At 48.7% G+C, this 70,952-nt stretch overlaps 3 protein-coding genes and 1 pseudogene across 4 annotated transcripts; 2 read left to right on the top strand and 2 right to left on the bottom strand.

Moving 5' to 3' along the window:
- Positions 1 to 12,730: 12,730 nt before the first annotated feature.
- Positions 12,731 to 15,977, top strand: LOC125519187 (annotated as a pseudogene).
- Positions 15,978 to 20,368: 4,391 nt separating this feature from the next.
- On the bottom strand, positions 20,369 to 25,176 carry LOC125521869. Its single transcript, XM_048686933.1, has 12 exons — positions 24,664 to 25,176; positions 24,391 to 24,556; positions 23,857 to 23,940; positions 23,416 to 23,532; positions 23,118 to 23,294; positions 22,827 to 23,030; positions 22,253 to 22,737; positions 21,832 to 21,931; positions 21,486 to 21,545; positions 21,311 to 21,403; positions 21,104 to 21,223; positions 20,369 to 20,962 (listed from the first exon to the last, which is right to left on the bottom strand). Exons 1-12 carry the CDS (start codon positions 24,747 to 24,749, stop codon positions 20,648 to 20,650), a joined length of 2,007 nt encoding a protein of 668 aa, XP_048542890.1. The 5' UTR covers positions 24,750 to 25,176; the 3' UTR covers positions 20,369 to 20,647.
- A 5,950-nt stretch (positions 25,177 to 31,126) lies between these two features.
- LOC125519186 (serine/threonine-protein phosphatase 7 long form homolog) lies at positions 31,127 to 32,034 on the bottom strand. The gene is made up of 3 exons (XM_048684060.1): positions 31,873 to 32,034; positions 31,573 to 31,793; positions 31,127 to 31,493 (listed from the first exon to the last, which is right to left on the bottom strand). The coding sequence occupies exons 1-3, from the start codon at positions 31,918 to 31,920 to the stop codon at positions 31,127 to 31,129; spliced, it is 636 nt and encodes a 211-aa protein (XP_048540017.1). The 5' UTR covers positions 31,921 to 32,034.
- A 9,412-nt stretch (positions 32,035 to 41,446) lies between these two features.
- Positions 41,447 to 47,006, top strand: LOC125521607 (putative cysteine-rich receptor-like protein kinase 23). Of its 2 annotated transcripts, none has more exons than XM_048686664.1 (8): positions 41,447 to 42,014; positions 42,299 to 42,354; positions 42,926 to 43,011; positions 43,708 to 43,889; positions 45,436 to 45,628; positions 45,856 to 46,093; positions 46,164 to 46,317; positions 46,441 to 47,006. In XM_048686664.1, exons 1-8 carry the CDS (start codon positions 41,568 to 41,570, stop codon positions 46,786 to 46,788), a joined length of 1,704 nt encoding a protein of 567 aa, XP_048542621.1. In that variant the 5' UTR covers positions 41,447 to 41,567; the 3' UTR covers positions 46,789 to 47,006. The 2 variants fall into 2 exon arrangements, with proteins under 2 accessions (XP_048542621.1, XP_048542622.1); XM_048686665.1 differs by having other exon boundaries at positions 41,448 to 42,014; positions 42,302 to 42,354.
- Positions 47,007 to 70,952: the final 23,946 nt, after the last annotated feature.

Raw genomic sequence — 70,952 nt, 5'->3', positions numbered from 1 at the left:
AAGGGGGAGGGGCTGGCCGGCCAAGAGGAGGGCGCAGGAGGAGTCCTACTCCTACCGGGAGTAGGACTCCCCCTCCCAAATCCTAGTCCTAATAGGATTCCCCGAGGGGGAGAGAGAGAGAGAAGGGGGCCGGCCACCTCTCCTAGTCCTAATAGGACTAGGGGGGGGAGGCGCGCAGCCCACCTTGGGCTGCCCCTTTCACCTTTCCACTAAAGCCCATTAAGGCCCATATGGCTCCCGGGGGGTTCCGGTAACCTCCCGGTACTCCGGTAAAATCCCGATTTTACCCGGAACACTTCCGATATCCAAATATAGGCTTCCAATATATCATTCTTTATGTCTCGACCATTTCGAGACTCCTCGTCATGTCCGTGATCATATCCGGGACTCCGAACTACCTTTGGTACATCAAAATGCATAAACTCATAATAACTGTCATCGTAACGTTTAAGCGTGCGGACCCTACGGTTCGAGAATAATGTAGACATGACTGAGACTCATCTCTGGTCACTAACCAATAGCGGGACCTGGATGCCCATATTGGCTCCTACATATTCTATGAAGATCTTTATCGGTCAGACCGCATAACAACATACGTTGTTCCCTTTGTCATCGGTATGTTACTTGCCCGAGATTCGATCGTCGGTATCCAATACCTAGTTCAATCTCGTTACCGGCAAGTCCCTTTACTCGTTCCGTAATACATCATCTCACAACTAACATATTAGTTGCAGTGCTTGCAAGGCTTATGTGATGTGCATTACCGAGAGGGCCCAGAGATACCTCTCCGACAATCGGAGTGACAAATCCTAATCTCGAAATACGCCAACCCAACATCTACCTTTGGAGACACCTGTAATGCTCCTTTATAATCACCCAGTTACGTTGTGACATTTGGTAGCACCCAAGGTGTTCCTCCGGCAAACGGGAGTTGCATAATCTCATAGTCATAGGAACATGTATAAGTCATGAAGAAAGCAATAGCAACATACTAAACGATCGGGTGCTAAGCTAATGGAATGGGTCATGTCAATCAGATCATTCAACTAATGATGTGATCTCGTTAATCAAATAAAAACTCTTTTGTTCATGGTTAGGAAACATAACCATCTTTGATTAACGAGCTAGTCAAGTAGAGGCATACTAGTGACACTAAGTTTGTCTATGTATTCACACATGTATTATGTTTCCGGTTAATACAATTCTAGCATGAATAATAAACATTTATCATGATATAAGGAAATAAATAATAACTTTATTATTGCCTCTAGGGCATATTTCCTTCACACCTACTAACACTAGGCAGTTGCCATGTAGCGCTACAAAAAAAGGCATGGCAAAAAACATGTTCGGGTAAAAGAGAGAGTTGCCATGTGCTCACAAGCATGTAGGGCAGTTGCCATTTAAAAAGAAAGAGTTGCCATCTGCTTACATGCATGCTAGGGTAGTTTGCCATGTACCATGCAAAACATATGACAACTGACATGTTCGGGTAAAAAAAGAGAGAGTTGCCATCTGGTTGCAATCATACTAGGGCAGTTGCCATGTACACTGCAAAACGCATGGCAACTGGCAGCTTGGGTGTGGGAGAGGAGGCGGGTGTGTGGGCGAGATGGCAAACGCCCACACAACAGCCCTTGTGCGTGACTGAAAAACTGGTGTGTGGGCGAACTACTAAACGCCCACACACCGGCCCCTTCGTGTGGTAAAACGGTTGTGTGGGCGACCTCTCTCACACACCACACACGCGATTTGTCCTACGTGGCATACAAAATCAGCTAATTCGTGTCAAGATTCGTGCAGAAGTTACTGGACGGTGATGGAGACGTGTGGATGAGTTGGCTAACGCCCACATGTATGGGCGTTAACATTTTCGTTTTTTAAATACCCCTTGAGCCTTGATGCGTGGAGTAGATTGCTTCTTGTTTCCTTGACGCGTGGAACAACCGCAGCTTTCAGTCAATCCTTCCAAGTTTTGAACAGCGTGTTGGTGCATTTGTTCCTCATGTGCACGCATTGCCACACATACAAATCGGTAAATCCTTCTGATTCGAACGCAAGTTGTAGGTACGGACCCAATCCATCATCTCAAGAACGCGCTCCAAAAATTGATCTGGCTTCAAACCGCCAGATCAAAGTGTATGCCACAGCGTGCAATGCAATCTTAACTTTTCTTCAATTCTTCTTCGTCTGATCAATCACGAGCTTCTCGATCCCTAAAGAGATCCCTCCAAGAACTCAACGCCACCGTGCGCGAGCCCCACGATGGGCGCCAACTGTCATGGAATTGTCATGGCAGATGTTCTAGTGTGAGGACTTAGTCGTGAGGCCAACACATCTTTGTAGTAGTTTGAGAGGGGTTGAGCGGAATCGAGAGACGCAACATAAGACAAGGATTTAGATAGCTTCGGGCCCCGGGAAACATCATCCGGAATAGCCCTACATGTTGTTTGTGGCTAGGTCTTATTATGCTCATGAGGGAGTCACCGTAAACCGGCTCTCCTAGTTATGTCTAGCCCTAGAGATTGTTTCTTCTTTATTGTCCCTCTTTGGGGAGCCCTGCCCCTCCTTATATATGTTGAAGGGGCGGTTTACATGACTAGTCCTAGTTGGATTAGGATTACTCTATTACAAGTGGAGTCCTAGTCTTGCTTCCTTTGTAAGGGAATACTCCTCATCTTTCCTCTTAAACCGGCCCACCATAACATGAACCGACCTTCTGGGCCTTAGGCCTAGTCCTTTATCTGACCCGTCGTCGGGGTCATTCGTGAGTCACCAGGCTTATAAATCGTCAGACCAGTGAACCACCAGACTCATGAATCGCCAGTCCTCTAGAGGGTTATGATGAAGTGCCAAGTCCGGCCAGGTTATACTTCCGGCCGGGTTACGCCGCAGGGTATATCCCCGACACTCGGCGTCGCCGTGTTCGGACATCGGATCCACTGTGTTCGCCGTTTGCAGTTTCATCGTGCTCTACCGCTGGGTCTATGCGGTCGTCATTTCCTCTGGAGTCGACTGGAGTGTTATTTTCTCTTGCGCTGTTATCGCTGTTTGTGCCGAGGCGGGATTTTGAGCGGCGCCTACGCTGATGCTTTGATTGCTTCTCGAGGGAGCTATTCTTCGTTGCATCCTGGCGTTCTTCGTCATTGTTTTCTTTGGGTGTATCCACCATGTATATGTCATGTGGTGAAGTGATTGTCCAGCGTCCTGTGGGTACCGGTTCCTGTTCCTCTCCTGCATCGTCGTCCATGTCGTCGATGTCTTCGGAGTCGAAATCGAGCATGTCGGTTAAATCGTCGATAGAGGCTACTAAGTGGGTGGTGGGTGGGCATCGAATTTCTTCGTCGTCCGCATCCCATTCTAGCCGGACATAGTTCGGCCAAGGTTCTCCTAACAAGGAGAGAGACCTTAATGAATTTAGCACATCGCCGAAAGGCGAGTGCTGAAAGATATCCGCGGAGGTGAATTCCATGATCGGCGCCCAATCGGATTCGATAGGCATGGATGCAGGCGGCTCGGAGTCCGTGGCCGGAGGCGAATCCAGTGGTTCGGCAACACGACTCTCGTAAGGGGTGAAGTCAGTATCCGGCTCCATCGCCACTGAGAGTGCGGTCTCCATGGCGGGGTCTATCCCTCCGTCCTCGGATGGCGCAATTTGCTTTGGATTGAAGACCAGAGTAGTTGCATATGTGATCTCCCGAACACTGTCCGACGGCAGAGTTATGTCATGCTCGTCGTGATTGTGCGGCGCACCTGACATGGGCTCGAATCCGTCGAAGATCAAGTCTCCGCGGATGTCGGCAGTGTAGCTTAAGTTTCCGAACCTGACCTGATGGCCAGGGGCGTACCTCTCGATCTGCTCTAGATGGCCAAGCGAATTGGCCCGCAGTGCGAAGCCGCCGAATACAAAGATCTGTCTGGGGAGGAAAACCTCACCCTGGACCGCATCGTTACCGATGATCGAAGGGGCCATCGAGCCTTACGGTGATGACACAGTGGAACTCTCAATGAAAGCACCAATGTCGGTGTCAAAACCGGCGGATCTCGGATAGGGGGGTCCCGAACTGTGCATCTAAGGCGGATGGTAACAGGAGGTAGGGGACACGATGTTTACCCAGGTTCGGGCCCTCTTGATGGAGGTAATACCCTACGTCCTGCTTGATTGATATTGATGATATGAGTATTACAAGAGTTGATCTACCACGAGATTGTAGAGGCTGAACCCTAGAAGCTAGCCTATGGTATGATTGTCTGTTGTCCTACGGACTAAACCCTCCGGTTTATATAGACACCGGAGGGGGCTAGGGTTACACAGAGTCGGTTACGAGGGAGGAGATCCACATATCCGTATTGCCAAGCTTGCCTTCCACGCCAAGGAAAGTCCCATCCGGACACGGGACGAAGTCTTCAATCTTGTATCTTCATAGTCCAACAGTCTGACCAAAGGATATAGTCCGGCTGTCCGGAGACCCCCTAATCCAGGACTCCCTCACATAGCATGAAACATATGGATCCAAATCAGCCCCTTACGAAGCAACGCATAAACTAGGGTTTAAGCTTCTGTCACTCTAGCAACCCATCATCTACTTATCATGTCCCAATGCCTTCCTCTAGGCCCAAACAATGGTGAAGTGTCATGTAGTCGATGTTCACATGACACCACTAGAGGAAAGACAACATACATCTCATCAAAATATCGAACGAATACCAAATTCATATGACTACTTATAGCAAGACTTCTCCCATGTCCTCAGGAACAAACGTAACTACTCACAAATCATATTCATGTTCATAATCAGAGGGTATTAATATGCATAATGGATCTGAACATATGATCTTCCACCAAGTAAACCAACTAGCATCAACTACAAGGAGTAATTAACACTACTAGCAACCCACAAGTACCAATCTGAGGTTTGGATACAAAGATTGGATACAAGAGATGAACTAGGGTTTGAGAGGAGATGGTGGTGGTGAAGATGTTGATGGAGATTGACCCCCTCCCGATGAGAGGATCGTTGGTGATGACGATGATGATGATTTCCCCCTCCCAGAGGGAAGTCTCCCCGGCAGAACAGCTCCGCCGGAGCCCTAGATTGGTTCCACCTCATGGCGGCGGAGTTTCGTCCCGTGAGCTTGCTTATGATTTTTTCCTCGAGAAAGACTCCATATAGCCAAAGATGGGCATCCGTGGGCCACCAGGGGGGCACGAGGCAGGGGGGCGCGCCCCCCATCCTCGTGGGCGGTGGGTGGCCCCCCTCTGGTACTTCTTTCGCCCAATATTTTTTATATATTCTGGAAAAAAAATCCCGTGGAGTTTCAGGACTTTTGGAGATGTGCAGAATAGGTCTCTAATATTTGCTTCTTTTCCAGCCCAGAATTCCAGCTGCCGTCATTCCCCCTCTTCATGTAAACCTTGTAAAATAAGAGAGAAAAGGCATAAGTATTGTGACATAATGTGTAATAACAACCCATAATGTAATAAATATCGATATAAAAGCATGATGCAAAATGGACGTATCAATATCCAGAACAAAAAGATCGGCGACACCTTCATGTACTTATGTCGCAGAGGGACCCTGCCCGCTCGCCTTGGCTCAAAAGGCATCGAACCGTCGGACATGAGGAACGCTCACCCAAGAGCAAGAAAGGTGTTGAACTCGTGACACGAAGTAGCACCAGAGCACGATCACCTTGACAGAGAACACACCAATTCAACCATGTCGCCAAAGATCTTGGACATCATAGCACATCGGGAAAGCCAACGAGCATAGCTGCAAGATACGGGGCAGCATGCCGACAAGACAAGAGAGGGGCGATGAGGCAGACACGTCAACCACTGAAGAGAAGAACTGGGAGCCCACCGGCCAATGACGCACGACAGTAGCCGATAAGGTGAACCCTTTCCCCTTCCGCCGGAATGAAGACGATGTACTGCTGTACAGAGCAACACACCATTGATGGTCTGTAAGTGCACAGGGTTTAGTTGTAGCCTTCTCAAAGTAAGAGTATCGATCACAGGGAGCACAGGAATCAGACTTTTTGCCTCTTGTATTATGTATTTTTATGTTAGCAGATAATTGTAGACTTAAAGCAAAGTGGGGGCGGTAATGATTTGTGATTGAGTAGTGGAACAAACTTTGAAGTAAATAACATAAAAGTAAATAAAGAACAATGAGTAGAGTGACTGATGGAACAACATAGGAGTAAGGCATTCTTTTTGGGAAACGTAGTAGAAAACAAAAAAATCACCCTACGAACACCCATGAACAATACAAAGATGCATATAGGGTTTGGATCAACGATTGTTACAGACTCCAGAGTGCAGCGGAAGTAGACGAAACGGTGTAGATCATATTTGGAGTCCTGCAAACCGTTGATGATGACCACATGAACCGCCCTCAAACGATCTCTCGAACAGAAACCCGAAAGCACGACCTCTCTACTTGGCTGCAAGTAGGGGTGGAAACGGATCGGATAGTGCTCTTACCACTTCTGTTTTCATATTTTCAAAATGAATACGTATGCGAATACGGATGTTATCGGATACGGATGTGGCTCAGATGTTATTCGAATACAGATACATATTATATGTTTTCTTGATTCGAAACGGATACGAATAATAGTGACATATTGCTCAAGTAAATTAGTCAATGGCTATGTGACATGAAATAATCAACTTGTCACTTACAATAAGTCAATGATAAATAGGTTTCCGAATAAATAAAGTTTAATCATACAAAGAGTAAAATTTGACCACTTATTTGGCTTTTATGTTGGATAATTGGGATATTGGGTCTAGAATTTTCAAATTTACCTCCCATAATATTATTCGGATACGGATATATCCACTTCCATACCCATATCTGTGTTAAAACCACATACCATATTTTATTTTTTATTTGTTAAATAAATTTGGATACGGATAATTTCCATTTCCATTTTGATTCGGATGTGGATGTTTCGTTTACAAATAGGCATTTTCTCGAATACGAATATTGGATTATCTGCTGCCACTTTCCACCCCTAAGTTGCAAGCGGTATGGTCTTCACGATCCGACAGTGCTTTGCCGTACAGAGCCAATCGTCGTCGGAAAATTAGAGGGAGAAGATTAGAACCACACCAGGCTTCTGATTACGAGGATTCAAGGAACTAGACCAAGCTCTTATCAGTCAACCAGGATCAACTAGAACGAGGGCTAGATGAACTAGACGAATCTCTAAAACTCGTGTATCAAATGTTGGGGAACGTAGCAGAAATTCAAAATTTTCCTACGTGTCACCAAGATCTATCTATGGAGAGACCAGCAACGAGGGGAAGGAGAGTGCATCTACAAACCCTTGTAGATCGCTAAGCGGAAGCGTTCAAGAGAACGGGGTTGATGGAGTCGTACTCGTCGTGATCCAAATCACCGATGATCCTAGTGCCGAACGGACGGCACCTCCGTGTTCAACACACCTACGGAGCAGCGACGTCTCCTCCTTATTGATCCAGCAAGGGGGGAGGAGAGGTTGATGGAGATCCAGCAGCACGACGGCGTGGTGGTGGAAGTAGCGGGATTCCAACAGGGCTTCGCCAAGCGCTGCGGGAGGAGGGAGATGTGTCACGGGAGGGAGAGGGAGGCGCCATGGCTTAGATGTGGCTGCCATCCCTTCCCCCCACTATATATAGGGCCAAGGGAGAGGGGGGCGCAGCCTTGGCCCTTCCTCCAAGGAAGGGTGCGGCTAGGGAGGAGTCCCTCCTCCCCAAGGCACCTAGGAGGTGCCTTCCCCCTTTAGGACTCTTCCTTTCCTTATCTCTTGGCGCATGGGCCTCTTGGGGCTGGTGCCCTTGGCCCATATAGGCCAAGGCGCACACCCCTACAGCCCATGTGGCCCCCGGGGCAGGTGGCCCCACCCGGTGGAGCCCCGGGACCCTTCCGGTGGTCCCGGTACAATACCGGTGACCCCGAAACTTGTCTCGATGGCCGAAATACCACTTCCTATATATAATTCTTTACCTCCGGACCATTCCGGAACTCCTCGTGACGTCCGGGATCTCATCCAGGACTCCGAACAACATTCGGGTTACCGCATACTTATATCTCTATAACCCTAGCGTCACCGAACCTTAAGTGTGTAGACCCTACGGGTTCGGGAAGCATGTAGACATGACCGAGACGTTCTCCGGTCAATAACTAACAGCGGGATCTGGATACCCATGTTGGCTCCCACATGTTCCACGATGATCTCATCGGATGAACCATGATGTCAAGGACTTAATCAATCCCGTATATAATTCCCTTTGTCTATCGGTACGATACTTGCCTGAGATTCGATCGTCGGTATCCCGATACCTTGTTCAATCTCGTTACCGGCAAGTCTCTTTACTCGTTCCATAACACATCATCCCGTGATCAACTCCTTGATCACATTGTGCACATTATGATGATGTCCTACCGAGTGGGCCCAAAGATACCTCTCCGTTTACACGGAGTGACAAATCCCAGTCTCGATTCGTGCCAACCCAACAGACACTTTCGGAGATACCCGTAGTGTACCTTTATAGCCACCCAGTTACGTTGTGACGTTTGGCACATCCAAAGCACTCCTACGGTATCCGGGAGTTGCACAATCTCATGGTCTAAGGAAATGATACTTGACATTAGAAAAGCTTTAGCATACGAACTACATGATCTAGTGCTATGCTTAGGATTGGGTCTTGTCCATCACATCATTCTCCTAATGATGTGATCCCGTTATCAACGACATCCAATGTCCATGGTCAGGAAACCGTAACCATCTATTGATCAACGAGCTAGTCAACTAGAGGCTTACTAGGGACATGGTGTTGTCTATGTATCCACACATGTATCTGAGTTTCCTATCAATACAATTCTAGCATGGATAATAAACGATTATCATGAACAAGGAAATATAATAATAATCAATTTATTATTGCCTCTAGGGCATATTTCCAACATCAAATAGGGCCAACACCTCATGTATATATAGGTTATAGGGGAGAGGACGGGTTGCCACCAAGGAGGGAAATCCCCTCCTTGATGCGCTGGCCAGGGGCTCCTCCCCCACTAGGATTCGCCCCCTTGCCCACAAGGAAAAGGGGGTGCCTCCTCCGCTTGGGACCTTGTGGCCCAAGTTGCCTTCCTCCTCTTGGCCTTTTAAGCCTTGTTGATATTTAATTCAATATAAAAGTAATTACTAGACCCTTTTATATATAATTTAACATCATCAGAAACATTTTTCACCTATATATTCATTATCGAGAATACCAGGTACAACCCATAAACTCTGAAACTCTTCCGGTGACCCCGAAATGCTTCACTTCCTGTCGGAACTATTCCAAATATTAATGAAACAATTCCACAAATAAATCCTTGATACTCTCATCCTAGTAACACTCAGCAAATCATGATTACCTTAAACTTGTGACCTAGTAGGTTCGGTAAATCATAGACATGAACGAAACCCCTTTGTTCAATGACTGAAAGCAGAATCGTGGATGTCCATATCGATCACTATGATTATACGAATGACATTTCAAGTGAACCTTTGGTAATTATGTGATGTTACCTTTGCTCTGTGATACTTTACAACACCCGAGGTGCATCGGTATCCTCATGCGTCATGCACATGCTCACTATATTGTTGATCCCGCTGCAGGTATTGTTCTTCTTTCTCGTTGAAGTGTTCCGGCATGGATGTTGTCACACCGAGAGGTCCCTAAGAATATCTCTAAAATACGACTCCAATGTATCTGTAATTTTTTTTTGCGTTTCATACTATTATATTATCAATCTTGGATATTTTATATGCAATTTTATATTATTTTTAGAAACTAAACTATTAACTCAGTGCCCAGTGCTAGTTCCTGTTTTCTGCATGTTTTTTTGTTTTTCCAGAAAATCAACACCAAACAAAGTCCAAACACGATGAAACTTTACGATGATTTTTTTCTGAACCAGAAGAAATCCTAGAAGGTTCAGGAGGAGGTCAGAAGATCTATAGGAGAGCCACAAGCTCACATGGCGTGCCCAGGGGGCACCTGAGCTTGTGGGACCATGCAGCTCTTGTTGACCTAATTCCACTTATATAAATCCCCATAAATCCCAAACCAACAGAGAGCCACCGAAACATTTTTCCCGCCGCCGCAAGCTTCTGTTCTCCCGTGATCCCATCTGAAGGCCTTTTCAGGTACTTTGTCGGCGAGGGAATTGATCACGGAGGGCTTCTACGTCAACCTTGTCGCCCTTCCGATGATGTGTGAGTAGTTCACGACAGACCTATGGGTCCACAGTGATTATCTAGATGGCTTCTTCTCTCTCTCTCTTTGATCATCAATACAATGTTCTTCTCGGAGATCAATTCGATGTAACCTTCTTTTGCGGTATGTTTATTGGGATCTGATGAGTTGTGGGTTTATGATTGGAATATTCATTGAAAGTAATTGGGTCTTTTTGGAACTTTATTATGCATGATTATTATAGCTTTGTATTTCCCTCCGACCTATCCGTTTCGTTTGGTCAACTAGATTGATTTATCTTTAGTAGGAGAGGTGTTTTGTAGTTGGTTCAATCTTGTGATGTCCTCACCCACTGACAGCAAGGGTAGCGAGGCACGTATTTGTATTGTTGCCATTAAGGATAAAGCGACATGGTCTAATCATATTGCTTGGTTTTATTCTATCTACATCATGTCATCTTATTTAAAGTGTTACTCTGTTTGTCATTAACTTAATACACGTTCCGTTTTTATTTACTCAACATATTAGCTTTGACTAAAGTCAAACTTTAAGAGTTTAACCGATTTTGTAGAAAATAATATGAACATTTACAATAACAGATTTATACATGTGAAAATATATGCAATGGTGAATTCAATGATATATATTTGGCGATGTATATGTTAATATATTTTTCTAAAAACTTGTTGAAAGTATATAAAGTTCAACTTTCGACAAACCTAATATGCGGAGTAAATAAAAACGGAAAGAGTATGATAGATGTATGCTAGATAGCGGTTAATTGGTGGAGTAATAGTAGTAGATGCAGAATCATTTATGCCTACTTGTGATGAACGTAATGCCTATATACATGATGATTGCCATGAATATCATCATAACTATGCACTTTTCTATCAATTGCCCAACAGTAATTTGTCTACCCAGCGTATGTTATTTTTGTGAGAGATAAGTCTCTAATGAATTTTTTTTGCGGGAAGTCTCTAATTAAAATTTATGGCCCTCGGATCTATTTAAATCATATTAGTAAAATAGAAAAATACTTTGTTGTAAATTTTTTTCTTTTATTTTACTTTGCAATTTATCTATCTATCATTACAGATTTAAAAGAGAAGGGTTCTTCCTCCCCTCATCTACCTCTTGCCTCCGTCTCTCCTTCATTAAATGCTTTGTAAATTTTCACGTGCAGGAAGGCAAAGCTATCTGATTCATGTATCCTGACAAGCCATGCCAATTGCCAACCACCACAGCCTCCTCCAAATCATTGGTTTGCTCCATCCCTAGTTGTTAAGCCTAAGAGGTAATATCACCAGGAGTCATAGAACTTGCATCACATATTCAGTTTGGTGCTACAAATTTTAAAATACAGTTTTGTAGTCACCTAACTTGACTCAAGCGTGCAAACATGGTCACACTACGCGTATGTGGGCGTATCCATGTGTATGCATCACTTGCAAGTGATGTGTTTTTACACAAAACACCCTCAAAAAAGTCAACCAGAGAGACGCATTTTTGAACAAAACACCCTCATATTCTCCTATTTACAGAAAGCATGACCACAATACTATCCATATGTGCGAAAATTAAACAACAAAAAGTTGTAACAGCCCGAGACCGATTCTTTCCGTAATTATTATTATATGGGTTGCTCGATGTTTTTTTTTGCATTGCATCATTTCATCATGCCACCATGTCAATAATTATTGCAACTCAAATTGCATGGATTTTTTATCCATTTAAATTGAGGGAAATTCACGTGGTGGTTTATCTTTAAAACATATATCCTCCCAATACTTATAGGGAGCTAAAATAATTATTCCATTGATTTGGAATCACCCACACTTGCAATGTAATCCCCATGCCTTTTATACTTCGAGTTTGACCTCCACACCTTGTCAATGATTCTTTCTCCATTCATCGAAGCCCCACCAAATTCCAGCCCAAAACATCGCAGCCACCACCGTCGCCGAGGGAGACTCCGCCTTGATCGAGGACACCCCCACAACGCAAGCAAGGTCCTCGTCGCCGCCGTCGGCTGCAGCGGCTTCGCCCTGCAGCTTCCTCCGGCGGTGGCAGAGAAGAGGGGTGTTTCTTTGGGTGGCAGCGGCGGCGCTAGGTTTCCTTTGGAATGTAATTATAACGCTGAGTAATGTGGGTACTCAAGTTATTCTCCAATTTTTTTGTTGCAGGACGTACAAGTGTTGTTGTCATTGTTTTCTTTCTGAAACAAGTTGGAAAGATAGCGTCACTACAGTAAGTGTACAAATCCCCGCGCTTTTGAGCTATACTCGGATTCAAACCACAGACAGACATACCGCTGATGATTGCCGCCAGTTGCCCCGTCTCCGCGTCCCTTCTTTCTTGCTCTCCCAAATTCCCGATCTATCTCACCTCGCCCTCCACCGCATAGTCTTCCTCCCTCCCGCCGCCGGATCCGTGATCTCGCGATCGTCGTTTGATCGTTGCTCTCGCGACTCCGCGGCCGCAACCATGGCCGACACCACAGTGCTCCCGCCGTCTCTGCTCCCGCGCCGTAGCGCCGCCGCTGGCGACCTCCACTCCTGCTCCTCCCGCGTGCGCGTAAGCCCTGCCTTGATGGCGAATCCCGCCGCTGCCAAGAGGCCGAAGCGGCCCATGTCCGTGTGCGACGGGCAGCCGCCGGCGAAGCGCGTACGCGGTGTCTGCTCGGGGGGCGAGCTCCATGTCGCGGTGGCTGCCAACATCAAGAACAACAAGCTTCCATGTCCCAGCAACGGCAAGGATCCGAAGAATCTCCACTCCTCTGTGATCAAGAACCAGGTCGCCCAATCTCCGGCGAGCTCGACGCAATCGAAGCCGCCGATCAGCATGCGCCAACTGATCGAGAACGCTCGCCTCGCCATGGATTGGGCGCACCCTGCCTCCGAAGAAGAGGCCAGCCGTCGGCGGGACATCGAGCATAGCAGAGCGGAGGCCCGGCAAAAGGTGGAGCAGATGGTGGACACCGTGCAGTTCAACGACCCCTGGATACATCACTCCGACGTGACCAAGTCCCCTGAGGAGCTGCTCCAAGCAAGACAGCAAGCTTGGCGTTATCAAGCTCACCGCATCGAGATGGCTCGTCGACGGGACTTTGCTCAAGAGATGCAAATCCACGGATGTGTGGTCAAGTGATCGAAGCAGAGGAAGAAATCATCAGCAGCGCAGCCTTGTTGGGGGTTGTCTTGCTTAGCTGACCAAAGCAGAGGAAGCAGAGTCGGCAATCTGCAGTGCTAGTGTTGCAAAGCAGAGTCACTAGTGCTAGTTGCAAGTGTGTAGGAGTATTTCACTGGCATGTTTTTCAGTAGTGCGAGTGAATTTGGCCAACAATTAGTGTGCATTATGATCACAATTGATCAATTAATGCAAGGGATTGTTCTATGTAAAAGCATTGGATCAGTCTGTTGTAGTATGTTTTATGTAAAAGCATTGGATGTGATGATCCCACCAAGAAGATCACTTCTGTGCTTGAACTACTATTCCAGATAACTTCTATTTTCCTGGAGAAGAACATATATGTCTGCTTGCTGAACTTCTGAGTCCTGATGCAGAATTTACTTGTCGCATCAGGAAGGCGCCGAAAAGCCTGTTTCATTCAGACAATTGGTGTATATGCTATTTTCCTGGAGAAGAACAGATATGTTGTCTGAATTTCATATTCATTGGCATGGATCCACTGAGGTGAGGGAATTACATCATCTGAATTTAGCTTCATTCAAAATCAAGTCAATTACAGTGAGAAACGTTGGCGACATCTACAGGTACCTTCAGCGTCATCCGCAGCTTCTCGGCTTCCTCCTGAAGAGAAATTAGGAGTTGCACATTTTGACACGCTGGGAAATGGAAAGATTAGCTCTGCACTGTACATGCTTGTAGATCCTCTGGGGTGACCGATTCTTTTTCCTCTGTAAAAGCCATTGGTTTGTATGCATCTTGTGTGCTAATAAAGGTTCCCAGCCAGTTCTTTTATTTGGGAACCTTCTATGAGGTTCCTGAACCATTTTTTTTCCTTTTTTCATTTCTTGTTCTTGTTTCTGTTTCTTTATTTTTGCTTTTCTTATGTTTCCTTTTTACTGTTTTTTTTTTCAAATTTACTTTTCTTTATGCCAAAAAATGTTTATGTTTTTCAGAAATTGTTCAAAACATCACATTTTCAAATTTTGTTCACAAATTCAAAAAAATGTTTTTTCAAAAATATTTTTCAATTTTTGTTCACAAATTCAAAAAATGTTTATGTTTTTCAGAAATTGTTCAAAACATCAAAAATGTTTTCATTTTCAAATTTTGTTCACAAATTCAAAAAAAATGTTTTTTCAAAAATATTTGGGACTTCAAAAAATGTTCATGCCTTTCAAAAATTGTTATTGTTTTCAATTTTTGTTCACAAATTCAAAAAATGATAATGATTTTTTAGAAATGTTCGCCTTTGTCAAATTTTGTTTTGGTTCAAAATTTTATTCACAGGCCCCATAAACCTGGGCCGCCGCCTAGAAATGTGCTCATTGACGACCATAGTAGCAACCACTAAATCCTCACACCTTGTTTAATTCCTAATAAATATGTGCACGAATTCAAAACATCTACAGTTAAATGGAAGACTACAACAGATCTAGTTTTCACCTGACCTGATTCTTTATTGCTCGAATCATAAAAACTATTCTAGTTTAGTTTAGAGCAATACGTCAACAGTTGATAGGAACTGCAATTGCATTATCTTTTCCAGACAGAACAAAAGGACGATTGCTAGACTGGGCTAAGCGATTCAAGATAATTATAGGGTTAACAGAGGGCCTTGTTTACCTGCATAAAGGCTCCATTTTCTGGCTTGTCCACAGAGACTTGAAACCGCATAATATCCTCTTGGATTATAACATGAACCTGAAGCTTACTGAATTTGGATCAGCTAGAACACTGAGTTCAGATGTACTCCCTCTATATGAAATCTTTCTTTACGGAGGAACTAGCAGAAGAGCGCACGAGTAGGGTCGCGGGAACCAGGTATCATCTGCCTGCTATATCAATAATCACAAATTCCCATCATTTGTGTTCAAATGTTCTAACCTTACAGTTTTGACATCTTTTGTTTCACTTTTTCAGTGGTTACGAAGCTCCAGAGTATGCATCTCGAGGAGTTTACTCGATGAAGACAGATGTGTTCAGCTTTGGCGTTTTGGTTCTGGTGATTATTAGTGGCCGAAAGAATACCATACTCGACAAGCGAGGGGATACTGTTGGTGATCTTGTACGAGATGTGAATGAACTGAACATCTATTTGAAGCATGATTTCATATAGTTCGCATTCACGAGATGTTTACTATTGTTGCCAGATTATTTTCCTTCTTTTGCGCTACAGTTATCTCATGTCAAGTGTTGAAAAACTATTTCAGGCCTGGCGTATGTGGAAGAACTTGTGGGTCCGTTGTTAGGGGACGGATATGAAGTCGCTGAGATAACGAAATGCACTCAGGTGGCACTGCTTTGTGCTCAGGAAGATCCAGCAGACCGGCCTACCATGACAGATGTTGCTGCAATGCTGAACTCTGAATGCATAAGCTTACCAATGGAGCCTAAGCAACCCACCGCGCTGATCCATGGGTGTGCCGACAGAGGCACGTCATCGACATATATGGGCCAATCAAGCAGGACAATAGACATAACAATAACGAGTTCAGCTCCAATGTCGACTAGAGTTCGAATCATTCTTGACCCCGAGGTTTGATATGATGGCAAACATTCAGTAGCATATATAATTAAAAAAAATGTGAGGTGAGGATTATGGGCTTTTTACGGCTCAGGTAGCGTACATATTCGAGATATCAAAGATCAGTTTTGTGGAGTGAAAATAAACATGTGTGTGTGTGGTTGGTACCAACTACTAGACTGATTTTCCATCAGCTACATTGTAATCCAAACGTATAATGTTTCATGTTTTTCTGCTACTACTCTAGCCACTTCTTAGTGAAGTTTAGCCAGGTTTGCTCATGTTCAGTTATTCGCATGTTCTTTTATAGGGACATAGGCACATTCAGAATGAGGAATCATCAAACTTCAGCTTGACAAGCAGCAACCACAGAGCTCGGAGTTCAGATCTGTAGCTGCACACACTACGAACACATCAGGATATCAAGATAAAAAGAAATGTTCTGAATGCACAATGGTAGTTAAGATGTTAACTCTGAAAGTTAACAAGCATGCCAAAATGCATTCTTCTGATTTTGGCCCACTCTGATTCAGACATTCGTGCCAAAATTGATTCAGACATTCATGCCATCATGTTTAATCTTGCTCTTCTGGGCTTTATGCAAGCAATTTGAATCCGAGTCTCCTGCCGCCAGTTTTAGCTATGCATGCCTGAGCCGACTCGGATTCAAAAACCAAAGTGCGCGTTTGCCTGCCTGGGCCGACTTCGACTCGGATTCAAATTGCTTGCCGCCACTTCTCCCGCCGCGTCCCTGTTTTCTTGGTCGCCCTGTTTCCCAAATTCCCGATCCATCTGATCTTGCCCCCCGATCAGCCTCCCTCGATCCATCTTCCTCTCCCTCCCAACGCCGGATCGTCGCTCCTCGATCAACTCCGCTGCCGCGACCATGGCCGGCACCACGGTGCTACCGCCGTCTCTGCTCCCGCGTCGTAGCGCCGCCGCCTCCGCCGACCTGCACTCCTGCTCCTCCCGCGTGCGCGTGAACCCCGCCTTGATGGCGAACCCCGCGGCTGCCAAGAAGCCAAAGCGCCCCGGATCCGTGCGCGGCGAGCAACCGCCGCCGGCGAAGCGCGTACGCAGTGCCTGCTCCGGGGGCGAGCTCCATGTCGCCGTCCCCGCCAACATCAAGAACGGCAGCAAGCTTCCGTCTCCCAGCAGCGGCAAGGATCCGCTCCACTCCTCCGCAATCAAGAACCAGGTCGCCGAATCTCCGGAGAGCTCGACGCAATCGAAGCCGCCGATCAGCATGCGCCAACTGATCGAGAACGCTCGCCTCGCCATGGATTGGGCGCACCCTGCAGCCAAAGAAGAGGCCAGCCGTCGGCAGGACATCGAGCGCAGCAGAGCAGAGGCCCGGCGAAAGATGGAGCAGATGGCGGACACGGTGCAGTTCAACGACCCCTGGATCCATTACTCCGACGTGACCAAGTCCCCTGAGGAGCTGCTCCAAGCAAGACAGCACGCATGGCGTTATCAAGCTCGCCTCCTCGAGATGGCTCGTCGACGGGACTTTGCTCAAGCGATGCAAATCCACGGATGACTGCAATCCACGGGTGATGGAAGCAGAGGAAGAAATCATCAGCAGTGCAGGCTTGCTGGTGGTAGTCTTGCATCAGAGGAAGCAAAGCAGAGGAAGCAGAGGAAGCAATTCCTTTCTTGAGTCCGTGTGGGTGAGCCTTCGAGTTAAGCTAGTCCTTCCTAAACCATTCACACATGAGTTTCATTTAATCTTTGCATCTCTAGGTTCTGCACTTAATCACCAAGATTTCTAGTGTTCTTTCAATCCCTTTCAGCCATTAGTAATTTTACAAGAGTGTCAGCAGAGTCTCCATCTAGCTAGGCAGCAAAAACCTTGTTAAGATGTGTACGGCATAGTTACACTACATCCACACCTGGTCCTAAGTAAGGGTTTAAGTAAATAAAGGGCATTTTCAATAAATCAAAGTAAAGCAGATGAGCCTAAAAAGGAAGCTCATGTACTGCAATTCCGGCACGAGACAGAGCGTAAAACGCACTCGCCGCAAAATCCAAAACGCCCGTTTGCTACCCGGCTTGTAGCAGGAAAAAAGGAGTAGAATTGAACTTGTCGATACACACAGTAATCATGTGAGCTGCCTAGCGTCTGGAGACTATGCTGACCCTCCTGTAAAATTAATCTTGGCTGACTTGGATTCTTAGGCATTGGCGTCGTGGTGAGTTAAAGTTGCAGTTTCTGACGAGTAGCATTGGTTGGTGAACTCTTGTGTGTATGTGTGAGTGAAGCTTTGAGCTAAGCAAGTCCTTGATGTACCGACTATCAAGTCATACTGTAATCAATTTTGGATATGAACGAGAAAATTGTTGGTCTGAATTTTGCAGAGCATTTGAGTAATCCTTTCGTATCTATTTATTCTTGTATGCTTCTGTGGCTTCTTAAAGCATTCTGCTGCTCTAGTCGGAAAAGTGTGTACTGAGGCACAGATCCAATGGATTCATCTTTCATTTCACAATACTTTGTTTGAGTGGTGATGCACATAACCATGTTCGGAAAAGAGTAACTAGTCAAGAATGTGAAAAAGGTGGCATCATATTGCAGCCATCTGTCAAACTCTACACCATCCTTGAAGAAGGTCTCTTGTTCAGTCGCTTGGTGTTCCTTTGGCTCTACAACATTGCCTGCCACTGCTGCTTCACCTAGCATGAAGAAGGTGACTCCAGTTTCAACTCTGCGTGCTCGAAGGGGAATGCGGGATCTCAGCTGCAAAATCCCGAAGCAAAACCGTATTGTTGCTGCTTCACCAAACAAGCAACCAATTCCTTTCTTGAGTCCGTGTGGGTGAACCTTCGAGTCAGCAGTTTTTCAGTAGCTGAGAAAATCAGAGGAGGCAAAGGATAAGATACAAGTTGCAAATGCGTAGGAGAATTTCACTGGCATGTTTTCCAGTAATGCGAGTGAGATTCTTAATTTGACCGTGAATCAGTTTGAATTACGATCACAAATGATGATTTATGCAAGGGATTCGGTTTATGTAAAACCATTGGATTGGATCACAATTATGATCAGTCTGATGTATGCAAGCATCTGCCACTAGATCTCTTTCCATGTTTTCATCTGATGTGTGCATCTGATGTATGTACAGCTCGTGTGCTTCCTCTCTGAATTTTGCAACTGCTGCAATTTTCGTTCAGTACAGTTGCTGTATATGCCAGACCAGTTTCATGTGCACACTGCAGAGAAAATCAATACTTGACGACGGCAATGGTGTTTACTTCATTGATTATCATATTCATTTACATTGACCCACTGAGTTAAGGGAATTACAATGCATCATCTGAATTCAAAATCAACTCAACTACAATGAGAAACATTGGCAACATCCAGAGGTATTGCAATTCTTCCTCCTCTGTAAAGGCCAGTAGTTTGTTTGTATCTTGTGTGCTAATTAAGGGGCTTGTGTGTAAGAGCTGGACCTCCTTTTAGCATAAGCTTGCAAGTTTGCAGCGTCAAGATGATGCAGACACAAGACAGTCCTGTTCCTGGTTGTCTGACTTGCAGCAGCTCTGAACTTCTGGGTTAATATGGATGTTTCCTTCCCTAAACAGCACTTGTCATCATCAGGGAAACGAACCACCAGTTAAAAAGATACTGTAGTAAGTGTTAAAGTATATGTGGATTGCACTAGCCCTTTCCATCAGTTCGGACTTTTGGTTGCGTTGGCTAGTGCATGAAGCTTAACATGGTATCAGAGCTAAGGTCTTGAGTTCAAGTCCTGGTTTGTGCAATTTATCTAAAAATTGCCGATGCCCCCCTTTGTGTCCACGTATAGGCCTCTTGAGTCATACGTGAGTTTCGCGCGCCGTCGCTCTCTTCCGGTTGCACGTGTTGACTTGTCTTCCCCGTCACACGTGAGAGGGGTGTTACAGTATATGTGGATTGCACTAGCCCTTTCCATCAGTTCGGACTTTTGGTTGCGTTGGCTAGTGCATGAAGCTTAACAGTAAGTAGTATGGTCATCTTGAATGGTCAAAACTTAGGCAGCGACACCATCCCATCCATCTTTGACTGGCCATGCCCAGTCATTTGTCTCCAATTCTCAAGGCAAAACTTCCAGCAAGACATTCAGGAACACTAGCCATCGGTGTAAGTGACAATAGTTCATACCCTTCAACGGCCTGTACGCTGCAGGTCAAACCGGGGGCACCTTCTTTAGCGGCTACGGAGTATCTTCCATGTACAAGCGCGATCCTGTTCCAGGGAGCACACCACAGGTTCAGAGCCCAGTTCCAGACAGTCAGTGCCGTTGGAAATGATGCCATGAGAACCGGTGGTGGCTTGCGCGTGCTGCCTGCCTCACCATGGAAAGCCGGCAGTCAGGTAACATGATGTTGCCATCCTCTCTTTCCAACTAGCAGCAGTAAAACTTGTAAAACAACATCAACAACACTCGTAAAAGTTTATCCTTCCATGTTTTGTTATACAAGCTATTATATTCTACCACTACATGCTAAAGGGAGCTCAAGCAAAATTACACGCAGCTCCCTTTATTACTACACACATACACAGGACGCAAGCAAACCAACCAATCAATGGCCTTTACAGAGCAACCAAAAGAATCGGCCTCCCCCGGAGCTTACACAACATGTACAGAGCTAATCTTTCTGTCAAAATGCCCACCCTTGGTCTCTCTTCGGTGCCGACCTGCGTCTGCCTAGTGGTGGTCGTCGGGCAGGAAGAGGTACCGGAATGTCGAGTCGAACGGGACGACGGTGAAGCTGCGGAAGCCGAGGAGCCGCTGCTTGCGCGACGACGTGGTGTCCTGCACCGCCGCGACCTGGGCCGGCGTCAGCTGCCGGCAGATCCAGTCGGCCAGCAGCGAGTCCTCCACCGCGCCCTTGCCGTAGCTCTGCAGCAGCGCCGGGACAGTGAGCTTCCCCTTGTCGTTGATCCCGACCGACGCCCGGATGTAGTCCCTCATCGACTCCTGCAGCTGCTGCCGAACGTTCTCGGCCGAGAAAATCCTCACCTGTTACGTACGTAGCAAGTTGTTTCATCAGGTTAAAAAATGCTTTGCAGCAACGGTCGGTTGTGCTTGTAGCTCTGGTTTATTTAACTAACACATTGCCGGTGTATACTTGTTGTTGACAAGATGAGCTCATCCACTTACAGCAGGTGAGGAGAACATCCCGCTGCTCAGTGCAAACAACGCCAGGGGCTCCACGTCGTCGACCGAATACCTCTTGTGCTCCTCGGTGACTCTGAACTTGTGAAGGGCTAACATCAAAGACTGCAAAGGGAGGGAAAACGGTAAGATGAATGAATGTTGACTTGCATGACAAAGAAATGAGATCGACAAATGAGGAATGGATAGTACGATCTGTGGCCGGTGTGCTGGGTTCTTCATCTTTAGGATTATAAACTCTATTTCAGCTGCACTGAAGGACTGCCCACCAACCTTGTAACAGGCCTGCAACATTAGCTTAAGTTTGTTATTGATACGTAATGAAATAAACCTGGCTATAACCAAATAAGTGCTCCATTAGACAAACCTTCTGCATTAGCGAGAAAAGCTTAATGTCGTTCCCGGGGACTCCATAAGCTAAATATGCCTGCAAGAAAATATGCACATAATTTGGCATGTGAGCAGCCAAGAATATATAACAGCAACACATGGCCCGTGAATAATTGAAAGTGGGGCATAAAGCAGCAACTTGTTTTTTAACACATAATTCAGTGGAACTGCTGAGTATTTAAAATCACCACAACAACTATTGTGACATAACACTAACTATTGCCTTCAAAACTCCTACTGACAAAAAAAATGAACACGATTTGCGAACAAAGAAGAAATACTTTTCATCTTTCCATGTATGCTAAGCAATGGATGGTACTTACATGCATTATTAGGGCATTGTAAAGGTTGATCCAAAACGCTAACCGCTCGTCACAGTTCATACGGGTAGGATCAACCTTTGATAGTTGCTCCACAAGGGACCTGCAGATAAAGAATAGTTAAACAGTTAGATCATGCCATGGCATGAAGAACATCCTTTGTTCAGATAACCAACACCATAGTGCTCTATTGGACTTATAAGGTAAAAACAAGCACTTTTGAGACCTTCATTTACAAAATGTAGCTTTTGTGGTCACATTTTTTCAGTAAATGATACTACATCATGTCATGTGCTCTATTGTTACTCCAGGCTGTCTCAAATAATTTTCCCTCCAGTTCATCTAAATTCTGTTTGACTATTTATGTAAGCATGCAATTAGTTCATTAGTATTAATTTCTTTAGGCAAGGGTTCAACAAGAAACCTGAATTTTTGGAGAGCATCAGATGCATATTCAAGCTGTTCCTTGCATACATTCATCCAAGATACTTCGGCTACTGAACAGTACTTCCCAATGTCTCTTCGAGCTTCCTTCCCATTAACACTGTATGGATCAAAGTTCCCCACTTCATCTATAATATCTTCATCGTGATCTGAATCAACTGAAGGGCTTCGCAGCACTGAGGCCATTAAAGATGAATCTGACACAGACGTAAATGTAGAGCCAGATAAACATCCCGCTGATGAAGACGAATTATCAGAAGACAACTTTGGTGATATCTTCGACGATCGAGATAAATGTAGGAAGATATCTCTCATGCAGCGCACCATCTCTCCAGAGAGCTGATTTGGATTGTTGCACATGTTTCCATTCATGCTGTGTTTCTTCGGATCAGGTTCCCTAAATGACAATGCATCTATTCCAAGATACTCTTTGCCATCCTTCTCTGTAGAGCTTGGCTCTTGCATCTGCAGGAACAAGAAGATTTTACTTCACTGACAACTTTAAATATTTTGCATAGAACATAAACTACTGGTAAATAGGCATGAAGTAGGACCTCTTCATCTTGGTGTTTTTCTAGAAATATATTTAAACTGACGTCTTGGTGCTCTTCTAGCTGCCCACTTGTAGACATCTTCTCCCTATTTTCACTCTCTTTTTCAACATCGTGCCGTTCTTCAAGTTCAGGGTATAGATATTCTTCCATTGACTGAACTGACTCATATTCCTCCAACTTAAAATCTCTTAACGCCGATGTGTGCTTTGAAAGTAAAACAAACAAACCGTCAGCAATTCCGGACAGAAATAAGAACCTCCCAATGAGATTATTGCTACAAAGAGAACTTACTTCATCCCCTGTGCATTTACTAGTTGATGGTGTCGATAGTAAGCATTCTGGATTACTTTCTACTAGTAACCTTTCAGTCCTTACATGACACAGCTGGTAGCGTAAATCGCTTAGATCCGTCTCGAGCTTTGAGATAGTGATTTCTAAAGAGGATATGCTATCTACGAGCTCCTGCGCCTGGAAATAAGATGTTAAAAAATAATATTCAATGGTAGCCATCTACAATCACAAGTAAATTACAAACATATGTACCATGTATTTGTGGCAAAAAAAAAAGAATACACTGATGTGTGCAGACCTTGTTTGGTAGCTTTGTGGAAGATTTAAGTATCAGCTCGGCATCGTGTGTGATGGCATCTGTCAACGCCAGATGCATGTCGATCTCTTCCTGGAGCTGCCTCTGCAAATTCCTGACCTGTGGCATGTAATCACATCTGAGAATACTGGATCTCATTCCTTTGAAGTTGCACAATATATGTCCCAAAACCAAAGTTACGTGTAATATATGTATAAATTCAGCAAATTAGCTCCAGTAAATGTCAAGCATAACCAGTTCATTTTGAGGATCATTCCCATTCCCATTTCCCAGAAGGAATTTTCAGCCAAACAAAGGAGCACAACATGCTGTCACAACTCACAACACAAATGAAAGCATGATCCTTTCAGCTGTAAACAGCATCACAGTAGCACAGACATCGAAATTGTAGAGAAGATGAAGCAATTATGGAAGGCAACTCACTTCCTGCTCGAGCTGCGATCTGTACCGCCGCATGCCGCCCCTCCAGGCCCCTTCCCTCTTGCCGCCACCATTGCTGCTATCATCCTGCAATGGGAACACCACACCAGTTAATCAGGTTCATGGATCACCTGAAACATTCCAGTGAACAGGATTGCCGCCGGGTGAAACCAATCGGCCGGGGAGGAGAATGCAGACAGTTGGCACGGCGAACAGAGTGGAAACTCACAAATTTCCTAGCGAGAGCAGGTGAAAAACTACTGGAGTACTAGTAGCAAGCAAAGGGGAAAGTGGCATCTCGTCTTGGGGGCCCTCGAATTCAGCACGCGGGCAGACAGCTTGTCTGAAGCTGATGATTCGCGCTGCTGCTGCCAATGGCGGGGAATGCACAAAAACAACACCTTGTTTGCAGAATTCCCGGAGCGGAAATTCTAATTCTCGGTGCGGGGAAGCAAGAAATCGGACGTTGACTGTACGGGCGCGACGCATTCATTCACCAGAGAAGAAAGGAGTTGGGGTAGAAGAGGAGAGACCAACCGCGGAGCAGCTCGCCGACACCGACGCCTCGCCGCTCCCCGCCGCGAGACGCGCCGGGCGCTCCTGCTCCTGCTCCGGCGGCGGCGGCGGCGTGGGGCACGCGTCGCCGCCCGACCTCCGGCCGCCGCGGCCCATCCGCTGCATCGCCCTCTGGATCGAGCCGCCCCTGCGCGCGCGGGCCAAGAAAAGCAGCAGCAGCTTTGGTGAGCGAGCAGGAAAACACCCAAATCAAGAGCGCGGAAGCATACGAACGGGGGAGGGGCAGGGGCTGACAGGGTCACGGAGGCGCGCATCTTGTCGGATGCCGCGGCCACGGCCGCCGCTGCCGCCAGCGCGTCCTCCGCGCGGACGCACAGCATCCACCACCGCCCTCCTCCCGGCTCCAGACACAGACAGCGAGAGAGCCCTCCCACCGCGGCTCAGCGACGCGCGGTACGTACTGGCCGCGGCACTAAACTAAGCGCCTCCGGAGAGCCGGACACCGGCAAGGGAACGGGGCAAACGACAAGGGTGGCTGGCAGCAAAGCCTATCTACCCGTCGCTCGCTAATGACCGTGGCGGCGATGCGCTTTGTGCTGGCGATCATGGCGCCGTGACGACCGGCTTAGCTCACACACGCTATCACACTGGTGAGCTCGTAGCGAGTGAGCCCACGACGCCGCGCTGCAAATAATGGTCTCGGGGACGAGGCACGGCGCCGCAGGCCAGGGGCGTCTCGTCGATCGGTCGGTCGGTCGACGAGGTTCCCAGATTTGATTTTGGCCGCGGACCGGCGGGCGGGCCCCGCGGCGCAGCGAAGGAGAGGGACGGTTTGTTGGTGGAGTTGGTGAGGGGGACGGCGTGGCGTGGTGGGATGGATCGGGTCTTTGGCTTGGCCGGCTGCGCTACGGCCGGTCTGGGAAAGGAGACGCGGCTCGTGCCGTGTCGCGTTGCGTGCTGTGCTGATTGATTGTGTTGGACTGTTGGTGGTACTGTACGTACTCCTAGGAGGAGGAGTAGAGTAGGTGTGCGGTTTATGTTTGTGTCCATGGATGAAAAATGGTGGCCAGGCCAGGTGGTCACGCTCTCTTCTGATCTGGACTCAACTCGTGAGAATTGCGCCTTTGCCAGGTGGTGGGGCTCCTTCTCCTCTGCTGCTGCTGCTGCTGCGTAACTTCGTTCCGGGCCAGTGAAGTGGCAAATTTGACTATTTTGACATGTGGACGAAATCAATTCACAAAATGAACTGCCCGTGAACTATTTCACAGCACTGACCCTTTTGTGTAGCGCCCGCCAAGCAGGCGCCACACCCTACGGTGCAGCGCCCAGCTCGGGGGCGTTGCACGCCAGTCCACCATGGCAGTCCTTGGGCCCGCACCCAGCAGTGCAGCGCCTCCTAGCTAGGCGCCACACATGTAATGTGCAGCGCCTAGCGTTCGGGCGCTGCACTGTGACTTATCCAGCGGCTGGGCCCCCCTCCCCCACTCCCCCCACCCCACACACCTCAACCCGAGCTTTGCCCCCTCTCCCACTCTCTCCCCCTCTCAAATCCTCTCCCAAAACTTGCAAATTTGAAGAATTTGTCCGTGGATTTCGAAGTCATACCCTCCCTCAAGGTAATCTTCTCTGATCCCTTGTTTTGATCCAAGTAATGCTAGTTTGGGAAACCCTAGTTTTGTTTGGATCTAGAGATTTGCATGGAGATGTGAGATCTTTGTTTGCCAATTTCCTATGATTAGGCTTTGTTAGTATGTTAGGGTTATTCTTATGGGTGTTCTTATGTTGGTGCTAGGGTTATGGTTAGGGTTATTGTTAGGGTTATGGTTAGGGTTAGGGTTAGGGTTATGGTTAGGGTTAGGGTTAGGGTTGTTGTTTGATATATATATATTAGGGTTTGTATTCCGTGTTAATCCTTAAATTAGTACTCATGGAAGCAATGTTACGATGTGTTGTTTGAATGCTTATAGGGATGGGAAGAACATGTGTGTTTGTTCATCATGGGGACAAAGACGCCTTCTTGAAAGGCAAGATTGAACCGGATCCGGATGAGCTAGATATGTTGTTTGATAGTAGTCCTAGCTATGCGGAGCTCTTGCAACAAGTGAGGAAAGATTTGAATTGGATGGACCCTAGTGATATCGTTGAGTTGGAGGGAAGGCATAATGTAGGTTTTGGAATGCACATCCGTTGGAAGACAATGCGTATCAACTCGGAGCAACGTTGGGTTGCATACAAGGAAACGGTGGCCGATTCACTTGACAAGGCTCTTGAGTTATTTGCAACGAAGAAGGTTGATTCAAATTTGCATTTGGACTTGAACCGGAAACCCTCCCCTTTGGTTGCTAGTAGCCCCCCACCCTTGAAGCGAGATGAAATTGTTGAACCTCTTTTGACCCAAGAAGTGAGGCCAACATTGAGCCCGTTTACAAACAACCAAGATGAAGCTTTGCAAGAGGACAATGATGAGTATGCAGACGATGACAATGAAGTTGATCTCCATGACAACAATGTGGGTGATCTTGACAAATATCATTTGCAAGAGACAATGGACCATTCCATCCCTTTTTCCCGTGCATATGCATCGGATTCGGATGACGAAGGTCCCGATGAACAAGTTGATGAGGAGGGGTTCACGGTGAAGGAGGCCGAAGCTTTCGAGAAGGTATTCGGTCGGGATCACAAGACACCATTGTTCAAGGATGTTAGTCTCGCGGATGAAGCCGTTGTGGATGGTGGCAAATCTATATCTCTTGGGGTTAGGCCAAGCTCTCACCGTGATTTGGGAGACGACAAGAACCGGATTGGTAAAGGGTGTAAGTTCGAAACCTTCTTGGAATTGAAGATGTGGCTCGACAACTACTCGGTTACGCATTATCGTCCACACAAGGTGGTGCATTCGGACGTCAATGTGCGCTACACGGTTGCATGTGCATGTGAAGATGAAATATGTCCGTGGATTGTGCGTGCAAGACCATGGAAAGGAGGTCCCGCTTGGCACGTAGTGAGTTGTGTGCCAACTCACATGTGCCGAGGCAAAAGGGTGGATGGCAAGATTGTGTCCCAAGACCACAGACAACTCACGTCTGAGTTCATCGCTTACAGGCTCTCCAACTCAATATCCACACTTCCAACAATGAGCGTCCAACATGTCATTGACCTTGTGAAAGCCATCTTTCATTACAAGGTGAAGTACGGCAAGGCATGGAAGGCGAAGCAAGCCGCATTTAAGATGTTGTATGGTACTTGGGAGGAAGCATACAACCGAATCCCTAGGTTGTTGTTAGCCATGGCCGCCACAAACCCGGGCATGGTTCATGTTGTCGAGCCTCATGGGCACCAAACAACGGTTTATGAAGGAAAGAAAGTCCGAGTATTTGGCCGTGCATTTTGGGCGTTCGAGCAATGCGTGAGGGCTTTCGAACACTGTAGGCCGGTCATCTCCATTGATGGCACGTTCTTGACTGGACAATACAAGGGCACCTTGTTGGTTGCGATAGCAAGTGATGCCAATAACCGGGTGTTGCCATTGGCATTTGCTTTGGTTGAGGCGGAGAACAATGACAACTGGGAGTGGTTTATGCGTCTTTTGAGGACGAAGGTGTTACCCGCTCAAAGGAAAATTTGTGTCATATCGGATCGGCATGCAGGAATTCTTAACGCAGTGGAGATTGACATTCCCGGGCATGCTCCGTTGCACCATCGATGGTGCATGAGGCACTTTTGTTCGAACTTCTATAGGTCATGTGGCCTTAAGGAGTTGGCCGATGATCTTCAAGATTGTTGTCTTGCTTTCTCCGAGAAGCGGTTCGCCACTTTGTTGAACAAATTGCTCGCACACAAAAAACTTGATCACGGGGGTCAAGACTTTATGAATAGGCACATTCCCCACCGGAACAAGTGGACACGTGCTTTTGATGAAGATGGCCGAAGATACGGTCAAATGACAAGCAATATGGCCGAATGCTTCAATAGGGTGCTCAAAGGTGCACGTGGATTACCTGTGACGGCAATAGTTCAATACACATTTGACAAGATGAATGCGTACTTTCTAAAGTACTCAATGGAAACTGATGCACAGATAGCGGGTGAGAACCCGCGCAAGTACAAGTACAAGTTCCCACCCAAGGTTGATGAATGGTTAGAATTTCAATCACGAAAGGCGGACTCAGAAGAAGCTATATTATATGACAACGAAGAGTGGAAGTATGAAGTGAAAGAGCCAGGAGGAACCACAAACGATGGCCGGCAACATGGAGGTCGGGCTTTCAAGGTGTCGTTAACACAATGTGATTGCTCTTGCGGGAGGCCATTGTTGCTTCATCTCCCATGCTCACATTTGTATACCGCCGGTCGCGTTAGAAATGTGGACATCAATCACCCACGCACCGTGAGGGAGTTGGAGTTCTCAATCATGACGGTCAAGAAAACATGGGCTCCCCGCTTTCACCCATACTTTGACCAATCACAATGGCCGGAGTACCATGGAGTTCAACTATGGCCGGATCCGGAGTTGAAGGTTGTTAAACGTGGTAGACGTAAAACAAAGCGTTTTAGAGGCGACATGGACGGATGGGGCCATGGTGGCCGCCGCGAAGCGGGAAACGATCAATTCCAAGAGCCTCGTGAGAGCTCCCGTTGTGGGGAATGCAAAGGTCATGGCCACAACAAAAGAAAATGTACGAAACCAAGGAAAAGGTCCAAAAAAAATGATGCAAGCACTAGCCAACAAGGAGCTACACAAGGGAGCCAACCAAGTGATAGCCAACAAGTGCCAAGCCAACCAAGAGGTAGCCAACAAGTGCGAAGGCAACAACGCGGTAGCCAACAAGTGCCAAGGCAACCAAGTGGGAGCCAACCTAGTGGTAGCCAACAAGTGCCTAGCCAACCAAGTGGTAGCCAACAAGTGCCAAGCCAACCAAGTGTTAGTCAAAGAGGATCTAGGCAACAAAGAGGTCGGCAACTAGGACTTACAAGAGGCCGTGGTGGTGGTAGTCTAGGCCGTGGTGGTGGTGTTGGCCGTGGTGATGGTCTTGGCCTTGGTGATGGACTTGGTCGTGGTGATGGACAAGGGCAAGGTCGTTATAGAGGAATGTTTGGATACCTCGATGGACCATTTCCGTATGTTGCTCACTAACTATAATGTTTCAAATGTTCTTGTTTTCCATATGTTATTTTTTTCATATGTTCCATTTGTTTGTATTGTCTTTACTAACCATTATGTTTCACTCATTGTAGGTATGGCGGCTTCCCAACCCAACAAACCAACAATGAAGGAGGATGGCGAAGATAAGATGGCGGGATGATGGGAGAAGAAGCTTAGAGAGGAGGATGCAGCCAAGCTAAAGAAGAAAAAGGAAGAGGAGCTTGAGGAGAAGAGGAAGGAAGAAGAGAGAGCGTCAAATGCGATGCGCGCCAGGGAGCAAGCATTGGTGAGGAAATGTGAGGAGGCACAGAAGAAGCGTCAAAAGGATTTTGAAGAAGGAACCATGAAGCTTTGGGCAATTGCAACTGAAAAAAAAGGTGTGCGTGTGCCAAAAATTTGCTAAGTACAGGTGCAACGCCTAGCTACTGGGCGTTGCACTACAGTGTGGCGCCTCGGTGCTAGGCGCTGCATGGGCTGTAGCTTGCAAACAGAGTGTTTGCTCTCTGTTTAGCTCAGTCCATGTGTGCAACGCCTCAGCTCTAGGCGTCACACTGTATAGTGCAGCGCCTAGAGCTGAGGCGTTGCACACATGGACTGAGCTAAACAGAGAGCAAACTTTCTGTTTGCAAGCTACAGCCACTGCAGCGCCTAGCACGGAGGCGCCACACTATACAGTGCAACGCCTAGCAGCTGGGCGTTGCACTGTACAGTGTGGCGCCTCGGTGCTAGGCGCTGCACGGGCTGTAGCTTGCAACCAGAGTGTTTGCTCTCTGGTTAGCTCAGTCCATGTGTGCAACGCCTCGGCTCTAGGCGTCACACTGTATAGTGCAGCGCCCAGCGGCTAGGCGTTGCACTGTAGAGTGTGGCGCCTCGGTGCTAGGCGCTGCAGTTGCTGTAGCTTGCAAACAGAATCATTATCAGGTAGAGATGAGGAAGGGAGAGGGGGACTTGGTGCACCCAGAGGGTGATTGTCATGGTTCAGAGTTCAATGTGGTTGAGCAGGGAGTTGAGGTCACCCTCGAGGATCCAGACCAGTTCAAACATGTCGAGACTGCCAATGTGAATGATCAAGATGAGGGCTTTAATGGTGAAGCTAATGAAGATCAAGTTCAACATTATGAAGACAACAAGTGCAACGTCATATCATCATCAGCAACCTATGCATCAACAAAAGATATGGAAAGACCGTGTGTGAGGATATAGTTAGCAATGCATCAACAATTGGATATATATGCTCATGCCATACCTCTTGGGTGACCACACCCACATCCTCATCCTCCAAATGATCACCATGGCTCTGGCCCGAAGCGGGATCTGATGGTGTCGCCGACCTAGACCGTTCTGGTGATACATACTCGGGGTCACGACAACCAAAAAGGTTTGATAGCCGCCTTAACTTTTGGCCCTGGCGCTGCAACATGTACAAGTGAATGAGACATCGAACGTAGCAACACATGTTAAGTGCTAGTTTGAAGGAGATGTGAACCTTGATGAATGCTCGAAGTGCACCTTCTCCATCGCTTTTGCCAGCCGGGGTTGTTTCAAGAATAGTCTCGGTCTCATCAGCTGCTTTCTTGATCTGGGCATGCTATGAACAGAAATGGTATTAACGTGTTAGGCAAGCGAAGATGTGAATAGTGTGAATGAAAAGCAAAGAGGGCAAATACCACAAAGTTCATTTGGAGCTGAAGGGATCACTGAGTTGCCTTTCCTGACTAATGCGTTGTACTGGTGTTGGGCTACCTCATCAAAAACAGTGGGTTCTTCCAAAATCTCCTCAGCATACGCCGGCTTGCATACCTCCACACGGGTACTTGCAAGAAACCATGTGAGATAGTTGTTGAACGCTACAGGGCAGTGCTCACGAAGCTGGACTCCTTTTCCAGCCCTAGCTTGCTCCACACTAAGCGCAAACTGTACGACATACTTTCTGTGATGCTTGGCCCAATCCTTAATCTTCCGCTGCCTTTTCCTATCCAACCTGCAAGTTAGAAACATAATATTAGTAGCATCGAAACCGCCGAGAAGCTGCTAAGTACTCAAGGTTAATTATATCTTACGCGTGTAGCAACTTGTCTGTGTCCTCCCACTCCGGCGGATGTGCCTGGAACAAACCAAACTGACGGCGCACTCGATGTGGGAGGTGAAGCTCAACCGCCCAGTTGCATATGAGTGGGCACCGCATACGCCAGAGATCCCTATCCCTAGTGCACATCGGATTCAGCCTGAACTCTAAAGGGTTACCAAAACTATCTCCTGTTCCATACGGCTCCCATATCACCTGCAAAATGGGATAGAATGCAAAATTGATATCGAGTTGCAATAGAAGCATCATAATCACTTATGCCATGTCAATTCACCTGCTCAGGCGTGATCGCGTCAAGCTCACTCTGGTACAACTTGTACATGACCGAGGGATCATCTGTCGTCTCATTTATCACATCCCACTTGTAAGCCCAAGTGGGTAGCCGTAGTAGGTCGCCTTTGTCGTCCCAATCATCGTACTTCACCTTCTTCGGACGTCCAACCGGCAAACACTCCCAGCTCCATATGGAAAGTGCGAGCAAACAACCACCAATACCTCCAGATGACCTACAACAGGCTTCGTCCAACTGCACATAAAAGAGAACATGGTTCAATTAAGAGCAAGATCGCATTCATAATGTAGCAATGAAGTGAAAAAGAAACAACTTCATACCTGTCTATACAAGTAAGCCAGTGTCGCCGAACCCCAACTCCATTTGCTATCGAAGACGGTCAACGCCTTCAGCCACATCCATGGAGCATTCTTGCCTGTGCCATCAGCAAACATAGTCCTGGATATCACATACCACATGTAGACACGAGCATATATCTTGACCGTGTCCTCATCAGCTTCCGGTGGGCAAGTACCAAAGTGCTTAGTAATCCACGTGAAAGTAGCACCGGCTGCGACTCTTTCCTTCTTCTTGTTTTCTGCTGCTGGTTCCGGAGGCTCCGGAGGAACCATACCGATAAGGGCATGCATCTGCGCGCGCCACCCATCGGAGTCGGTGCTCATACATAGAGGATTCCCATCGATAGGAAGACCGATGATCATAGCAATATCCTGGAGCGTCACTGTCATCTCCCCGGTCCGTAGATGGAAACTATGTGTCTCCGGCCGCCAATGATCAATAAGCGCGGTGAGTGCTGGAGCATTGTTGGGTGGCGTCGACCGTCTGACCATATGAATGAAAGGGAGAAGTCCTGTCTCCCTTACATATGGTGTGTATTGCTCATCATAGCGCATCCACCCAAGGGTGACCCCGTGAGAACGAAGCTTCAAAGGTGCAAGCGCCTACAAACAAACAATTCATAACATTACATATGGGGCATTTGTGTTTGAAATAAATACGAAATTCATAAAATAGGCCACTTTCATTATTACCCGCTGCTCCACCGCCATAGCATACGACCGGTGTTGTTTGTCCCAGTGATCATCGAGAAGCCAAACCATCCTAACAATTTTGAAAGAAAGCTTTCTTGTCAACACGATTATCTTTTCAATACAAATAAACTAAAGTACGCCTACTAGATGCAAAATACAAAGCATATGTATCCAAACCATTCTTGCCAATACAAATGTAATTTCAATAAACTAAACTAAGCCTACCTCATGCAAGATTCAATACAAATATCTTTTCCATATAAATAAAATGTCAACCTATGTATCCAAACTATATAAATAACATGTCAACCTATGTATCCGAACCACATTCTAGTCTAACAAGGGTTCCCCAAATCTAATACATGCAAGATTCAAACAAAAATTCCCTAAATCTAATACACACAAGATTCAAACAAGGGTTCCTCAAATCTCCGAAATAGCATACATTCTATGGATAGAAAGAAGGGGATCGGAGAAAAGTACCTTCTAGGATGGATTGGTGAAGGAATCCACGGGCCAAATCGTCAGATTTGAAGATTTTTTAAGAGGGGATTGAGAGGGGGAGAGGAGGAAGCCGCCGGCCGCCTGTTCTGTAACTCCTCTGGAACGAATGGGTGGGGGGGGCAGCGGGCGGCTGGCATCTAAGTCACAGTGCAGCGCCTGCGGGCCGGGCGCTGCACATTACGGTGCAGCGCCTAGCTCTGAGGCGCTGCACTGCTGGGTGCGGGCCCAGGGGCTGCCACGGTGGACTGAGGTGCAACGCCCCTGAGCTAGGCGCTGCACCGTAGGGTGTGGCGCCTGCGTGGCGGGCGCTACACAAAAGGGTCAGTGCTGTGAAATAGTTTCACGGGCAGTTCATTTTGTGAATTGATTTCGTCCACAGGTCAAAATAGTCAAAATTGCCCAGTGAAGTGAGCTTGAGCTACTGCAGTAAGATCAACTTCAACGACCCAAACGGACCCGCGCTTTGTCTGTTTGGGTCGGCTAGACGGATGTGTGCGTCCGCATAGTAAATTGGGTCGGCTTGACCGTTCAATGGGGAGGCCGACCCAAATGTGCCGCCGTGGAAAAAAATTGCATGAAATAAATATAAAATATTATAAATATAAATATAAATATAAATATAAAAAATTGCATGAAAAAAATTGCTTGACCAAAATGGCCGATCAAACGCCGGCCAAATTCCACTTAAATCTAATAAACATTAAATAAAATATTAAAAAAAGTCTGCGTCCGCCTGCTGTCGCCCGGCACGCTGTCCTTGACGTCGTCGGCCTTGCTCTTGCACTTGCCGTCGACGCCGTCGTCGTCGGTGAGGTCGATGAAGACCGGAGCAGGGCCAGCCCACCCGAACGCCGCCTGGTACGCTGCCAGGGCAGCCTCCTCCGGCGTCTGCTGGGGCGGCGGCATTGCGGCAAGCCGCGCGCGCTCCTCCTCCTCCTCCTCCTCGAGCCGGAGCGCCTCCGTGTCGTGTTGGAGCATGGCGTCGTAGCGCATCTACTCCTCGTCGTCGGCCTGCTCCTGGCGGAGCCAGTGCTCCTTCCATCGCTCGAGGTGGGCCGCCTCCTCCTCCGACATCGTGGAGAAGTGGACGGGAGACGCGCTCACCCACTCGCGGTACTGACCCGTCCACGAGTAGGCCTCCTCCGACCGAGTGGGTGGAGGCGGGCAGCGCTTACGCGTCGGCTCCGGCTCCGGCTTGGGCTGGACGGGCGGCGACGGTGGCGGTGGCGGCACGAAGAGCATGGTGTGGACAGAGTCCCCCGCTGCCGACAGGGCAAGGGCTTGCTCCAGCCCATCCCAATGGGCGTCCTCCTCGAGGCGGCTAGCCTCCAGCGTGTGTTGCAGGGCCTCCTCGCGGGCGGCTTGGTACTCCGCCTCCATGTCCTTCGGCTCTACCTGCGGGGCCGGCGGTGAGAACGACGTCGACACCCGAGCGCCGTTGCTCCTCGTGTTCGAGGGCGAACCACGCCTCCCAGTTGGGATAGTCGGCGTACTACTCTGGCAGCCGACGCTGCTCCGGCGTGAGCTGCGCGCGGCGCCTGCGCACCTCATCGTCGTGCGCCCGTTGGGTACGAGGAACCGCCGGCACCGGGATCCGCTGCGGATCCAGATGCCAACGGTGCGGCAGCGTGACATCGGGGTACGGCAATGGTTGCCTGTACTCCCAGTGCCACCGCGCTTGGTGCACCGGGATGTGCAGGCGCTGGCGACCAGGGCGGAAACGCGTCGCCACCGAAGGAGGAGGAGGAGGAGAAGGGGAGCACGGGAGGATGAGGCGCCGGTGGCTAGGGTTTGCGGACGCCGACGAGGAAGCAAAGGGGGGGGGGGGGGGGGGGGGGGGGGGCAGATGTGGATGAGACCGACCCCGCCGCAAGCGTGGTTAAAAAAGGACGCTTTCACTGGCTGACGCATGAGCCCGCTGTCGATGGTCGTCATAAATAAGACGACCGGTAGCGGTTGGGTGACCGCCAGATGGGGACGCAGCGGACGGCGAGGAGACGCGCGGCGCGTCTGCTTCTTCCGCGCCGACGCATTTCAGGGGTAATTTTGGGCCGAAAATGGGTCGGCGCGGACGACAGACGGGTACAATTTGAGTTTGGGTCGACGTGTTGGGTCCACGTCGACCCAAATGAACGCGGGCGGATGAAATGAGTCGCTCCATTAGAGTTGCTCTAATAGTAATAGTAGTAGTTGCTGTAGATCGTGATCTTGTCGCTTTGGTGAAAGAGAGAAGGATCCGTTCGTTGACGTCGCGCGTGAAACTTGTTGCGTCCGTACCACCCAAGCAGCGGCAGCAGCATCGGATCGGGATCTCCGCCGGGAGGGGAGGGTGGTCGAGCGGAGCCGAGCCAGCGAGCGCGCGCGCGCGCGCGGGGCGGCCGGCAGCAGCCTTTTTCGCGCGCGCTTTGCTCTTTTGCCCGGCTGCTGCTGGTGCTGGGGCCGGGCGACTCCGTGTCCGTCCGTCAAAAGCAGAGCCGTTTTCTACTCCACGGTGACGACTGGCCAGCGCTCGGAGAATTGATTCGCCCGCGCGTGCAGCCTCGCTCGTCGAGCGTCGGAGGCTAGGGCGCATTTTTTTTTAACCCGACTCAGTGCGGCCGGCACGCCGCACGGCACGGAGGAATGCGAAGGGGGTCTATTCTGAGGCGCGGTCCACTGTGCGCGGCGTGCGTGGTCCACGGTTTGCACCGTGGTGGCAGCCTACTGTTCACGCAAGTCCGGCAACAGCTGCTGAGTGAAGTCTATTTTAAACCTTGAGATTGCAGAGCTCGTCAAGAACAAACCCTCACCTCAAAATTCCTTAAGTCTGTACTCTGTACTCATGATTTTGGTCTGATCCCAACCCTAAACCTGTTTGGCAAACCGGGAAAAATTCCATCCCGCCCAAGATCAGAGTCTAATCTCACTTACATCCCTATCCCATGTGTCATATCCATTGTCTATTCCTAATGCCTTTCTCTTTCTCTATTGAAATCAACGTAGCCGTGCTTGTGCCGCACTGCACCGCTTTGCCAACGTTATGCACCCCATGCGTCGTCGGGCCGCCCGTTGCCAACAACGTCGTGCGCTCCAGTCTATGCCAGGACCCGGGCCGTGCGCCGGTAGGACACCTCCTGCCGAGGAGTTCGTGCTCTGGTCATGAGCGGAGAAGAGCAAGATGATGAAGTGCTACCCGCACATCAGTGCGCCCCTCGCCGTGAAGACGTGAAGTTCGTGGGGTAGCATCGCATCGAGCTGTGTGTGCGACCACGGCTTCTGCTTCGTATGTGTTGAGACAGTTTGTTCTGCATGCGACGTTCAGGAACGTCTCCTAATCTCTCTCAGCTGATTAGTTTGATTATAAGAGTTAGTTGAGCTAGTGTGTTGTGTACACCCCATGTATATGTAACCGGTTGATGTGAATACTGAATGAGTTGCATCTCAAAGCTTTTCAGGCTTCTACAGTATGCACCGAGCAGTTCAGAGTTGCCTGCCGCCACAAGGTCTACTGGCTTTGCCTCGATAACTAGAGTGCATACATGGGTTGCAACTGATAGCGATACGCCGCTGGCGACACTAACGAGTAACGCCCTGGGCTGCGCACGATGATGAGTGCTTCATCTAGAGTCCTCCATAGAGCACTAGAGCACCATGGCATCGCGCGCAACGGCAACCAATTGGGAGTGCGCTCGCACGAGAGTTGCCCAATCCAGACAAAGACACTGGCGGCAAGCTGAGACCTGAGAGTCGCGTCACCGGGCGTGTGTGTGGTCGAGATGTCCAGCCAGGAGTTGCTCTCCGGGCCGCCGTTGTCACTTGTGCACGAGCATGGATTGCATGTGAACGATGCAGGTCTTGCCAATGCGAGGAATGGAATTCACCGCAGCGTGCGCATGCTAGTCTTGCCGGTGCAGCGCCCGAACGGCGTCGGCCGCCGCAGCGGCCATTACGACGAGACACAAATAATACACGAGCCAAGTACCTTTCCGAGGTAATTCATGCACAAGTACGAACACACATGTATGTACAACGCAGCACGTTGGTCGATCGATTCTGGCCGCCGGCTAGACGCGTACATGTAGCATCGCCATCCATTTCCGAGCGCGAAGATGGATATGATGACGCGTGGGCCCACTTAATCAGTGAGAGTAGAAAGTTTTTCCAGTGGGATTGTCTTTTTCCCGGTGTGTCAAATTGTTGTAAGCTAAGTGAAAGGGTCTGAATCAGATCGAGATCATGAGTACAAGGTACAAACTTCAGGGATTTGGAGGTGAGGGTCTATTCCCGACTAGTTCTACAATTTCAAGGTTTAAAACAGACTTCACTTCCTGCTGCTAGTGGTACTACTACTGCTGCTTTTTTCTTTCTTTCTGTCGTCGCGCAAATACTTGCTGCTTTCGCACGGCCAGAGTTTTCCGGCCAGGCCGTACGCGTTCGTTTAAGCCCTGGAGGACCGACCGACCGACCGAGCACGGGGTTTACAGTGGCGTGTCTAATTTGCTTGTCATCATTTACTGTGTACAGTGAAAGAAATACTCAAGTCAGACACTGGCTCGGGGTGGTTTCGAGCTGAGAAAAAATAAATGATAATCAGCGAACGTTCGCTGGGAGGGATGGCAACTGCAAATGTTTTGCTACCAACTTTAGTTGTCACGGGAAAGGCAACAATGATGATTTTTATTCGCAAGCACGGCAATCTTCTGGCAAAAACACGAGTCGAACGGGGTTGTCGTTGCTCGGCCAACACAAATTGTCATCAAAATCATTGCAAAATGCCATCCACTCCTAGCGAACGTTCGTTGGCTTTTGCGGGTTTACAAAAATTCTGGTGACGATCCTTACACACATATAAATATAAGAGTTCGGTGTATCTTCTGAATATATAGACAACTTGGGAATTTGAGTGGGAGGCTAGGGCTCCTTACTCTTTTACTCGGCATAATATGTGTTCACCACTGAATTAGTGTCCATCAAACTTGTGTTTTTTCTTCTTTTTGCTCCATGTACCCTTCCTCCTTTCCAATGAGATTGACACCGAAGTGGCTGGGGGCCTGGAGCATAGGTGAAGGCTATGGACCAAACTCCGATGCATAACTTTTCTCCCAACACTTTCGAGTTTGTTTGATCGGATTCTGAACGAGACTCTCAGCATAGGTCCAAAACTTCCAATCAACACTCCAATTGGTACCTGGAGCGTGACTTGAACATTTATGCAAGCTTTCTAGTTTATAACATCTTTGACATCCCTAGTATTTTCAAGAAATTGGTTCAGTGCATCTGATATGTCTTGAAATGTATCTATACAATGTTAGTATTGTTCATGCCATATCATCATAATATTAGGCAACTTTTTTTGAGTTTTACTTGGATTAACATATTAAAGTTCTTAGTGCTAGCTCATGGTTTTGGTTTCAGAGGAAAAAAATTGCAGCAACAGGAAAAATCCCAAAATTGTAGAAGTCATTTTTATGTCGGGAAGGACCTAGACAACCAGACCAGGGCACCTGGGGTGGATGCCCAGGGGGTTGAGGAGCCCCAATAGGATGCCTCGGTTGTTGTGGGGTAAAATCTGATAGTAAAAGAGGGGAGAAAACGAGGCTTGGTTTAGTGATGCGCAGGTGGGTGACACAATGATTATACAGGTTCAGGCCCCTCTATGGTGGAGGTAAAAGCCCTAGTCATGTTCTCCAAAGAGGTGTTTCTTGCATGTTGTTTTCATGTTACCGAGGTTCCGAACCTATAACCAAATGACATGGGTATGCTTATATGGAGTTCGCTACCTCTTCGGCTGCCACTTGAGTTGAAGAGAGTTTAATACAAATCCACTACTACATGTAACATACATTCTAGTGGCTAGTAGTAATGCCAGTTTCAAGACTTGGAAATGCCTCAATTAATGCATTCCCTTGTTCCTCCACCTAATGATGATCTAGCTGAAGAGAGCTAACAGTACGGGACAAAGGTCACCAGACGAGTATGATAATGATGATGTAGACGACTCTGATGACGAGGTTGAATCATCGCCCTGTCCCCCAACGAATGTTAACACGAAACGTCAATGGAAAAACTGAGAGGGCCTAACTGATGATGGACCTGCCAATCGGCCGCCCAAAAAAGCATGTACAACTCCAAACCCTGTGTAGCAAAAGGCGCCGACTCCTGCAAAGTATAAGGTACCTGTCAAGAAGACTTCCAATCAACCCCAAAAATCAACGGTGCTTCCGAAACTGAAGAAAACTATGTCCGCTACTCCAGAGTAAGTGTATCCAATTATGAATTCTCAATTTAAAAAATCGAGTAAATTCTCATCTTAATATAAGCCTTCGCAAAACTGCTCCTCCTATGAGATTTATGAGCCATACTATAGAAGGTGCAGGTAGACAAACCCAAACGAGCACTTGATTTAGATGCGATGTCTTCTAAAGTATGCAATTTTCTGGTGTCTTGCCCGATTGAAAGGATGAACCAATGTATAACTGACAAGATCATAGATGTTATGGCCGCAGAGAAGGAGAATCCCGATGCTCCCACGACAAATTTGCAATCCGAGCCGGAGGTGCACGAACCGAGTGCTGATGAAGCATGTAACACTGAAGAGATAATCCACCAAGTCCTAGACTAAGTCCTACCACCATGGAGGTTTCATCAGATGTTGCTCCAAGCCTCCCCGAGATCAACCCAAGTGGGCAAAAGCACAACCTGTACGAACAAGATCAAGCTATAGCAAGTGTCTCAGCCATTGTGCCAACCAACTAGAATCCAACTTCCCCGAACCTCAACATTATTTTCGGTTGCCAGAAGTCCATAGCATAAGGTGACCTCAAGCAAAGAAGCCATGCTATAAACTGAGCTGATGGAGCCTTGGCTAGGAGAATTGCTTAAAACCACGGGAGATCTAAAGTTCTTGCTAATGAATTAAATTCTAGTTTTTCAGCCGGACCTTTAACAACCTTAAGGATGTAAACACTAGTATTAAAACATGCATGGATATGGGGCCTTACTCTCACAACCTTATATTTGTGCTCGAGATCTTAATGATATTAATTTGTGCTTTATAAGACAACTGCTATGACGTGCTTCCCACACGAGGATGCCGCAAGGGGGGGGGGGTGTACGAAGCACGTCTTGATCGATGCGCGACCTGCATCAAGAGTCAGTTGTCTAACTGTGGCCCCTTACCGTCTCGCGGGATTACCTCGGTTACTAAGAATAAACATCCAGACAAAAGCATTGGCGGTTTAATAACTACACCTCATTCGTCCACAAGGACTAGTTTCTTGCTACGGTACTAGCCCTTTCTCTCACTGATGTTTGGGTTAGCGTTTCGCATCCTTCTCGCTCCTTACCTCCTCCTGGATTGATCTAGGGGATCCTAGGTACCTGTGGGGTCTTAGATCGAAAATAAGACAAGAGGAAACTACATTACATTGCAATCGGACACGCAAATAACATCAAACATACAAAGTCATTCCAATGATCCTTTGCACGAATACATGGGTTGCAAGGCATTGCCTCAACCCATTGTCTTACCGAACTACTCACACATAACGATCAGATAGCAAAGACAAACTAATTGAAGACAATATAAAGATAATCGACTGATTGATAATATGTCCTACAATAGTGCCGGATGCGATACACTGACTACAAGTTTAAGTAACTTGGAGAGGGATTGCTGCAATGATGATGATAACAACGGTTATGTACATGCACTGTTCATCCTCAAAATCCATGACTTTTTTTGCACAACTCACATTTCAAGATATTTCATCCTGAAAATTTACACACTTATACATCACATCCCTGTATACTTGTCCTTGAAAAGCTAAGAAGTTTGAATATTGATTTTTTTTCTCGAAAATTTCAGCCTCCATAGATGCTGAGCTCCAAAACGCCTTGCGGAATACTATATGGAGAAGACACTTTGTCCTTGAAGACGCTCTTAGTAAGAATTCTACGAGTATTAAAATGCTTTGAATTTGAATCAAAGAGGCCACTCGCATAATATTACTATCACGCGTCCACGCTTAGTCAAAGTCTCCGTCAAACACAAGCTCACCAACACACACCTGTCGAGCCCTTGCCCGTCAATGGCGGCAACAACAAAGCCCGGTCGCCTGGGGCAGGAGAGGCCGCAGCGCGCAGAAACGGGAGGCAGCGAGCATGGCGACGCCGTGGGACAGCTCCTCGAGCCGCCTGTGGGGCGCCCTGGGGCAGGCCTCCAGCGTGGCACAGCTGGTCGGCGTGGACGCGCTCGGGCTGGTCTCCATGGTGGTGCAGGCCGCCCTGGCGGCGCGGCGCCACCGGGACGCCTGCGTGCGGCTCGCGCAGCACGTCGAGCTCGTCGGGGGCCTGCTCGGGGAGCTGGAGCTCGACGAGCTGATGCGGCGGGAGGCCACCAGGCGGCCGCTGGAGCAGCTCGGAGCCGCGTTGCGGCGGTGCTATGCGCTCGCTACGGCGTGCCAGGACTGCGGCTACCTCCGCCGTCTGCTCCTGGGCGGACGGATGGCCGACGAGCTCTGCGCCGCGCAGCACGAGATCGACATGTTCATCCGCCTCATCCCGCTCATCGCCCTCGTCGACAATTCGACAAATACTCGCCGTGCCATGGTTAGTAGTATTGAAATTTGGTGATTTGAGGAAAAACACTGATTTTCGGGCAGTTTGTTTATAATTCGATTGAGCATATCTGTTCAAGTGATCCTTTGCATGACTGCGTCTGACTCCGATTGCAAATTGGCAGTATCAGTTCAACAATTCGATTTCAGTTTAGCAATTTCTGATTTGACAAGGTGTTTCTGCTCTTTAATAAGGCTATGCCTAACCTGAATTATACAGCCTATGCTGGTCAATTGAACATAAATAATATTTGTCACTTTGCTATCCTTGTCTAGCAGGTCGAGGAGGGGGTGCTCAGTGTAGTCACAGATAGTTCAAATCATCACATCAGGTCAGATAATTTTTCATTATGTAGTTTATTATTACTCTGAGAATTTATTCATCATGTATTGATGTTTAATCTGAAGTCTTGTGGTGTCTTTTGACCAAGTAACAACATGGAAGGTTAATCACTTCCCCGGCCAAAAAAAGAAGGTTAACCACTTGGTATGCTGAAAAAGTGACAAGGGACAACCAGATGATTGTTGATTATATTTGGTTGACTAGTGGCTACCGCTTGCTTTAGATCATAGAAGCAGTTATATTTGGGAGTTACAGTACATGTTACATACTTGCAACATATCTGTAGATTTATGTCTGTAATGTAAGATGTGCATTAGTCGATGAGTTAATTTGCTTGTCTTAAAATATACAGTGTCTTGGCAAATTTCTATTATCTTTGTCAATAAGCGTATTTTTTTCTTTTTAAATTTAATGGGCATGAAGCTCAAATTATGTAACCATGTCATAAGTTTGTCAGTTATAGCCTCAAATGTATGAATTTTGCCACTTTTTAGGACTGTGGTGAAGCCATTGGTGGGTGGTATATAGATATAGTAGTGATGAGATTTACCTACGTTTAGATTTCCAGCAAGAGATTTGGAGTTCACCAAAATACGCGTTCAAGGAGCTACAGAACTTCGCAATGTTCAAGAACAGCCATTTGTAGGTAAGTAGTTACTTCTATGAATTTCCTAATGCGGTTAATCATGGACTCGGATATGGGAAGTAATAGACTGAAGTTTCATGACAGCCTTATTTTCTTCAAGTATTTCAGAATAGCTTTATTACGTCTGTGTGCGGTTGACAGTTGTTATACCCTGCTGCTCATGCTCTTGGGCATATTACAACAGAGAGAATTAAAATGTCCATATGGATGATTTTGATATTATTTTTTGTCATATGTGCATACTTTATCATGAGCAGACATTGTGTCACTGCATAGAATCTACCGTGGCCAAACTTTAGTTAATAAACACATCTCATGGAAAAGAACTAGTTAGTGGAAGCAACATATGCTTCGGATAGACTATGAACTTCGAACTTCAAACTACTGAACATACAATTCTATAGTTGAGGAATTCATTGTCTAAAAAAATCGGTTTTAGCACATGTTCACTCAAGTAGTTACCACATGAAAAATGCGATGTGAGTGGCAGAAACTTGATCGGCATATTGCATGACTTGCATTACAATCTCCATTTTTTTTTGTAAGATGGAAGTCCCTACTTAGGATGAGTTGATGATCTATGCTATAGACAAATTGGAGTGTGCTCTTTACATTTTGCATTCTCTTGGCCATGTCCATGTTTCTTTGCGATCCCAGTTGGTGACAACTGACAAGGATAGCTTATCCACGAGTCAGGCAAAGTGGACCTGCAAGAGCAGAAAATCTCCAACGTTGAAGAACTTATGGAGCTTTGTGCCCATATAGAAGCGACTTGCATGGGATTCTCAAAGTTCAACTTCTTTCAGATCATGGATGGTACAGGAAATTTCTCAGAAAAGGCAATAATTGGACGGGGTGGATTTGCCACGGTTTACAAGGTAAATATATGCGAACGTAGAAATAAACTAAGAAAGTGAATGTGTGTCTTCCTCCGAAAAGCATTCCTAACGGCTCTGCTATGTCGCGGAGTGGGATTGACTAGTCCGGTTTTTTCCAGCACAACATGCATCGTTGAATAGCAACCTGTATACTTTGGTATTAGATTCCTTGGTCTGATTGTTTTCTATGTACCGGTATTAGTGTTGGATCATGCTCAGAGGGAAGGACATTTGCATGCATACCTATCCGATTCTCTCGCCTCTCTCCCCAAACAAAATCCATGCATTTTATTTCCTTTTAATTTAGATGATTGATATCTTTTAACTTTCCGTTTTTGATTTTTTTATATCTCAATCCCGGTGACAAGACCTGTAGAACAAGACTAATCTTGGATACATTTTAAACAAATTTAAATTTGATCGATTCAATCAACTAAAATATGTGTTAAATCTTTTCTGATGTTGATTCAAAAATAGGTAATAATTCAAATTCGTGTGATCATTTATCATTTGAATGCTGACAAATTATTTCAAACATATTTCAAATCAATTTAAATTATGCCAATCATATTTCATATTTCAACTATTAAATTTGAAAGCTGAAACAAATGAAAGTTGACAAAATATTTTGATCAAATTTCAAATCAAATTCAGAAACACTTCACCTGAATTTCAGTTATTTCACTAAAATGTCAGTGCTTATTTATGATTTTGAAGTTATTTCACTCATTTTCAGGCTTATTAATTTTGCTAAAATAATTGAAATCTATTTGAGATGTTTCAAATAGATTTAAAATTTAGTGACAAAACCGAAACATGTATGAAATAGAAACTAGAAATTGCACAACTGGATTAAGTCTAAATTTGAAATTGTTACAAAACTATTTTTGACCATATATCATTAGTATAAATGAAATATATGAAACAATAGAACTGAAATACATGATGAAGTTAGTAAAATAAATGTTGTAACTGAGATTACTCGGATTGAAATAAGTGACGTGTGTGAAATTAGTATGAAATAAGTGAAATTAAACAACCGGAATAACTGAACTTGAAATATGGTTAAAAATTGAAATCTAAACTAGTCAAATTGTATCCAAGATTGATATTTTTTAAGGTTTTGTCGCTAGGAATTCAAATATAAAAAAATATGTGAAATCCGATTGACTTTTGGTTAGGGAGATACCAATCATCCAAAAAAATCACAATGAAATAAAATGCATGCCTTTTGTATGGGGAGAGAGAATATGGAGGCGTGCAATTGTCCTTCTCTCTGCACTCTCTCACTTCGACGAACACAGGCCGACAAAAGCTCACTTAGTATTTCTATACTTCCGTCTGCAAGTATTGAAGAGTTGTGTGGGTTAATGAGTTATACGGGCAAAAGTAGGCATGGATCCTGATGTGCTAATGGAGGCCAGATTCCACTCGGCCACATGGAAGCTCCATTAGAAAATCAGGATTTCCGTCTTCTTTTCTCCCCAATAAAGCACTGATTTCTTTTGGGAGAATGTTATCTAAACTCCGTCAGGAACCGTTGCAGTGTGAGTTGTCCGATGGAGTTACGGTTGCCATCAAGAGAGCTCATGAGTACGCAACACTCGGCAGTGAATTGCAGCTTGCAAAGCTTCAACATACCAATCTGATTAGGTTACTTGGGTGGTGCATTCATGAGAAAGAAAGGATTCTAGTCTATGAGTTCATGCACAATGGTTCCTTGGACCGTCACATATACGGTATGTTTTCATTATGATCAGACATCACAGTTATTTTTTTCAAGCACGCTTCATTTTATTTTAAGTATATGTGGGTAGATTCAAAACATTCACAGTTACATGCAATGCTACGATAGCTCTCATTCAGCATCATAATCAACTTATAACTATTCTAGTTTGGTTTACATACGAATATAAATTGCAATTAGTTTTGTCTAAAAGATAATCTTTATTTCAACATTTTGCAGACAGAACAAAAGGGCCATTGCTAGACTGGTCTAAGCGACTCAAGATAATCAAAGGGTTAATAGAGGGGCTTGTTTACATGCACAAAGGCTCCATGTTATGGATTGTCAATAGGGACTTGAAACCAAATAATATCCTCTTGGATTATAACATGAACCCAAGGATTGCTGATTTTGGATCAGCTAGAGCACTGAGTTCAGATGTAGCAGAAGAACATACAAACATGGTTGTGGGCACTTGGTATGAGCTCAAACAATTCGTTACAGATTCCACCATTGCAGTTTTGATCCCTTTTGTTTGCACTTTTCAGTGGTTACAAAGCTCCGGAGTATGCATCTCGAGGAGTTTACTCAGTGAAGACGGATGTGTTCAGCTTTGGCGTCTTGGTTCTGGCAATCATAAGCGGACGGAAGAATACCATACTCGAGAAACAAGGGGATACTGTTGGTGACCTTGTACGCTACGTGAGTGAACTGAACAAATATAGACTTATCATAGTTATACATTGAATGTTATCTCTCAACCATACCTTTTTTTATAAATTACTGCTGTTCTCTCATGCCAAGTTTATTGGAAAACTATTTCAGGCCTGGCATATGTGCAAGGACCAAAGATTGCATGAGCTTGTTGATCCGTCTCTAGGGAACGGATATGAAATCGCCGAGATAACACGTTGTGCTCAGATGGCACTCCTTTGTGCCCAGGAAGATCCAGCAGATCGGCCCACCATGACAGATGTTGCCACCATGCTGAACTTTGAAAGCATGAGCTTATCAATGGAGCCTAAGCAGCCTACAGTGCTGAGTAAAGTAAGTGATGGTGAAAGCACGGCATCTACATACATGGGCCAATCAAGCAGGACAATAGACATAACCATCACGAGCTCAGCTCCCATGTCGACTAGAGTTCGAATCATTCTGAACCCGGAGGTTTGATATGAAGAAAATAATTCAATGGTGACATCATGTATCCATATATAGTTGAAATGTGAATAAGGGCCATGGGCATTCGTCGTCCAGGATAGTGGACCAATTCCAGATATTACTGTGAAGGGGCAACTTGTTTTTTCTTTGGTCAAGCCATTTTTGTGAAAATATCGAGATAAAAAAAACAAGGCCTGATTTTTTCCAGGGAAATAGTGGGTTTTATTCCTCGGTAATAGTGTTACAGTATGCTAATACAAAGTTAGGGACACTGTTTGAAACATGGCGCAACCAACAAGCAGTGCTACCTCCAGTACATCAATATTAGTTGGGCTATAAGCAACTTTATTTTTGGTGACACTCAATTTTCTGCGGAATAAACCCACTTGCTCCCGGAAGCTTCTTGATTTCCATCATAAGGTGTCCATAGGCGGATCGATCCAACGATGACAGTCCTTGCAAAGCAACACTGCTCTGCAGATTCAAAGGCATCTTTGCAATGAAAAAGATAATGATATGCAGAGAAGATGACGAGAGCAACTAGTTAACAAGCGCTCCTTCGGGAGCCTCGTAACGATCAGCGTCACTTGGCGCTCTCAGCCATTTGTCACGTGTCGCGCTTTGGGCGCTTCTTCCGGATTTTGTTTTTTAATTTTTCCGCACGCATTTTTGACTTTTTAAATATTTTTTTGGGTTTTTTCGACGTTTTGGTTTTCCACCGGTCTTCCTTAGCTTTTCAATAAAAAATAATTTATTGAAAAATAAAAAAATTTTGCGCCAAAAAACTCGTTGTTTTTTTCACGAGAGTCACGGTTTTGCTTCCGCGAGAGGCACGGTTTTGCTTTCGCAAGAGTCACGGCCATGCCTCTCGGAAAGGGAAAAAATAAACGCGTTTTCTGTTTTTTTTCTTTCGCGAGAGTCATGGTTTTGCTTCTGTGAGAGGCACGGGTGTGCTTTCGCGAGAGTCACGGCCGTGCCTCTCGGAAAGGGAAAAAATAAACACGTTTTCTGTTTTTTTCGAGAGTCATGGTTTTGCTTCCGCGAGAGGCACGGTTGTGCTTTCGTGAGAGTCACGGCCGTGCCTCTCAGAAAGGGAAAAGAACACATTTTCTGTTTTTTTTCCTTTCACGAGAGTCGCGGTTTTGCTTCCACAAGAGGCACGGTTGTGCTTTCGCGAGAGTCACCGCCGTGCCTCCTCGAAAACGAAAAAAAAACGCGTTTTCTCTTTTTTTTTCCTTCCGCGAGAGGCACGGTTGTGATTTCGTGAGAGGCACGGGCGTGCCTCTTTCGGAAAGGGAGAAAACTCGTGCTCCTAGTTCGGTTTTTTTGTCCGGGTTTTTCGTGAAAAAAAAGTTCGTCAAAACCTATCAACATGGGATCTAGTTTTGAAGATCTCGACGCGAGGAATCCAACGGTGAAAGTGGTTCGAGATTTGGACATAAGGTTTGAGAGATAAAACTTTTTGAATAAACGGATCTACGAAAAAAGGGAAAACTCTCAGGTTGCGATAAGTGGCGCGCTGCATGTGCGCCACTTGTCGCAACCAGGGGAATTAGAATGATCTTTGCAACGAGTACTCCTCAATTAGTGATTTCGAAAGATGACTGGTCCCTCAAAGTCTCTCCAAATCATGCCCGAACCTGCCAACCCAACCCACATGACCCATAAACTCATAATGCCACCCAGCCCACATGTGGTTTAGGCTAATTTAGCATTGGTTGTGTTAATGGGCCAAATTTATGACCCAATATGAAAAGAACGCTATCATAACAAGATTTGACATTTTCATTTTTAGAGTTGTAGATCTAATTTAAATATGATTTTTTGTGACATGATATAAGTATGTTATGGATGTGTGCGTCAGATATTCTCCCCTACGCCCCATGTCTCGCCCCCTGTTGGTGGGTCAGTTCCTGAGCCTGGAGTGGACATGGTGGTCTTTGAAGCCTTGGTGAAGCCCGCCAGGCCTCAGCTATGGTTACCAATGGGCTTGTCCGATGGGCCCTGATGTCAGCCTTTACTAGGTGATTTCCTGCACACGGGTGTTGGAAATATGACCTAGATGACATAATAAAGTTGTCATTAATCTATTTTTCATGTTCATAATTAAATTATGTACTTGTATGATATAATTGCATTTGTTCTTGAATGTGAGACTCAAAGGAAAAACTAATAATATTTGTAGAAATATAAACACCAACTGATCCCTAGTCAAGCATGTGGACTAGGACATGTACTCCCTCCATTCTTAAATATAAGTCTTTTTGGAGATTTCAATATAAACTACATAGGGAGCAAAATGAATGAATCTACACCCTAATATATGTATGTATACATCCGTATGTAGTTCATATTAAAATCTCTAAAAAGACATATTTAGAAACGGAGGGAGTATTGTTGATGGTTATGTTTTCCTAACAATAGGCATAGTAAATGTAACAAGCATGCCGACAATAACAAGAACATATTTGTTTTTATGGGTTATTTATATATGTTGGTGGGCACTGTTGTCCTCCTTGGGTCTTAAATATCTACATGCGAGGCATGCCTACGGCGACATATCTGGTGCACTGGGACATTTGATGCTACCGGTGAACCCAGTCACCATAATTACATTTTAAGCATTGAAAAATCATGAAATTTTGTGAGGATGAAAGTACGGTACATATATATTATGGTATAAAATTCCAGATCCAAATAAAAAGTGCATATCGAAAAAAAATGACAATCACAATGTGAATAGTAACTAATGTAAACAAGGCCTTGAATTCAGCCCATTTCTTTATCATCAATGAATTTTGTCATTTTTTTTTCTCGTACCATGATTTCAAATTTGGATATGAATCTATAGTATGAAGGGTTTTGTTGCCACTACAACATAATTTATTTTCAGATTTTTTTCAATATTCATAGAATGAGTAATCTCAATCGATGCACCGATATCATCAAATGCCCTGGTGCACCAATATTTTCCCTGCCTACGGGTGTATGCTTCTGGATGCACCAGCGATATTTGTTGGGTGCAAAGATGTGATGCCCCCGATTCAATCGTACACTAATCATACATGCAAACGTGTATGATTAAGATCAGAGACTCACGGGAAGATATCACAACACAACTCTAAAAATAAAATAAGTCATACAAGCATCATAATACAAGCCAGGGGCCTCGAGGACTCGAATACAAGTGCTCGATCATAGACGAGTCAGTGGAAGCAACAATATCTGAGTACAGACATAAGTAACAAGTTTGCCTTAAGAAGGCTAGCACAAACTAGGATACAGATCAAAATAGGCGCATGCCTCCTGCCTGGGATCCTCCTAAACTACTCCTGGTCGTCGTCAGCGGCCTGTACGTAGTAGTAGGCACCTCCGGTGTAGTAGGAGTCATCGTCGATGATGGCGTCTGGCTCCTGGGCTCCAGCATCTGGTTGCAACAACCAGGAAGAAAGGAAAAGGGGGGAAAGAGGGAGCAAAGCAATTGTGAGTACTCATCCAAAGTACTCGCAAGCAAGGGTCTACACTACACATGCATGGGTATATGTGTAAAGGGGCCATATCGGTGGACTGAACTGCAGAATGCCAGAATAAGAGGGGGATAGCTAATCCTATCGAAGACTACGCTTCTGGCAGCCTCCATCTTGCAGCATGTATAAGAGAGTAGATGGTAAGTTCACCAAGTAGCATCGTATAGCATAATCCTACCTGGCGATCCTCTCCTCGTCGCCCTGTTAGAGAGCGATCACCGGGTTGTATCTGGCACTTGGAAGGGTGTGTTTTATTAAGTATCCGGTTCTAGTTGTCATAAGGTCAAGGTACAACTCCGGGTCGTCCTTTTACCGAGGGATACAGCTATTCGAATAGATAAACTTCCCTGCAGGGGTGCACCACATTACCCAACACGCTCGATCCCATTTGGCCGGACACACTTTCCTGGGTCATGCCCGGCCTCGGAAGATCAACACGTCGCAGCCCTACCAAGGCACAACAGAGAGGTCAGCACGCCGGTCTAAATCCTTTGGCGCAAGGGTCTGGGCCCATCGCCCATTGCACACCTGCATGTTGCGAGGGCGGCCGGAAGCAGACCTAGCCTCCCTAATACAAGAGCAGGCGTTCCAGTCCAATCCGGCGCGCGCCGCTCAGTCGCTGACGTCAAGAAGGCTTCGGCTGATACCACAACGTTGAGTGCCCATAACTGTTCCCGCGTAGTTGGTTAGTGCGTATAGGCCAGTGGCCAGACTCAAATCAAATACCAAGATCTCGTTAAGCGTGTTATTATGAAGTAACCGCGAAAGCCGACCAGGGCCAGGCCCACCTCTTGCCTAGGTGGTCTCAACCTGCCCTGTCGCTCCGCCACAAAGATCCACTCGCGGGTACTCTACGAGCCAACCCGACTTTAGTCACCACAGGTATCATATAATATGTATATAAGTATATACCCGTGATCACCTCCCGAGTGATCACGGCCCGATAGTATAGCATGGCAGACGGACAAGAATGTAGGGCCACAGATGGAATACTAGCATCCTATACTAAGCATGTAGGATTGCAGGTAAAGGTAACAACAGTAGTAGCAAGGGCAGGCTATGCATCAGGATAGGATAAACGGAAAGCAGTAACATGCTACACTACTCTAATGCAAGCAGTAGAGAGAAGAATATGCGATATCTAGTGATCAGGGGGGGGGGCTTGCCTGGTTGCTCTGGCAAGAAGGAGGGGTTGTCAACACCGTAGTCGTACTGGGTAGCAGCGGCGTCAGTCTCAGAGTCTAGCGAGAGAAGAGGGGGAAGAAACAATAAATCTAATGCAAACATATGCATGACAATGCATGACATGACAATGAGCATTGCTAGGGGTGCCCAATCATGGTAGTAGGTGATACCGGCGGGGAAACATCCGGGAAAGTATTCCCGGTGTTTCGCGTTTTTGGACAAATGAACCGGAGGGGGAAAGTTGCGTGTTCGCTATGCTAGGGATGTGCGGCGGATGAACGGGCTACGTATCCGGATTCGTCTCGTCGTTCTGAGCAACTTCCATGTAGAAAGTATTTTCATCCGAGTTACGGATTATTTTATATGATTTTCTAAAGTTTTAAACATTTTCTAATTTTAATTATATATTTAAATCCAACATTATCCAGAACAATGAACGGTGACGCAAGCATGACATCAGAGTGATGTCAGCAAGTCAAATGGTCGGTTGACCAGTCAAACCAGACGGGTGGGTCCTGTGGGACCCACATGTCATTGTCAGGGGCACTAACAAGGGGTTTAAACTAACTAAATGGGTTAATTAGTGGGTGGGGCCCAGTAGTCAGTGAGATATTAAGTTTTTAATTAACTAATTTAATTAATTAGCAATTTATCTATTTATTTTTATTCGTTTATGGCGTGGGGCCTACATGTCATAGACACAGGGGAGCCACGCCAGCGCTGTTGACTTTGGTCAACGTGGCCAGTTGGGGCCCCTAGGCCCACAGGCAGTGACCCAGGGGTGGGCCCCTCCCAGGCCAGGTCAGCGCTGGCGCCGGAGTTGCCCCGGCGAGGCAAAACGCCGCGGCGCGGCTCGGGAGGTGGCCGGAAATCCACGGTGGTGGTCCGTTCGCCGTGTTTTTGGTCATGTTCGAAAGCTGGAACCGGGCCGCATCACGTGGTGGTGGTGGCGACGCCGGAGACACACCGGAGCGGTGTCAGCGAGCAGAGAGGCGGACGCCGTAGTTCAGCCGCGAGAGGGAACAGCGATGCGGCGCGGCAGCAAGCTCTCTACAAGGCCAGGAGGCCTCTACGTGTGCGTACGAGCACAACGGGCACGAGCCCAGGACCAAAAGGTCACCGGACGGTTGCCGGTGACGAGCGCGTGCGGCAACGCGTTCGGGCGCTCAACGAGCTAGGGGCTAGGGGCCACGGGGAAGCGTGTGCATGGGTGTGTTGGGTTCCAGGAAGCACCAGGAACACGATGTCGTGCTCAGGCGAGCACGACGGAGAGCATGGCTATGGCGGCGAGGCGATCCGCGGCGACGGGCTCACGGCAACGGCGACGAGGTAGCTACGGTGCGCGAGGGGCTTATCGAGGAGGAGCAGGAGGCGGAGGAGCTCACCGTGCGGCACGCAAGATGGCCCTTGGTGGTTTAGTAGCAGCAAGGGGCATCGCCGTAGTTGGTGAAGAACGACGGCGACCGGAGATGTGGAAGAAGGGGACCATTGCAGCAGCGCCTCCGAGCTCCAGTTGCGGCCACCGGTCGACGAGGAAGACGATGGCGGAGACGAGGACATGCTGGCGAGGCGAGGCGATGGCTGTGGCTGGGCGTTTCACGGCGGCGGGTCCATGGCGGCGTTCGGACGCGATGGGGAAGGGGAAGCAACGAGGTGGATCTGAGGGAAGGGGAGGCGCAGGGACCGAGAGGGAGAGCGGGGGTGAGTGGGAGGCGGGATCGAGGAGACGGGGGCGTGGCGGCCTTATCCCCTCCCAGCGTCGGTGCCGGCGAGGCGGTCAGGAGGGGACGTGCCCCTGTTCCGACCCCGGTCGGGGGAACAGGGAAGGGAGACGAGGCAGGGGGCCGGGTCGGCTGTTGGCTAGCTGGGCAAGGTGGGCCTGTGAGCTGGGCCGCCTGGTCCAGTGGGGGAGTTTTCTTTTCCTTTTGTTTTATTTTCACTTTTTCTTTTTATTTATTTTATTTTCTGTTTTATTTCATTTTAAAATATTTAGGCACTTTCTAAAAAATTGTTTTCTCCACAATAATTACCAGTGCAATATTTGGCACCCACCGAACATTTTTGTTTCAAGGTTTGAAAACTTTTGTAGTTTGCCATATTTTGAATTGATTTTTGAATCGGTTTTGAACTAACGAAAGATTAGCAACAGTAATGGAGGTGACGTGGCATCATTAGCAGAGTTTTACTATCGCTTAATTATCCGGGCGTTACAAATCTCCCCTGCTACAAGAAATCTCGTCCAGGGATTTAGGAGGTAGAAGGAAACAGTGCGGGGTATTCATCACGCAGGCGATCCTCGCGTTCCCAAGTGGCCTCATCTTCAGAATGGTGCGACCACTGGACCTTGAGGAACTTGATTGCCTTCTGACGTGTGCGGCGTTCAGCTTGGTCGAGAATGCGGACTGGATGCTCTTTATAGGAGAGGTCCTGTTGCAATTCGAGCACTTCATGATCCACTGCTCGGATTGGGTCCTTGAAGCAGCGGCGGAGCTGTGACACGTGGAACACATCGTGAACCTGAGAAAGGTTCGGTGGAAGCTCCAATTGATATGCCACTTTTCCACGCCTTTCCAGAATAGTGAATGGGCCAATATAGCGAGGAGCTAGCTCGCCCTTGATCCCAAAGCGGTGAGCACCCTTCATTGGTGTAACTCGAAGATAGGCCTTTTCGCCAGGTTGATAGACCATGTCTTTATGTTTACGGTCATACTGACTCTTCTGACGTAACTGAGCAGTGTTGAGATTCTCACGAATAATGCAGACTTGTTCTTCTGCATGTTGGATAATATCCGGACCAAAGAGTGGACGTTCCCCAGTTTCTGACCAGTTCAGAGGGGTTCGGCACTTTCGTCCATATAACACTTCGAAGGGGGCCATCTTCAGACTAGCTTGATAGCTATTATTATAAGAGAACTCAGCATACGGGAGAGATTCCTCCCATTTCTCGCCGAAGGGAATAACACAAGCTCGAAGCATGCCTTCGAGAACTTGGTTAACATGTTCAACTTGCCCTTGCGACTGAGGATGAAATGCAGTACTGAAAGATAAGTGAGTCCCCATAGCTTCTTGGAGATTTTCCCAGAATCTTGAAGTGAATAAGCTGCCACGGTCTGAGCTGATAACCAATGGAATACCTTGGAGTGAAACAATCCTGGACATATAGAGCATTGCCAGCTGACTAGCATTGATTATTTCTTTGACTGCCAGAAAATGTGCAACCTTAGAAAGCCGGTCAATGACGACAAGAATTGCATCATTACCTTTCCGCGATTTGGGAAATCCAGTGATGAAGTCCATCTCGACATGGTCCCATTTCCATTCAGGAATAGAGATAGGTTGCAGAGTTCCAGCTGGCCTTTGATGTTCTGCTTTGATACAATGGCAAACGTCACACTCGGCAACATAACGAGCAATGTCTTGCTTCATATTAGACCACCAGAATCTCTGACGAATGTCTTGGTACATCTTTGTACTACCGGGATGAATAGACAAAGGCATATCATGAGCTTCTTTCATAACCTCCTGTGTCATATCCAGGTTTTTCTCTGAACATGGCACCACTAGGCGGCCTTTGAAGTACAAAGTGCCATCATCAGCAACAGTGAAGAATGAGGCTTTCCTTCTGCGAGGTAGCGTTTAATATTCTCAACTTGAGAGTCATACTTCTAAATTCTCTTGATGGAGTCCAAGAGATCTGGTTTGACAGCCAGGGTATTGAGGGAACCCTGGGTAATAGCACGGAGGTTCATCTTGCGAAAATCCTTAGGGGGGAGCGAGTGCACCAGGAGGAACAATATGGAGGTTCAGCTTTCTAAATTCTTCAACAAGCGAGGGCTGAACTTTGTGAACCTGGAGGTGGTTGCAGTAAGACTTGCGGCTCAAGGCATCAGCCATTACATTAGCCTTGCCTGGTGTATAGGAAATACCCAAGTCAAAGTCTGCAACAATCTCCATCCATCTCTGTTGATGAAGGTTCAGGTCTAGCTGAGTAAAGATATATTTCAGACTTTGGTGGTCAGTGAAAATCTCGCAATGATTACCGAGAAGGTAATGTCGCCACTGCTTTAGTGCATGAATGACAGTAGCAAGCTCAAGGTCATGAACTGGGTAGTTCTCTTCGTGAGGGTGTAATTGACGAGAGGCATATAATCACTTTGCGCTCTTGCATTAGGACACAGCCTAATCCTTGACGGGAAGCATCGCAGTAAATGACGAAGTCCTTCTTAGTATCAGGTGGAGCAAGCATTGGAGCAGAAGTCAACTTGTCTTTAAGTGCCTGGAAACTTTCCTGACATTTGTCTGTCCATTGGAACTTGACACCCTTATGCAACAGGTTAGTCAGAGGCCTGGCAATCTTGGAGAAGTTCTCGACGAATCGACGGCAATAGCTGGCGAGACCGAGAAAACTTCTGACTTGCTTAACGTTCTTCGGAGGAGTCCAATCAAGAATAGCCTAGACTCGTTCAGGGTTGATGGCAATACCATCCTTAGATATGACACGCCCAAGATAGGTTACTTCGGGTAGCCAGAATTCACATTTAGAGAACTTGGCATATAGTTGATGCTCTTGTAGCTTTTCCAGCACAAGACGAAGATGTTCAGCATCTTCTTCTTCGTTCTTGGAAAATACCAGGATATCATCCAGATAAACCACGACGAACTTGTCGAGATAATCCATGAATATATAGTTCATCAGACGAGAGAAGGTGGCTGGAGCATTGGTTAAGCCGAATGACATGACAGTGTACTCGTATGATCCATATTGAGTCACGAAGGCGGTCTTTGGGATATCCTCTTCACGAACACGGATCTGGTGGTAACCCAACCTCAAGTCAAGTTTAGAGAACACTGATGAACCAACCAGTTGATCATACAGATCATTGATCCGAGGAAGAGGATATTTGTTCTGAATGGTAGCTTGGTTAATAGGACGGTAATCTTGGACCAATCGGTTTGTCCCATCCTTCTTCTTGACAAAGAGAGAAGGTGCTCCCCAAGGAGAGCAACTTGGGCGAATGAAACCACTGCGAAGAGATTTGTCGATTTCCTCCTTAAGCTTAATGAGTTCTTGCGGCGGCATCTTGTAGGGTCGTTTGGCTATAGGAGTGATGCCTGGTTTCAAGTCGATGATGAATTCGACAGCTCTAGCAGGGGGAATCCCTGGAAGTTCTTCGGGAAAGACACCTTGGAATTTGCGAACGACAGGAATGTTTTCAATGCCCTCGAGGGGTTCAGCGTTCAATGCATTTGTCGGTGGGAAACGACACCTATGGGATCACAAGAATCCCTACTGCGGTTGCGGGGCGCGGGGTTGAGAGAAGAGCGGGTCTAGCAGAGAGCATGCGATTCGTTTATCCAGGTTCGGGCCGCGAGGATGCGTAAAACCCTAGTCCTGCTTTGGTGGATGTACTATGAGTTCTTGAGCTAGCTATGGAGTGTAACGAGCTCCAAAAAGCTGAATCCTTCTCCTGGTCGCCTCAGGCCTCCTTTTATAGGAAAAAGGGGCTGCCACAGTGGCAGAAAGGAGGTGGAAAGGTCTACAGTGGCACGAGGTTATCCCTCGTATTATAGGACAAGGCACATTTAATGCGAGGCTTAGGTGTCCCTTCACTTTATCGGGGACGGGGGCGAGGCCCGTCCCGTCCGTCGCCGCTCCTCCAAGCTTCGACACACGCCCTGGCCAGCGATGCATGCGGTGCCGTGTAGGCAGGCAGGCAGCTGAGGTGGCGCGGTGGTGGAGCCTCCACGAAGGGCTGCATGTTTCCACACAGGTGCCTGCCCAGCTGGTTGGGTCGACAGCTGCATGCGAACGGCGGCGGAGACTTGGCTGGCGTGGGCCTGGCGGGGGTCCCGCTGGCGTCCTTGGTGAGGGCCTTGCCGGGTGGCCCGGCAAGAGTCTTGTCGTGTGGCCCGGCAAGGGTCTTGCCGCGGCGTGCTGTCGTCCCCGGCAAGGATCTTGCCGGGGGTCTGGTGGCCTTCCTCGGCAAGGATCTTGTCGAGAGTCGTCGTCTTCTAATCCTCATCTGATCTTGAATATGTCCTCACAAAGATCTGCATGCCACCACAAAGGTGCCTTTCCGAGCCCTGGCCCCACGCTAATGATGGCGCTGGGGGCCGTGGGCTCAAGGGTGGCTCGCTCTGTTGGCGTGGGGCGAGCTGCCCCGGCAAGGGTCTTGCCAGGGCTGCCGAGGCTGCCCCCGGCAAGGGTCTCCTACCGGGGGAACCTGGTTTGTCCCTTTGCTCTTTGTGGCCTTGGCCTTGGCATTGCTCTGGCCATCTTGGGCTTTGGTCTTACCTTGGCTCACCTCCCTCGCTCTACTTGGTGTGGCCGCGGACGCGGCTCTGACTGCCCGTGCACAGGTAAATGGGTGCAAAAATGTGCCCCTAGTTTGGTACACCGACAGGAGCCCCCGGGCCTGGGCCACACATAAGCGCAACACGTTGTTGGGTCAGGCCCAAAACGATGCGCGGGCAGGCGGGGCGGTTTTTACCGTGGTAAGATTTTTCGCGCGCCGTGCTTCCCACGACCCGCGCGCGCGGCGCGGCGGGGGCGAGGGGGGTGTGTGACGTGGGCGGCATGCGTGGGGTGGTTTTCACACGCATGTGTCACATCGCAGTAAAGAGGCGGCTCGCACCTTCCCCGTAAAGGGAGGGAGGCGTGGAGGCGCGACTCTTTTACAGAATGGGGTCGGGGCGCGGTCTTCAAGGCATTCACTCCCCACGATCACGGGGTGGGGAGAGGTCACCTCACCTGTCCCCTCGGTTCTGCATGTCTGCCACGCGTCTTTCATGCGCTCGGGGTGGCAAATGGTGGAGGCGGGAAACCGGGCCGCCACTGGTTGGGGCAGCGGGTCGGTCCTGGTTCCCTGCGCCTCCCGTGTCTTGATTGGCCGAGCGGGGCGGCCGAGCCCCAACCCCGTTCCTTTATAAAGAGCGGGAAGGGGAGATGGCATCCCGCATTCTTCCATCTTCTACCTCCCTTTGCTTCCGCTCCTCCCTCTCGTTTGTCATGGAGAAAGGGAATCCCTGTCCTTCGACGGTGGCGGCGAGGGTCGCCGCTCGACAACGCGTCCCGCCTCCTCCTGCGCCCGTGGTGGCAGAGCCGGACGCGAGGGGAAGGGGGAGGGAGCGAGGCCGTGGGCGAGGCTGGGGCAGAGGTCGCAGTGCTCGGGGAAGAGGAGGGCGGGGCAGCGTGCCAGCTTCGCCCCCGCCCATGGTGCCTTTCCCGATGGAAGGCCATGTCGGAGACCAGCCCCGCTAGTTCTTCATTAGCCTGCGCCGGCCTCCGCGTTGCCGTCTTTGTCTTCCCGCCCCGTTTGCTCGGGAGAAGGAGCGTGACCGGCCCCAATCCCTCAGATTGCACATGAGGGGTTGCGGGAACGGGGGCAAACGGGTCGACGTGTACTTCCTGGCTCCTCGAGTCATGTACCTCCGTCGTGGGTGGAAGACGTTCGCTCGCATCCGCAGCCTGACGGCGGGGCTCATCCTCTACTTCAAATTGATGGAGGACGGCCTACTCTCCGTCAAGGTCTTCGGGGAGTTCGGGACTCGCCTGAAGTGCTGCGTGGAGAGCTCCTCCGATGGAGATTCCGACGATGGAAGCTCTTCCTCGAGTGAAAGTGACGAGGAGGACAGCGGGGCGGATAGTGGGGACGAGTCCGACTAGGCATCGGACACCCCGCGCCTGGGCGGGTGCGGCAGCAGCAACATCTGCACCTGGCCTCTCCTTCGGCAGGAGTTTGCCGGGGGCGGGGCCAGCTCCTTGAACCTCTCGGGGCCGTCTCCTTGGGCGGCTGGCGTTGGGAGGCTGCGGAAGAGGAAGAGGGCGGGTGGCAAGGCCGTCAACTCGGAGTACGCGGGCACCGACGCCTTCGTCGCGTACCGCCGGTCCTGCCGCCTCGTCTTCCAGCTCTTTTCCCAGCACCGTCATCACCGGCCTGCCCATGGGCGGCCGTCGAGGTGTTCTCTCGGTGTCTTCTGCTGGTCGTGGCTCGCCTAGGCGCCCCTTTTGCCCTTTTCACCTCCTTGACCTGCCTCCTGAGGAGAGGGCCAAGAAAGGGATTACGGGCATCTTATCTCTTTTTTTGCTTGTAAGCCTGCGGGCCTTTGTTAACTTTAGAACCTGTAATCCCCTTGTTCATGTTTTCATTTCGTATGAACTGTACCTGTACGGGATGTTTTTTAATGAAAACGGGATGTTTGCCAGGTTTTTCATTCGTAGGTAAAACCCACGACAAGGAGTAAATCCTTGTTACCTTTAAGATAAACGTTTTCTCGCCCGGCAACAGGCCTTGCCGTCCCCCCACTTAATTCGACCTTTCTCACACCCTTGGCGGAGGCAGGGATGAGGTGTGCTTAGGCTCATCGTTTCATTTCCTTGCTGCCGCGACTACGACCAAACCCGGTCCCAGGAAACGAGTCCTAGGGTCCGGAATGAGGGGAGCACGGTAGCCTAAGGATAAAACGGGGTTTCACATACCTCAGTCCATAACGAAACGCATGATAAGGGATAGAGAACTTATCTGAATCTGCAGCCCCCGGCAACCTTGGCTCGCCGCGGGTGGATCTTTGCTCTTGTAGCCCCCGGCAATACTGGCTTGCCGGGGCCCGGACGCCGGTCCGTCCCCTTTCTTCCAAAGCAGCTCAGCAAGGATATTCATGTGCCCTGCGAACCAAAGAAGACAGAGAAGAACAGAGAGACACGCACTCGACCTCTAAGCTAGGGGTTTGCCGCCGCTAAGCACTATCAACCCTAACCAAGGACGAGACTCGACCTATCATGCATACTATAACTTAGGGCGCCAGCACTTCATTTATTTATGCCAGGGTCTGCGCCTGGCTTTGTACAAATGGTCACATGCCTTGTCGGAAAAGCTCGTACAAAAGGTGGCTTGCCGGGAGGCCCGGCAAGCCGCGCCTTATGGGTAAAACTTGCGAAGATGCTTGATGTTCCAGGAGTTGCTCACTGGTACGGCATCCTCGGTCTCCAGGCGGACTGCGCCAGGCCTGGTGACTCGTATTACCCGATAAGGGCCTTCCCACTTCGGCGTCAACTTGTTGGAATTCTTGGCCGACTGAATGCGCCGAAGAACAAGGTTGCCTTCCTCAAAGCTTCGGGCATGAACCTTGCGGCTATGGTAGCGGCGCAAGGCTTGCTGGTAGCGTGCCTCTCTCACAGCCGCCTGAATACGATCTTCCTCAAGGAGCGTCACGTCATCTTGGCGCAACGGCTCTTGCTCAAGCTCGTCATAAGTGAGCACTCGAGGTGACCCGTGTATGAGTTCCATGGGGAGAACTGCTTCCGCCCCGTATACTAGGGCAAAAGGTGTCTGGCCGGTGGCTCGATTTGGCCTCGTCCTGATCGACCAAAGAACTGCCGACAACTCATCAATCCAGCGCCTTCCACTCTTGTGCAGCTTGTCAAAGGTCTTCATTCTCAAGCCTCGCAACTCTTCAGCATTTGCCCTCTCCGCTTGGCCGTTGCTCCGTGGATGTGCCACGGAAGCAAAACAGACCTTGCTGCCGAGGTCTCGGATGTACTGGATGAAGATGTGGCTTGTGAACTGCGTGCCGTTGTCGGTGATGACTCTGTTTGGCACACCAAAATAGCAGATCAGTCCTTTTGAAGAATTTTACGGCTGACTGAGTAGTCACCTTCCTCACTGCTTCCACCTCTGGCCACTTTGTGAACTTGTCGATTGCAACGTACAAGTACTCAAAGCCCCCGGCAGCGCGGGGGAAAGGGCCCAGTATATCGAGCCCCCAGGCCGAGAATGGCCAAGAGAGAGGCATTGTTTGAAGGGCTTGAGCTGGTTGATGAAGCTTCTTTGATTGGAACTGGCACGCTTCACACTTGGTGACTAGTGTCGTCGCATCCTGGAGGGCGGTGGGCCAGACAAAACCTTGCCGGAACGCCTTCCTGGCAAGGGCCCTTGACCCTATGTGGGAGCCACATATGCCTCCATATATCTCTGCCAACAGCTCCAGTCCTGCCTCCCGGGGGATGCACTTGAGTTTCACACCGTTCGGCCTTCTCCAGTACAGGACGTCATCGACGAACTGGTACAGGGCGGACCGACGGGCTACTTTCTCCGCTTCTTCTTGCTCCTCAGGAAGCTCCCCTGTTTGGAGGAATTGGACAGTATGCTGCGCCCATGCCGGAGCCTGAGGCTCGACGGCAAGGACCAAAGGCATCTCTTCCGCCATGGGAGTGGCTGTCTCTACGACCAGTGCCTGATGCCCTGCCGGAGTCAGTTGCTCTTGGGCAGGCTCAGTGTCCATGGCAGTACCCTTGCCGGCAGCCCCGAGGGGCTCGGTAGGAAAGTACTTGCCAGGACTTGATTTTCTCCGCTTGCTCTGCCCTGCTGATGGATCGACGGATGGTTGAGTTAACCGGAGCAAAAAGGTACCTGGTTCCACAGGTAGATTGAATGCGGCACGTTTTGACAGGTAATTGCTACCTCTTGAGCTTGCGTTGGATTTCCCCGAAGAGGAAAGGATGATGCAGCAGAGTAGCGTAAGTATTTCCCTCAGTTTTTGAGAACCAATGTATCAATCCAGTAGGAGGCCACGCTCAAGTCCCTCGTACCTGCACAAAACGATAGCTACTCGCAACCAACGCGATTAGGGGTTGTCAATCCCTTCTGGTCACTTACGAGAGTGAGATCTAATAGATATAATATTTTTGGTATTTTTGGTATAGAGATGCAAAGTGAAAAGTAAAAGGCAAAGTAAAAAGCAAAGCAAGATTAAAGTGATGGAGATTGATATGATGAGAATAGACCCGGGGGCCATAGGTTTCACTAGTGGCTTCTCTCAAGAGCATAAGTATTCTACGGTGGGTGAACAAATTACTGTTGAGCAATTGACAGAATTGAGCATAGTTATGAGAATATCTAGGCATGCTCATGTATATAGGCATCACGTCCGTGTCAAGTAGACCGAAACGATTCTGCATCTACTACTATTACTCCACTCATCGACCGCTATCCAGCATGCATCTAGAGTATTAAGTTAAAAACAGAGTAACGCTTTAAGCAAGATGACATGATGTAGAGAGATAAATTCATGCAATATGAAATAAACCCCATCTTGTTATCCTCGATGGCAACGATGCAATACGTGCCTTGCTGCCCCTTCTGTCACTGGGAAAGGACACCGCAAGATCGAACCCAAAGCTAAGCACTTCTCCCATGTCAAGAAAAACCAATCTAGTATGCCAAACCAAATGGATAATTCGAAGAGACTTGCAAAGATAACCAATCATACATAAAAGAATTCAGAGAAGATTTAAATATTATTCATAGATAGACTTGATCATAAACCCACAATTCATCGGTCTCAACAAACACACCGCGAAAAGAAGAAGATTACATCGAATTGATCTCTACAAGAGAGGGGGAGAACTTTGTATTGAGATCCAAAAAGAGAGAAGAAGCCATCTAGCTAATAACTATGGACCCGAAGGTCTGAGGTAAACTAGTCACACTTCATCGGAGAGGCTATGATGATGTAGAAGCCCTCCGTGATGACGGCCCTCTCCGGCGGAGCTCCGGAACAGGCCCCAAGATGGGATCTCATGGATACAGAAAGTTGCGGCGGTGGAATTAGGTTTTTGGCTCCGTATCTGTTCGTTTGGGGGTACGTAGGTATATATAGGAGGAAAAAGTACGTCGGTGGAGCTTCGGTGGGCCCACGAGGGTGGGGGGCGCGCCCCCCTACCTCGTGCCCACCTCGAAGCTTCCTTGGCATAGGGTCCAAGTCTCCTGGGTCATATTCAGGAAGAAAATCACGTTCCAGAAAGGTTTATTCCGTTTGGACTCCGTTTGATATCCCGTTTCTTCGAAACACTGAAATAGGCAAAAAACAGCAATTCTGGGCTGGGCCTCCGGTTTATAGGTTAGTCCCAAAAATAATATAAAAGTGGAAATATAAAGCCCAATATAGTCCAAAACAGTAGATAATATAGCATGGAGCAATCAAAAATTATAGATACGTTGGAGACGTATCAGTAATCGGCGATGTCGTTCTCCGCTCGGGGGACGTGCTCTGCCTGGATACCGTCAAAGCGTTCCTCCAGCTTCCTCACCTCATCTACATATGCTTTAATCAGTGGGCTTTGATAATTTTTGTTAACTTGCCTGACAACAAGCTGTGAGTCACCCCTGACGATGAGCTTCTTAACCCCGAGGTCTGCCGCGATCCTGAGACCGGCAAGCAATCCCTCGTACTTGGCGGTGTTATTGGTGGACATCTCCCTGGGGAAGTGCATCTGGATTACGTACTTGAGGTGATCTCCGGTGGGTGCGACGAGCAGCACACCGGCACCGGCGCCTTGCAGCGAGAAGGCTCCATCAAAGTACATGATCCAGTTGCGGTCTGCTTCCTTGCCGGGGAGAGTAGTGTCCTCGATTTCTTCGTCAGGCGTCGAGGTCCATTCCGCGATGAACTCCGCCAAGACTCTGCTCTGAATTGTCGAGGTACTCTCAAACTTTAAGCCAAAGCTTGGCAACTCCAAGGCCCATTCCATAATCCTTCCGGTTGCGTCCGGGTTGTGAAGTATCCGTTGTAACGGGAGGCGGGTGACGACAGTGATCTCGTGGGCCTGGAAGTAGTGACGCAGCTTCCTCGAGGCCATAAGGAGGCCGAAGAGTAGTTTTTGCACACCGGAATACCTTGACCTATCCCCCTGCAAGAGGGAGCGGACAAAGTAAACCGGGTGCTGCATCATCTTTTTCTTGGGCACCACTTCACTTGACCGCGCGGGCATCGCCTTGGTGGCACCAGACTCTGCCGGGGGCCGCGCCTTGTCGGCACCAGGCCCTGCCGGGGGAATCTTTGGCTTGCCATCCGCTGGTCCTGCCGCCATTGCTGCCTCCTCGTTGATCTCCCTCTATGCCACTAGTGCGGCGCTGACCACTTGATTCGTCGCCGCCAGATGCAGCAGTAACGGCTCTTGTGGCTTAGGCGCAACTAGTATTGGCGTGGAGGAAAGGTATTTCTTCAGGTCCTGCAGTGCGGCCTTGGCTTTTGGGGTCCACTCTATTGGGCCCGCCTTTTTCAAGATCTTCAAAAAGGGAAGGGCGCGCTCGGCGGACTTGGAGATGAACCGGCTCATGGCGGCAGCGCAGCCGGTGAGCCGACACACATCCTTGATCCGCTTGGGCGCCTCGATATGCTCAATAGCCTTGATCTTGTATGGGTTTGCCTCGATCCCGCGCTGTGACACGAAGAACCCGAGAAGCTAGCCGGACGGGATGCCGAAGATGCACTTCTCAGGGTTCAACTTGAGGTTGATCTTGCACAGGTTGGCAAATGTCTCTTCTAGATCTTGCACAAGAGTCGGCCCGTCCTTGGTTTTGACCACTATGTCATCCATGTAGGCTTCCATATTTCTATGGAGCTGAGGTTCAAAACCAATTTGGACCGCTCTTGCAAACATTGAGCCAGCACTCTTCAACCCGAAAGGCATCCATAAAAAGCAATACGTACCACATGGGGTGACGAATGCTGTCTTCTCTTCATCCTCTCTTGTCATGAAGATTTGGTGGTAGCCTGAGTAGGCATCAAGGAATGATAACCGATCACACCCGGCCGTGGAGTCAACAATCTGGTCGATGCGCGGCAATGGGAAGGGGTCCTTAGGACAAGCCTTATTGATATCTGTGCAATCAATACACAGCCTCCACTTCCCATTCGCCTTGCGCACCACTACCGGATTGGCCAACCATGTCGGATGGAGCATCCCTCTCACCAAACCTGCCGCTTCTAACTTCCTGATCTCCTCTGTGATGAACTCCTGCCTCTCTAGATCCTGCTTTCTGACCTTCTGTTTGATGGGCCGCACGTGGGGGCAAACAGCTAGGTGGTGCTCAATCACCTCCCTGGGAACACTGGAGATGTCGGACGCTTGCCATGCAAACATGTCGACATTTGCCCGCAGGAATGTGACGAGCTCGCCTTCCTATTTGCTGTTGAGGGAGGAGCCTATGATGAAGGCCCCTCCCGTGTTGTCCTCCGTGACGGGCACCTTCTTGGTCTGCGGCGGCTCGGCTCTGGACCTCTTGCTCTTGTCGGCAGAGCTCTCTGGCACGTCCTCAACGGTAGCACAACACCCCGAGGAGGTGCACTTGCCGGAGTGGGTGCGAGAGGTCTTGCCGGGCTCCTTCTTTCCTCCCGGGCCTTCGGCGGCAGGAGTAGGTGCCTTGACGGCAGCTGCTGCAACTGTTTCTCGGTAGAGTTGGTCGGCGCAGATCAGCGTGTCCTTCTTGTCGGAGGCGACGGAGATGATGGTCAACGGCCCGGGCATCTTTAGCACGTTGTAGGTGTAGTGTGATGCCTCCATAAACTTGGCTAGTGCCGGGCGGCCAAGGATCCCGTCGTAGGGCAAGGGGATCTCGGCCACGTCGAAGACGATCCTCTCTGTCCGGTAGTTCAACTCTCCTCCAGATGTCACGGGCAGTGTGAACTTTCCCTTTGGCTAACTTCTCCCCAGATTGACCCCCTGAAACGTGCCCGTTTCCTCGAGGTCTCCATCAGGGATTTGCAACCTTCTGACCACGACAGGAGAGATCAGGTTCAGGCCGGCCCCGCCGTCAACCAACATCTTGTTCACCCTGAGGTTGCATATTGTTGGCGAAACCAACAACGGCAAACACCCGACCGCGGTAGTGCGATCAGGGTGGTCCTCGGCGTCAAAGATGAGGGGCGTGCTGGAGCACTTTAGTGGCTTCTGAGCATCGAACGACGGCTCTGTTGCTGTAACCTCTCACGCCCACTGCTTGAGTTGGCGGTGACAGGCATGCAGCGAGGCACCGCCATCGACGCACATGGCCTCCATAGCCTTATGGAACCCTTGCTCACCGGACTCGTCGTCCTCGTCGTGATCGTCGTCTTCTTGTTTCTTGTCGCGGCCCCGGGCGGGCCTCTCTTGCTGTTTGTCCTTGTCGGGGCGGCCTCCTTGGCCGCCATGCTTCTTGCCGGATCCCTCAGCACCATCCTGGTCCTTCTCCTTGTCCCGCCTTTCGTACTCAGCCTTTTGCTTCTCAGCAAGCAACTCGACTTGTCGGCAGTTCTGGAGATCGTGGCCCTTGGTGCGGTGGATCTTGCAGTATTGCTTGCCAGAGCTTCCTGGCTTGTCGGTAGCCGCCAAGGCCCGGCAGGCGGCACACCTGGCAATCTCCTTGCCGGGGGTATCTGCCTTGACCTTCTTGCCAGCACCGGTATCGTCAGATCCCTCGACGGCAAGCACGACCTTGCCTTTGCATTTCTTGTTGCGACGCCGGCCCTTCTTCGTCGGGGCGGCGGCGTCCTCATCGGTAGAGTCGGTTTCCGCGTCAGCATCTTCGCTAGGGTACTTCCTTCCCTCTTCAGCCCGGGCGCACCTGTCGGCCAGAACATAGAGCTTGGCCACATCCTTAACCTTGGTCATCGCTAGCTCCTCGCGCATCTTGCGATTGTGCACGTTCTGATGGAACGCGCTAATCACAGCGGCGGGATGAACGTCGAGGATGTTGTACTGCACCCGGCTGAATCTCTGGATGTACTTGCGTAGGGTCTCCCCTTCCTTCTGGGGAATGATATGCAGATCATGGCCTGGCCATGAGCTTGGTGGCCTCCTATGAAGGCGCCAACGAACTCATGGCACAGATCTGACCAGGAAGAGATGGAGTCCGCCGACAAGTGCATCAACCAAGACATTACATTGGGCTTGAACGCCAGCGGGAAGTAGTTGGCAAGCACCTTGTCGTCGCGAGCCCCAGCGGCCTGCATCGCGATGGTATAAATGCCGAGGAACTCGGACGGATGGGTCTTGCCGGTGTACTTCTCGCCGACGTCAGGCTTGAACGTGCGGTGGGACGGCCACTGGAACTACCTCAGCTCACGGGTAAAAGCCGGGCAGCCCACCTCGTAAGGTAGGCCACCGGGGCCCCCCGGTGCCGGGTGGTCCGTAGCGGGTCCCGCCCGCTTGTCCGACTGGCGGCGTGTTTCGCGTCGGCGCTCGACGGTGGTTCGAGCGTCTTCGTGAGCTCGCTCCCGAAGGACCTGGCGCTGGTCGCGGAGGGTCCGTGGATCAGACGATGCTATGGAGATGTTATCACCAGCGTCGTCGCGATGGGCCGACGCCCGCGGCGGCTGGCGAGGAGGAGGAGAGTGCACCGTGGCCGCAGCTCCCCTAGTCCTCCCAGCGCCAGCATGTGGTGGTTCGGTGGGCGCCGACCCGTGGGCCCCATCGGTCGCGGGTCGTCTTTGTTCGCGACGGCGACGAGGCTCCGGATGGTGGCCCTCCACTAATCGAGCTTCTCCGCAGCAGCAGGGAAGTCGAGGAGCAGCTGTGCGCGCGCCAAGGCTTCCGCTAGCGTGGGTGGCGGTGACAGCCGAGTGGATCGCGGCGCGCTTCGACTTCTAACTATGTTAGAAGGAGCTCTATCACGACCCAGTGGCTACGTGCCATTTTCACCAGTGCTTCGGCGAGCGTGTTGAACTCCTTCGTCTTGTTGACGACGCACAGGGCTCTTCCCACGGTGGTGCCCAGGGTCACCAACGTGGTGACGCTGTTCGGCGCGCACACCATGGGAAGAACGCGCGGTGGTCGCCGGTGTATGTGTCCTGGAGGTCGCCGCGCCGCCCGGAGTCGGCGCAACGACACCCCCAGAGGGCCCCGCGCCGCCGGCAGGGGGCCCAGCTCCGTCATTGGGTCTGGCGGCATGGGGCCGATTGTCTGGTGCATGAACGACGCCGCTCGCCAGGCTCCGACTGCCTGGGTGGTGCTGGTGTTCGCGGGCCGTGGCCCGAGTCCTGTTCGCGACCGGTCCGCTGCTCGTCCGCACCGGCACAGGCCGTTCGGCCCCCAACGAGCCGATCGCCGTGGCCGTCTTCTTCTTAGGGGCCATGGCGACGAAGAACCGCTAGGCTAACTACCAGACCAGATTCTCACAAACGCGCTGTTGGATTTCGGGTTCCGGCAGACCCTTGAGGTTCGAACACTGGGGTGCGCACGGAAATCTCTCCCCTACCGATCTACGTTCGATCTCCTCGTGTGATCTAAGCTGGGAACGACGAACAACACAAAGGACACGAGATTTATACTGGTTCGGGCCACCATTGTGGTGTAATACCCTACTCCAGTGTGTGGTGTGGTGGATTGCCTCAGGGGCTGATGATGAACAGTACAAGGGAAGAATAGCCTCGCGAGAGGTGTTCTAGAGCTGGTGCGATGAACTGTGGGGTGAGTTCGATCGCCTCTCTCTCTCTCTCTCTCTCTCTCTCTCCTAAGGCTCTATCCGATCTGGCCCCATTGCCCCTACTTCGTGGTGGCTAGCTCTATTTATAGAGGCCCTGGGCCTCTTCCCAAATAATGAGCGGGAAGGGCGCCAACAATTTGCCATTTTGAAGGGGAACATCTAGTACAAGTTATCCTGACCAAAGGTGGTCTTCGGCTGCCAAAAGCACCGGTGATGACGCCATCTTGTGCTCCACGGTGACCTCCGTCCCGCCGCTCTGCTGGTCTTGGTCTCGTTGCGCCGGAATGGTAACCTTTGCCTGATACCTTGGCCTGTGCTTGCCCCCTTTGCACCGAAAGGGAAACAAGGACACTGCGCAGGCCGGCGCTCGCCTGGCGCCCGCCTGGTCTTGATTCGTCATGGCTTGCGTCATGGGCTCCTCGCGAGGTACCCCTGCCTTGATCTCTCCGCCTCCTCGCGAGCCTGCCTGATGAGGCCGCCTCTAAGGAAGCTTCCTGTCATCCGCCCCGCGAGGCTTGGCCCCTCGCAAGGGTCTTGAGCTTGAGCCGATGAAGATGGGCTGAGCTGCCCCCCCACTTGAGCCACGCCACAGGCCGCAGGCAGGCAAATCTGGGGACCCCCGTTCCCAGAACGCCGACAGTAGCCCCCGGGCCCAAGGCACGCACGGGCTTGGCTTAGCAGAGAAGCGAAGGGGCAAGCGCGAAGCGCCGCGGGCCCCAACAGCCTGCGGCCTTGGGCGCCGTGTGGCGATTGATTGGACATGGGCATCTGCGCTTCCCACGACGCCTCGGCAACTGTCCATCTGATAAGAGGAGTACCCGGGCCAGACTTACTTGCTTTGTTCTCGCTCGTCTCGCCCCGGATCCCCTTTCTCGCTCTTCTCCTTCTTGCTCCCGAAATCCTCCAGATCTGTCTCAATCCTTCTCATCCGGCACGCCATGGCGCCTCGCAAGTCTCTGACCGAGGATGAACGCGGACCTGAGGCCTGATACGTCTCCATCGTATCTACTTTTCCAAACACTTTTGCCCTTGTTTTGGACTCTAACTTGTATGATTTGAATGGAACTAACCCGGACTGACGCTGTTTTCAGCAGAATTGCCATGGTGTTGTTTTATGTGCAGAAAACAAATATTCTCGGAATGACCTGAAACTCCACGGAACATCTTAGAAAAAATAATAAAAAAATCCTCGCCAAAGATGAAGACCAGGGGGCCCACACCCTGTCCACGAGGGTGGGGGGTGCGCCCCCCTACCTCGTGGGCCCCCTGGATGTCCTCCGACGCCAACTCCAACTCTATATATTGGCTTTCGGGGAGAAAAAAATTAGAGAGAAGAAATCATCGCGTTTTACGATACGGAGCCGCCGCCAAGCCCTAAAACCTCTCGGGAGGGCTGATCTGGAGTCCGTTCGGGGCTCCGGAGAAGGGGATTCGTCGCCGTCATCATCATCAACCATTAGGGCTGGAATTCGAGCCGAGTCGAGCCAGCTCGGCTCGACTCGCTAGAGCTCGTTTCGTTAACGAGCTAGCTCGACTCGACTCGTTATTATTAACGAGCTCAAATTCAAGATTGGCTCGACTCATATAACTTGCGAGCTGGCTCGTTTAGCTTGTTAAGCTCGTTAAAGATATGAATATAAAACCCTTAAATATTATAAAAATTATTATGTATATATTACATATATATCACTAAACAATTGTAATTTCCTTGTAACGCATGAGTCTCCTAGGCGGTTGGGCCTTCAATGGTTAGGCCTTGTGTTGTGCGCTTGGGACATAGGGTGCTGAGTGGCTGATCTTTTTTTATATTGGGAGTGGCTGATCTTTTGTACCGAGCCTAACGAGTTACACGGGTACTCGTGAGATTGGCTCGTTTAACTTGGTCTATAAACGATCTTAAACTAAAGCTCGGCTCGACTCGTTATTCTTCGAGTTCGAGTCGATTCGAGCCAAGTCACGAGCTACTCGTTTAGCTCACGAGCTTCGAGCTTTTTTTTCCAGCCCTATCAACCATCCTCCATCACCAATTTCATGATGCTCACCGCCGTGCGTGAGTAATTCCATCGTAGGCTTGCTGGACGGTGATGGGTTGGATGAGATTTATCATGTAATCGAGTTAGTTTTGTTAGGGTTTGATCCCTAGTATCCACTATGTTCTGAGATTGATGTTGCTATGACATTGCTATGCTTAATGCTTGTCACTAGGGCCCGAGTGCCATGA

This window comes from Triticum urartu, chromosome 7, assembly GCF_003073215.2.
Source record: "Triticum urartu cultivar G1812 chromosome 7, Tu2.1, whole genome shotgun sequence".
NCBI lineage: Eukaryota > Viridiplantae > Streptophyta > Magnoliopsida > Poales > Poaceae > Triticum > Triticum urartu.
This window is presented reverse-complemented; position numbering and strand designations above follow the sequence as displayed.

Bases quoted from the DNA above. Each gene is read 5' to 3' on its own strand.
- LOC125519186 (XM_048684060.1), bottom strand. From the start codon at position 31,920: ATGTACAAGTTGTACCAGAGTGAGCTTGACGCGATCACGCCTGAGCAG. The intron at 31,794-31,872 runs GTGAATTGACAT...CCCATTTTGCAG, and splicing joins ACGCGATCACGCCTGAGCAG to GTGATATGGGAGCCGTATGG. The intron at 31,494-31,572 runs GTAAGATATAAT...TCTAACTTGCAG, and splicing joins ACAGACAAGTTGCTACACGC to GTTGGATAGGAAAAGGCAGC.
- LOC125521607 (XM_048686664.1), top strand. From the start codon at position 41,568: ATGGCGACGCCGTGGGACAGCTCCTCGAGCCGCCTGTGGGGCGCCCTG. The intron at 42,355-42,925 runs GTCAGATAATTT...ACCTACGTTTAG, and splicing joins AGTTCAAATCATCACATCAG to ATTTCCAGCAAGAGATTTGG. The intron at 43,890-45,435 runs GTAAATATATGC...GAACCGTTGCAG, and splicing joins GATTTGCCACGGTTTACAAG to TGTGAGTTGTCCGATGGAGT.
- LOC125521869 (XM_048686933.1), bottom strand. From the start codon at position 24,749: ATGCTGTGCGTCCGCGCGGAGGACGCGCTGGCGGCAGCGGCGGCCGTG. The intron at 21,404-21,485 runs GTTTGTCTAATG...CTAATGTTGCAG, and splicing joins TTTTCTCGCTAATGCAGAAG to GCCTGTTACAAGGTTGGTGG. The intron at 21,224-21,310 runs GTACTATCCATT...CTCCCTTTGCAG, and splicing joins CAGCACACCGGCCACAGATC to TCTTTGATGTTAGCCCTTCA.